This window comes from Rhipicephalus sanguineus, chromosome 8 (genome assembly GCF_013339695.2).
Source record: "Rhipicephalus sanguineus isolate Rsan-2018 chromosome 8, BIME_Rsan_1.4, whole genome shotgun sequence".
Lineage (NCBI taxonomy): Eukaryota > Metazoa > Arthropoda > Arachnida > Ixodida > Ixodidae > Rhipicephalus > Rhipicephalus sanguineus.
The window spans coordinates 24,383,240-24,455,328 of NC_051183.1; the positions used below are offsets into that span (position 1 = coordinate 24,383,240).

General features: G+C 45.4%; 1 protein-coding gene across 1 annotated transcript; it reads left to right on the forward strand.

Annotated features, from left to right (window-relative positions):
- Positions 1–1,525: 1,525 nt before the first annotated feature.
- LOC119401564 (solute carrier family 26 member 6) lies at positions 1,526–46,966 on the forward strand. The gene is made up of 20 exons (XM_037668464.2): positions 1,526–1,739; positions 25,728–25,876; positions 29,320–29,500; positions 30,591–30,701; positions 31,534–31,646; positions 32,295–32,459; positions 32,849–33,004; positions 34,479–34,558; positions 38,755–38,908; positions 39,853–39,966; positions 40,581–40,658; positions 40,787–40,882; positions 41,177–41,283; positions 41,483–41,552; positions 41,782–41,891; positions 42,549–42,609; positions 43,198–43,428; positions 45,051–45,105; positions 45,218–45,327; positions 46,669–46,966. Exons 1-20 carry the CDS (start codon positions 1,709–1,711, stop codon positions 46,696–46,698), a joined length of 2,202 nt encoding a protein of 733 aa, XP_037524392.1. The 5' UTR covers positions 1,526–1,708; the 3' UTR covers positions 46,699–46,966.
- Positions 46,967–72,089: the final 25,123 nt, after the last annotated feature.

Here is a 72,089-nt window from a genome sequence, read left to right on the forward strand (position 1 = left end):
CGAATCCCAGCCGCATTTTCGATGGAGGAGAAAATGCTTGAGGCTCGTGCACTCAGATTTAGGTGCACGTTAAAAAGCACCAAGTGGTCGAAATTTCCAGCACATATGGTGTCCCTCATAATTATATCGTGCTTTTGGGACGTTAAACCTCAAGAATTATTATTAGGACTTGAAATTATCAACGATCGACGCACAACACTACCTCAGCGTGGAACCATTGTTTCATCAAGTCAGTAAGTTTAAGTCTATAAGTCAGCGAGCCATTTGAGGCCAATGAATCAGTCCAGGTCTGTCAGTGAGCTTGCCTAGTCCACATCGGTCAGCCTGTCCACGCCAGTGAGTCTAGTTCAGACTACCTTGTCAGTCTGTCCAGGTGAGTGAGCTAAGGCTAGTTGCGAGGGACCAGGACGATGCAAGAGCTGAGTGCTGCCTGGATTAAGTGTGCATCTCCCACGCTACCTTCCAAAAAGTTACATGGTCGCTTATGCATTCACGTAAGACGACTCGAAGGCGAAAGCCATCTCATTTTTCGTCTCTTCAGTCGATTGTCTTGACCCCACCCCCCCTCCCGATCAGCCTCTCAATCTTACTGCACCTTATGTGGTTTGCACTGCCTACGAGCAGGGGCGCAGGCAGAAATTTTTTTCGAGAGGGCGGGGGGGCACCTTCTTGATTTGATGTGGGGGCTGGGAAGGCAGATGTCGTCAAGTGTCATTTCGGACTCCGTATGCCACAGCAAAAAAAAAAAAAAAAAAAAAAAAAATCGGGGGGTGGGGGGCACCGGCCCGGTGTGCCGACGCCACGTTGTGTAACCTCATAGGGACACCAAAAATTCTGGTGGTCTGTGACGTCAGGGTGACGTCATATGATGACGTCATCACATTGTGGTGATTTGCATCACCTCGTGTTGACGCCGACGCCACTGACGGTCACCTTTCACGTTTGATGAGGCACCTAAGGCGTTCGTCTTAATAAAGACGTTAATTCTCTCTCACCCAGCAAGTTTAGTTCAGATAAGTCTGTCAGTGCAGTTCCGTATGTCACTCGGTCAAGTTCAGACCAGTCAATCATTCATGAGCAAAATTCGACCAGTGAATTAAGACAAAGTACTGCTGCGCGTGCAGTGAATAAACACGGACGTACTTTTTGCTGCGCACTTCGCTGACCAAGTGAACTCGTTGCTGTTTCCCGGAATAAGGCAATGCTTACGGACAACGCGCAGCGCATGAACGAAAAAAAAGGAAAGAGAAACGAAAGGAACACAAACGAAAGAGAGAGAGAAGAAAGATACCGCATCGATAAGCTCGCATGCTGGATGTTTTCAGTAGCGATGCACGCGCCGCTTGCGCGACGCCAGCTGTCCCAAGCCGGGTATTCGCCGCGGATGGAGCTGCGCTCCGTCACAAAAAGAACGTTCGTCCGCTGCCCACACGTGCGCTCGTCGGAAGTTCCCTTTGACGAGAGCGGCTTCGACGACGCACTGACAGTGGCTTCACGGTCGCCCCTCCGCGATGAGCTTACGCCGACGACACCGCGTGTAAACGACACGCTTTGGTGAACCACCCCACGAGTCGGTTTCGGAAGCCGAAGCCCAAGTGCTGTACCTTCGCAGTCGTGCGGTCTTCTCTGACACCGACAACCCGTGCAGGCGAACGCAGCGTCTGAGCCCCTGAGTGTCGAGGAATAACGACGCTGCTCTACGACGACGATGAGGCCTGTCAACGACGGTCAACCAGAGAGTGAGTGATGCGTTTCATTGTTGGAATGCCGTCCGGACAACCCAAATAGCCTCGCTGAAGTTAACATCGTAAAACATTGCTGACAAAAGGACTTCCTGTTAGGCAAGTCGGCGCTTAGATTAGTCTGGTACGCTTGGTTGTGGCGGGAAATACATTTCGTGAAAAGGGGGATAGAAAAGAAAAGTGTTGGTGCTTCACTTTCTTCTCTTTTCTCTTCCACTTTTCACGAAGTGCATTTTACGCCACCGTGAAGCATACCTAACCAACAGAGCTTCCAGCTTCAAGGAATGTCTCGGTGTTCATCATGAAGGTAGGTAAGGCTTACAAACACGGACACAAGAGGAGATAACACAAACGCCATTCTCTTCTTACTTTCCTTAATTACCAACTCTTACTAGCTCAACTTCTTGGCATTCTCTTTCACTGCAATATAACAGGAATAGGTCGGTAACGAAGCAGCGATTTTTGGCCAGAAATTAAGCTCTTAATTTCAGGAATGAGATATGCCGTCGTGCACGGCTTTGGATTACTTTTCACCGCCTGAGGTGTCCTATCTTATAGCCAAATCTAAGCGCGCGAGATTTATAATGCGAGTTGTAACTTATTTTTCTTTTCGCTGATATCTGCCCACCTTGTCATTTACCGCCGCCGATGTTGCATGCAGCCTGCAATGTGGGCCGTTCCCGCGGGTATGGACCACTGCTTTTTGCAGCACTTTTATTTATTTTTTTTGTACTGAGACACAATGTGCCCGATGCTCACCACAGGAAACTAGTTGCTCTGTAGCGAATCGCAGGGATTATGACCCTCGTGTTAACGAACAGCAGCATACGTCACACACTGCACGTTGTGATAACAGAACCTCGCATCTAATCGCAGCTGCATAGATTTCCCAAAACGCATGTTGGAATCTCGAAAGTTTGATCCCTTTGGCAACAAATTCGTTTCATTTCAAGAAGAAAGCACCGACATCGCGTTCTTACAATACGTTTCGTGTGCATTTGCCATGTAATTACTTTTCTTATTGCTGTAATTGCTAGCAGGTTAAGTGCTGTGTTATCTACTGTGCGCCCTACTCTTTATTAGGTCCCGCATAAGGTCCTAGATATAGCCAGGAAACTAGACAACTTTTAATCTGGTTTCCTGGCTATATCTAGGACTTTAAGGATTGACGCAGAGAATGCGATCACACAGTATTCCAAATGCAGCCACATCGAGGCCAGCAACCAGCGTTTTCACTCTTAATCAGGTCCCACGCCAAGTCCTAGATATAGACAGGAAACTAGACATTTTTCATCTAGTTTCCTGTCTATATCTAGTGCTTTACGTGGGACGTGATCAAGCGTAAAAACGATGGTTGCTGGCTTCGATGTGACCTTACTTGGAAGCCTGTGTCATAATACTGTTTACATTAACCCGAGTGTTTTACTTAACGTTCATGATCTTGCACGCATTAAGAATCGGCTGTGTTAGATTTTGCCATGCTGGTGTTTTTGCACCGATGACGGACGCAATTTACGGTTAATTAGGAAATACGACGCAGTTGGATGGTCCGTATATAAAGGAGAAACAGGCTGAATGGGAATATTGTGGCTGCACGTACGAAGTACCCACAGTCGACATTGCCAGTAGAGCAGACCGTAGCCAGGAATTTTTTTCGTGGGGGGGAGGGGGGAGGAGGGCGGGGGGGGGGCGGCACTTGCTCACAACCTTGACTATTTGAGAAAAACACCTATTTTCGTTATTTATTTTTGGTAAAAACACCTACTTCACCAAAACTTTGGGGGAGGGGGGCAGGGTCCCCGCCCCCCCCATCCTCTTGGCTATACGGGCCTGCGGTAGAGGTACCTTTGACGGCCGCTCAAGGCCATCAGAAGTGCTACGTGTGGTGTTTCGCCCCGTGAGAACTTACAGATAATAGCGAAATCATACGCGATTAGTCTTTCACTCACGCACGAAAATGTACAACGAACTGTAATCTAATCCTAGGCTCTGAAACTCGCTGCTTTGATAAGACTGTCTCACGCCTCCTGTGCGTTTTCCAAGATTATAGTACGCGAAGACACGAGCTGCGTGCCTCGTCAGAGACATATATGAAAGCTGGCTACTGTCAGTATCTGGCGCTTACGTGCCAAAACCACAGGATCACGAGGCACGCCCTAATTGGGGGCGGGGGGGGGGGGGGGGGCAGGAAATCTCGACCACCTCGGGTTCCTTAACGTGCATGTTAATCTAAGTACACGGGCCTCCGTAGCATTTCGCCTACATCTAAACGCGACCGCCACGCTTGGCATCGAAGCCGCTACTTTTGGCGCTCAGCAGCGGAGCAGTCCGGCTACTGTCAGAACAAAATATTGAGGCAGTAGTCACCAGGAACGCTTCCGCTAAAGGTATCTTACGCTTTTTCTGTGTTTATATCCCTGTCAACCCAAGGCTAAGGCAAATACTTAACGTTTTGAAAACGTGGTAACCGCAGTGGCCATGTATGTCTTATGTTCGCATTTGTGATCGTTCGATGATGAAATCAGCTATGATGCACGTCTGGCATCGAACAAAAGTTCAAGGACTACCCGCCATAGTAGCTTAGCACCTATAAGGTATGGCGCTGCTAGGCTCGAAGGGGCGAAATGAACACCCGTATACGCACATTTAGGTGCGTGTTAAAGAACCCAGATAGACAAGATCAAACCAGAGTTCACCGCTATGGCGTGCCTCAGAATCGTGGTTTTCGGTACGTAAAAGCACTGAAATTAATACAAAGTTTTAAGGACGAACTTGTGCCAAACTGAATGTACTTCCTTTTGCATCCTCGACATAAGTTGGTTGAAATCGACTAGTCCAGGCAAAGTGCGCATGTTCGAACAATGCGATGCATTGGAGCAAATCTGCGCTGTGGAGCTGTCCTAGAAGAATTTTTTTAAACATTTTGCTGGTGCCATGGTCCGCTAGGTTTTGCTCACCACCATAGGCGCGCACGCGCATGGTGCTCCGTTAGGGGAAGGGGAGGGGGAGTTCTGTAGCAGCACTCCCCCCCCCCCCCCCCCACACACACACACACGATATTCCTGAAACCCCTCCCACTGAAACCCTTACGATCAGAACGCAGTGCGAACATGAGGTATTGAGGGAGCCCCCCCCCCCCCCCTTGCCACCCCCGCCCCCTGCGCCCACACATATGCTCACGACTGTACACGTTGTCACTTGCTATGAGACACAGGACTTACATGCGAATCCGAGACACTGTTTGCACGCGAGGCATACGGTGGCTGACAGGATGGCGAAGCTACCACCACGTACTAGAGGAAACAGAAAACAGTAAAACCACCACAGACCACTTCCGAAGCTAATGTTCATGAAACATTCATGGCGCGTCCTTTACCTGGTAATCAGCGGCTTTGTTTCGCGGTGTGGCATCACAGACAGCGTTCCTGACCACGAAAGCGATCTATAAAGCTTGCGGGGAACATCACTGCGACAATATAGGCATTCCGAAAATGCAGCCACGCATGCGCGGTTCGAGCCAGCCTCCAGTACACTGTTATACTGCTGGATGCCGCACGTGCATTCTCGATCGCGCTGCTTGTTTGTTTTAACCGTGTGTTGAAGCAAGTCAGTCTCACCACCGCAAGGGTGAAGCGATGAATGCGATAGCAACAAATTGGAATGGTGCACCATAGAGAAACACACTTCCGTGAAAAGCGGCCGCTCGATCCATTTTGCGGTCGCGCAAGCAAAGGTCTGACACGTAGCGCAGATACGCAGGCTTCCACTCGTTAGTCGGCAACTCTAACAGGTGCTTCAGGGGGACCACCCAAAAAGGAGTTTCGTATTAAATTTTTGCAAAGAAAACATTTTTTCTGATGTGTACAGTCTTCTATGTCAGGTCTAGATCGTGTCCTGCAGAGGGCGTTTAATGCACCAGAACAAAATTCAGTAAAGCCCGCATAGAAAGTTTTTTCTTTTTAGTCTGTTTTGCACCGTGGGTACAACGCATTCGTGTGGTTTAGATATGCACGTACTCACATTCACCAAGAGTGGGTGGTAAAGTGGTAAAGTGGTACCACTGGTAAAGACACTCGCCTTCGGTGCACGAGTGCGTGGGTTCGAATCCCAGCATCGGAAAGAAAATGATTCTTGTTTTATTCAATTATTTCTTCAAGGCGATTATCGTCCCAAATCTCTGAAGACATTATCGGTCTGACCAGCCGCTCTCGGCGCTGACAGCCGCGCAGTAGCTAGGCTGCAGGGCCCTACAGGAATGTCCGGTCTTGGCCGACTGGCCTCCAGTGGCATGGCGCTACAATCCCAAAATCGGAAACCAGCGTGGGTCGCCAGCGATACAACGCACACGCAGCGAGGGGAACGATGCAGAATGGCCCTCGTCTGGCATAATTTTAATCTCGCGACGTGTGGCGTCCCGTGTGTTTCACCCAACGCCGCGTGCGTTTGTATTCTGCCGTTAGTATCCTGGGGAACGAACGAGGCATGACATTATTGTCTAAGACAGTGAGCTGCGGAGCGAGGGGTCACAGGTTCGAATCCCCGGTCGCGCTCTTCGGAATTTTTTTTTCTTCTGAATCATTTCTCTTTGTGGCTCTTGTTTATATATACATACATATACATATCCGGGACATCACGGTGATGGCAAAAATCCGCCGAATGTCTATGTAATTGCTATCGCAATAAAAAGAAACGCCGGGCCCCTTAACCACAAACAGGCACTCGCGCTCGCGTGCTCCTCTGCTAGCAGATGCTCGCGTTCCTTGCGTTTTCACCTCGGACGCTGAGAAAGGGCATTCGGAGAGGTGGACAGGCGAGCCGACGAACGCGTTCGTTGTAGACCCGTGCACAACTGCAACGCCTGAACTAAATTTCGACCTCTGGCGGCCCCTTAACCACAAACAGGCACTCGCGCTCGCGTGCTCCTCTGCTAGCAGATGCTCGCGTTCCTTGCGTTTTTCACCTCGGACGCTGAGAAAGGGCATTCGGAGAGGTGGACAGGCGAGCCGACGAACGCGTTCGTTGTAGACCCGTGCACAACTGCAACGCCTGAACTAAATTTCGACCTCTGGGTGGTGTAGGGGCGCTTTAACAATTGCAGGAAAACCGCGTATCTTTCTTTGCAATCAGGCATACTGTATTGAGCTCGGTATTCGTTTCAATAAAGAAAACCACAAAAGAAGCATGAAAACCGCGTGCTGGTTGATAAGGCGCCCGTGAACAATGGGAACACCCTTCCACGCGTTCCCGGTGAAGATTAGGTTGTATCTGCTTTACACTTCCCACGAGGGCTTCGAGTGACGTCAAATGGCCCTTCCTTCTCCCCGCGTGTGTTTCCCGCTTTCATGTATAAAAGGAAGACCCGCCTAGCAACTCATTTAGCTCATTCTAGGACTGCCGTGGGTAGATCGTGGAAATTAGACTCCGAAAGACTAGCGTGAATACAATGCTCGTCGAAATGAACAAATTCGTCTTGCTGAAAGTGTTCGCCGAACCAATGACAGTCTACCATAGCGACCACAAAGCGATTGTCACTACCATTACTGAAAAGTAATAATGAAACTTACCCGCCCACTTCACCCCCCTCCCTCCTCCATCAGCATGTGTGGTGTTTGATACACCTTTACTGGACATTCACGTTCGCAGGGCTGAATGGCGGTCAATTTTTTCTCCATGTTATACAAAGTAAGGCTAGCAGCTAACTTCTTTAGGATCCGATCAAGAGTAACCAACGCTGGTGTAAGGGAATACAGCCGCTCCAGTGAACGAAGCGGTTTTCGTGCTCCGTCGCTTCAGCGCGAAATAAGCGGTGGCAGCACAGAACGTACAAAGGTACGAGCCGTCTATTAATCCCCTCTGGAGATATACAGCACTCACAGACGAGGGTGACCACGCCCTGTAAGTAAAAGAGCGCATTTCGCAGGTTACTGAAATTAGGTTACTTCGTGGTTCTGCCAGGTGTGGATTCGATTCCCGGTCATAGCGGTGGTGTTTTAATGTGTTGTTGCGCAGAAACTTTAATGTACTTACATTCATGAGGAGGAGGGGGAAGAGAAAGACGGAAGGACAGGGAGGTTAGCCCGTTCTCAGACCGGCTGGCTGCCCCTGCTGTGAAAAGGGGTAAGGGGAATAAAAGATGATAGAAAAGAGATGTTACAAAAAAGGTAAAAAGAACAAGAATAAAAAACTCGCAAGGTCCTTCTGCGTACATCTAAAGCGACTGGAAGGCGAAAATCTTTTTTCTCTGTCGATGCATTCATTGTTCCTGCGCCGACACCCTCCGAAAGCTTTTTGCACTTAATGTGGTTTTGCATTGCCTCCAGGATCGGAGGCACCTCGGCTGGTTTTGCACTACCTACGTGAACGGCCCACCCAGCCAAGATGCACATGATGACATCATGGGACGTCACGTGACGTCGTAATGACGTCGCAAATTTTGGTGTTATGTGGCATTGTGATGACGTCATAGTGTGACCTCCTCGCGTGTTGATTTTTTCCATCACTCGTGTGCACGCCGACGCGGGACGCCATTCAATTTTCGCGTTTGATGAGGCATCAAAGGAGTTCGCCTTAATAAACGACACTGCTTGAAGTCTGTCTCTAAATCCGTCACGGAGGTCTAGTGGTTAGAGTGCTGGACTACTTACCCGAAGGTCGCGGGTTCGAAGCCCGGCCGCGGCGGCCGCATTTTCGATGGAGGCGGAAATGCTTGAGGCCTGTATACCTAGATGTAGGTGCACGTTAAAGAACTCTAAGTGGTTGAAATTTTCCTGAGCCCTCGTCTATGGCGTACCTCATAATCATATCGTGGTTTTTGGACGTTAAACTTCAACATTTATTATTAGGAAGTTTTAGCTTGAACGTATACTTCTTTACGTTACCGTGTTACCGGATTACGTTTACCGTGTTACGGGAACTCGAGTTTTAGTAAAGTTTTTAGCTACCCAAATGTAAACCTTTACGTTTGCGCAAACCACAAAATGGTGATAACTGCATTTAAACTACATTTATTTAAATAACAATGGATTACCGTTGCGGCAGAGTCATAGAAGAGGTTTTTAGCGTTTGCAGTATACCGATATACGCAAAGGGGTGTAGCAATACCGGGTTACCGGACGATGGTGTCGACATCTTGTGACGCTTCGTGCAACGACAGTCACGGACACGTTTGTTTTCGCGTAGTGGTTTTGAGGGAAAAAATGATTAAAAAGGCAACTCATTCGTAGTTCTGCCGCTGCAAGGCATTTACAATGGAAGTAGAATGCCCGATATTTCTGCAATAACAATATTATTCTCGCCTTGTTAACCCTGGCACCGCTAGATGGCGCCACCTATCCAGCCTGTCAGAAGCCTTAGGCCTCTCGCGTTTGCGGCTGAAACAAGGTGATCGTAAGTGGCGCTCGCACTACGGCTTATTTTGACTCGGCGGCTGGAGTCTCCGAAAAGCGGATATCGCGAGTAGCCACGAACGAAGGTGGATTTGCGAGATAGGGCCGTAAACGTAAAGCCTAACAGACGAGTAGTTTACGTTCCGTAAAGGTTCGCGCATGCGCAGAGTCCATCCGGTAACACGGTAACGTAAAGAAGTATACGTACAAGCTAAAAGTCCCTATTATTAAGTCTGTTCCTAAGACCAGTCGTCCGCAAAAAAGCAGGACAACGCTATCAAAGCCTTCTGTGGCGAGGATGGTCTCGGCGAGTGTCTTAAGACCCTTTCCTAGGACAATGGGTAATTGTCACGTCTGCCTAACACTTTTGAAAGTTCTTTTTTTTGATGCACTGAAGCTAGGACACTCACAGGGCAGATAGTCTCCTCGCAGCTGCAGTTATCACATGTCGGGCAAAATGACGAGCATGTTGATACCTTCAGGTGCGGCGAAAACAAGTCCGGAGCCTGCAAGCACGGCGCGCTTCATGATTATATCTTGGTATTTGCACTTAAGGCACAAATATTCAATTATTTAAATTTCACTTATTTCACTCAGGGGATACTATCGAAACGAAAGCCTACTTCATAATCATATCTTGGCATTGCAACGTAAGACCAATAAAATTAGATCATTTCTGTTTTAATTATTTCATTGAGGGCATATTAGCGAAGCTAAACTCTACTTCATAACCATGCCTTGGTATTGCCACGTAAAACCAATAGAAATTAATCATTTCAGTTTCATTGAGGGAATATTAGCTAAGCTATAGTCTACTTCATAATCATGTCTTGGTATTACCACGTAAGACGAAAGGAAATAAATCATTTCCTTTTCATTGAGGGCATATTAGCGAAGCTGAAGTCTACTTCATAATCATGTCTCGGTATTGCCACGTAAGACCAATAGAAATAAATCATTTCAGTTGCAAATATATAATTGAGGGCATATTAGCGAAGCTAAAGTCCACTTCAAAATCACGTCTTGTTATTGCCAGGTAAGACAAACGAATTCAATCACTTAAATTGTATCCAGAAAAAACTAGAGATCGTGTAGTGTTTGTATAAATACAGTCTTAATAGCCAGCAAAACAGTAAATTTATTTAAATTGCTGTGAGTCGGACTTTTCGTAGGCTAAGTAGACAGATGAGGGGAGGTCAGGCGAAGGAAAGCATTCGTGCAGCGACGCGCGCAGCGCTCGCTACTTGTTGATTTTATCACCATTTCGCGCGCAATGTTTTAAAAAATACAGGAAAAAAGCTTTTGGCCCCTGTATTTATGGCTGCGGATGTTATTTTGCGCCGGAAAGATATGAATAATGAAATGCTCGCAGCATCTGCGATTATGCTATCTGCCACGTCTACCTGAAATGCTCGCAGCATCTGCGATTATGCTCTCTGCCACGCCCATAAAACGCCGCGAACCATGCTTCAAACTGTTGTACATTCACGGTACTAAATCACCCCGTGCGCGTTTTCACATTCAGTTGACCACGCGAGGTGCTTGCACCTGTTCGTTGCGTACCATTCCTGTAAAAGCTCTGTACTTTCTAAAAGGTAAAGGTGGAGCCGTAGACGTCAGCGCGGCTCGCAAACGTCCGAACAGGGGACGGGTGCAAGGTCTGGAACGTCCTGGCTTCAATGTGATCCCTTTTCAACAGCGGAGTTGTTGAGGGGCTAGCCATGTCCGTGGAAGTTCTTTGGTCGTCACGCAAAACCACGTGAACCCGCATGTTCCGCGCTGGGTCACGGTGCCTTGCGGTGTGGCGAGAGTGAGGCTCCGTAGGAAGGAGAAATGGCTGCACTTGGCTTCGGCGAGAGTGGCGAGAAAGACGCACGCTCGGAGGGGGACAGGTTTTCTATGTAATGATGCCTTGCCATACTTCCTTGGCGACGCGGGCACGTCATGCGCAGCAGCAGCGCTTCCAACGGTGCTTGCTTTCCTGCGCAGCCGTGATAGTGACACGCATTTTGGTCGTGAGGCTGGCTCGAATGGGCCACGGCCGCACCAGAATTGTACCTTAGGGTACCAGCGCGGCCGTGAGTGCTCGTTCGTCGCAGGAGATCCAAATGGCTTAACCTGAAGAACAAAGAAATCATTAGTGCAAGTTGATAGCGCAGTTGGCACGCGCTCCCGTTTTCAGGCTAAGCGTGTTCACGACTATGCATGCAGAGGAGCTGAAAGGGGGAGGGGGGCTGCGTGACTCCGGTAAAAAATTGCGTATTTTCACCGACCGAGCGTGCTCGCCGCGGTCGTGCACGCCGTTCTTTACAGAGGATCAGCCGACGGCTCATACCATTGTACGTGCTGTGTCTCATCGCCAAGTTCGCGTTGAAGCCATGGGCAGCAGGAGGGTTACTTCGCTCACTGCAACAACCGCGTTTCCTTACGCCTGCGTTTTGTTGAGTTACGTCAACAGGGTTAGGCGCTAGTCTTATGGCTCGTTCACACCTGCGACTAGAACTCGTCACGCGAACAAGTTAGTCGCAAAGCGACTGTCTTGGCTCAGTCGCGCGACTGCAGTCGAAAACCTCCGAACCAATCAGATGCGCAGAAACAGGACGTCAGCTTATAATGCGGGGCAATAGCAATGCGAGCAGACGTGAATGCTGTGTGTCGACGGGTATAAGTCGCGCGCTGATGTGAACGTCGGTCGCGTAGAGTCTCTTTTTGATCGCCGTTCGCAAATCGTAGCGCGAGCGATGCTAATCGCAGGGATGAATGGGCCCTTACAGGTTAATAAGGGGTAGAGGAAAAATTGAGATGTTGCCGTCTCAAAACCACGAACCTGTAAACCCCACGTGATGTGTACCCTTGGGCATGTTGCTTTCTCGGACGCAAAGCCAAGCAGCTGTTCTTTTGCGGATGTTTTGATGACGTTGGCAGTTCCTGCCATCTGTAACCTGCGCGACACGTGCAGACAAGACCGGAAGTCCGGCGACGGGAGCTCGTTTTATTAACAAGCGGTGCATGTGTTGCAAATCCGTGACGTTTTCGGTGTCAGTGGTGCCTTCAGGTCACAGCAGTGTTGTCTTTGGCACCTATTTGCGCCTGTCGTATACGTCACCATACAGCCGGTTACGACATAAGAATACATACAGCTTAGAATAACAGAGCTGAACAAGTTGGTAAGTATTCATGTTAAAAGACCGGGCGCGCAAACACTGACACAAAAGAGAAGTGTAGACGGCGTTTGTGTTGTCTGCAGTTCTCTTTTGTCCGTGTTTGCATGCCCAGCCTTTTGACACGAATGAATACAAGCTCCAACCCCGGAAGAGGAGCGCGCCTGCCATTCATATGTGCATGACAGTCGCGCTCGGTAGTTTCCGCCCTAACGTTAATTATTTTTTACAACGAGGCTGTTCTAGCTCGCCGTAAAAGGTCTGTCGTCATGAACGGGTGTGTGCCACAGAATTTGGGCAAATCCCACTACTCACCACTGGTCGTCCTCTTCATCTTCGTTTGCAGAAGACGTGCGCCAATTTCCCAGGCGTGGCTTGTAATGTGCCTAGTTGGTGAGAGAGCGAGTACAGAGAGAGAAAGAAACACAGAAAGAGAAATAAAGATATAAAGGAAGAGAGAGAAATTGTTGCCGAAGAAAAAAATTCTTCAAACCCGCGTACCCTCGACCCGAGGGCGAGCATCCTAACCACTCGGCTATCCAGGCACGCCAGCAGATCATAGCATAGACTTGTATAGTGTAGTGTAGCAAGGAGGTTGGAGATGGAAATGAGCATGAGGTGTATTGATGCGATGGTGGTGAGGAGGAAAAGGCGGAAGGGAGAGGGTAAAGCGTAGGCCAGAAAGAATGAGAAAGGGAGAAATATAGAAAGAAATTCAGAAAGAGAAAGAGGGAAGGAGAGAAGGTCAACCAAAATATAGATACAGAAATACAGTGAGAGATAGAAAGAAAGGGATGTGGAAAGAGGAAGAAAGATAGAACGAGCAAACAAGAGAAAGAAAGAGAGAGAGAGAGAAATAGAGACAGAAAAAATGGGCGAAGCTTGCACTGAGCCGCGCAACGCTCGAAACAGCGAAACTGGACGATTTTGAAGGTAAATATGGTCGCTTCTAGGTTGTTGGTAGGCCTGAGATAGGTGATGCAGGTTGATTTTAGGTTGCTTTTAGGTCGTTGCTAGGTTTTACCTAGGTGATGCTAGGTTGTTTCTACGTTGGTTCTCAGCGCGGAGAGGTTCGAGTTAAACCGCAGAGAGTCACAGACACGACAAGGATGTCAAACTCCAGAGGCAGAAACTCGCTCTGAAACCAAGCGTTTACGCCTTTCATAGATCTTGGGGCATGCCGATCCTTAAGCAAAACCCACTTACAACGCAGCAAAACCTATTTAGAGCTTATCAAAACCTAGCAACAACTATTTACAACATAGCAGCAACCAGCGTCAGCCTAAAGACATTAGGATCGACCAGGTCTGCTGTGCCAAGCTTCGTGCGACTGCAAATGTCAATTTGCAATTTTTCGCTGCAAATATACATACTACGCATACAAAGAATTAAAAATTCGTCGTCCCTGCCTAAAATATAACATTTTGCTCAGCAGTGATGTCGGAATCTTTGCTAAAATTCGGTAGGAGGTTCAAATTTCGTATCAAAAACCAGCCACACGAACGTGTGTCCATATGATCCTACTGGAATCACGCTAAAGATGCTTGACGTCACGGACATGAGCAATTGCGATAGGATGGGGCATACAGGCACAATCTCTGGTTGGGACAGTGACGGCTGTGGGCTGAGCTTATTTACTCCTAGGTTATAACCTAGTATAAATAGTTTAGTCGAGAACGACTCCGCCGTAAGACCCAGCAACTTCCAAAACAATGTTCTTCTGGTTTGTCTGCGCAGTAACAAGCGGTCCGTAGTCGTGTTGACATCCGCGTTCCTGCTTGACAGGCCTGTTAACCGCGTCACTGCTTTTCGCACATGTTCGACCGTGTCGGGGCACTCTTGTCCGTGACATTGGTTAGCTGCTGCCTTTCACACTTGACGACCATAACGGATGCTACGCAGTTTCAGCGTTTGCTCACGCCATTCCTTTCTGGTATAGTCAAAGAAAAGCGTGCATCCCAATAATTGAGAAAACATTCGCCTACTAAATACATTAACTACCATCGAGTTTTCTCCACTCGTTTCTATCAGAAAAAATTCACAGCATATCCACGGGTGAATGATGAAGAGCTTGGGCGAAGCTCCTGAAGCAATCATGGTTACACCGTGAAACCTTCAGTGGTTTCGCCCAGCAGTAATCAAAGCGATACGCCGCTTTATTTTTCCTTTTTTTCTTCTTTTTTATTTTGTTTTATTCTTTATTTTTTACTTTAGGTATTTTTTATTTTTTTATTTCATTTTTTTTTCTATCTCTATGGGAGAGGCCATCTAGTATATCGTCACCCAACTGCAGTTTGCATGCATCTCTATGGGACAGCGCCATCTATTGAATGATACGGGAGACGCGACAGCGAGGACACGTCGGATGGAGCGACGACCGACCAGGTGATGCTATAAGGAGCTCCGCTCCTAAAAGGGGAGATAACAAGGGCAGCTGAACTAGTGGGTGTACCGTTGCACGTCATGATGTACAAGTGGGCGTCCTAGTCCAGGGGTCAAGGGACAGTGGGTCAACCCCTTCCACGCGCAAGCGCAGATGCCCATTTGCCATATCGCTATCGTGGAGTGTGTCAAAGCCATCCTTATTGACGTAAACAGGCGTTCTAGGGGCTCTGCACAATGGGATATCCGCTCGCGTTCACGGAGTGAAACCTCAGTAACTGTTTTTCACCTAGAGATGAAAAATCGACAGGGTGTGTCACTGGAGCCAATGTTTCTAAATGTTTACAGAGACAACCCCTCTTCAAGGATTTTTCATCTCTTCAAGCCTCAATATTCGCTTTGTCTTCTGCCTTGCTTGTTTTACAGCGAAAGCTGTTATGAGATCATTTCACCGGCCGTTTTTGGTGCCGTAGTTGTCCGCCGCCGCCGCCGGTGTCCGTAACCAGTATCGCTCGAAATAAGAAAAAAAAACTAAATAAGAAAAAAATTCCAGGATGGAACGAGGTTCGAACCTGGGCCCTCTGCGTGGGAGCCCAGTATTCAACCTCTGAGCCATGCCGCTGCTTGAAACTGCTTTGCAAAAAGGTCCTATACAGGCTTCATGTCGGGAAGGAACCACATTAGCATATGCAATATAGCGTGGTAAAAGAGTAGAATAAGCACCAAGCGTCGCACAACGCGAATTCTGTAACCAGGCGTCACACAATGCGAATTGCGCAACGAGTAGGTTGTTGAATGCTTCCAACCCATTACAAAGAGCTCTGCCATAATTCTTCATCGTCATCACGCACAGCATCAACAAAGTGCGCATAATGCCTTACATGCGTTTAGCAGGTACCACGGCTGTCTGTAGAATGACGAAAAATGGCACAGTGCCTACTGCCGTACTTCTCAAAAATTACAATGATTTATAGCGTAGTGGGTTCCTCGCAAGTGCACTTCTGTTGGTTGCCAAGGAAGCCCATACGGCTCCCATGATCCATTTCCTCAGGGTCTCAATAAAGTCAATTCTCTCTCTCTCTCGCTCTACGTTTCTCCGTTAAAGTGTGTTATAAAGCGTGGTGGGACAGTTAAATAACGACTGGGCGTCACACAATATGCATTACGCTACTAGTGGGTCGTTTAAAGCTTCCAACCCATTACAAAGGGCGCAACCATAATTATTCATCGTCATCAACCGCCGCATCAACAAACTGCACATACTCGCTTACATATGGTACCTCGCTTCTCCGCAGAACAACGAATAATGTCGTGCTGGGTGCTTCCCAACTTCCCAAAAATTACGCTTTGTGGCGTAGTGGGTACGTTGCTAATGTACCTGTATAAGTAGCCACAGGAGAGTTTATAACGGGCTCTAGAAATGCCGCTCTTCCAGCTTTCGCTGTGACTGTGCTGCGCTTTCCGCGCAAGCCTGGCGTTTTTTTCACCAAGAAGGCTAATATAGCTATTGCAACTTCCCTCGGAAACAAGCGGAGATAACAGAGGCGGATGAACTAGTCTGTATACCGTTGCATGTCAAGATTTACGAGTGGGCATGTGGGTATATATTCATTGCGAAAACGTCAACACACTAAATAAACACCAGGAGAGATAACACGAGGGAGTCAGTGCTTCATCTCGTCTTCTTTGCTTGCGTTTATTCGGCGTGCTGATTTTTTTTTTCAGATCATTGCATGTTGTGCAGTGGTTACGCAGCGAAGGAAAAGTGCAAATTTACACCTTTGCAATTTTTTAAAGAACATCGCGCGAGCGTTGACTTCGAGACATGGTGTCTAATTTCGTTGAGTTGCAACGAGATCAGCGATACGACGATCAGCTTCGCATCGATTTCCTGAACACGTGATCGCTTAGATAACGATCACAGGATGTGCGTACCCTTAAGCAAACAGCGTAGCAGAGGGCGTTCTCACATCAGTGTGCTTTGTGCGCTTGCGCTTTGTACACGAGATCACGTTGCTTTTTTCGCTAATATGAGGCGCTATCATCGCGCTATCAAAAGCGTGTACAGCAGAACACCTTTACAGCGAAGATGTTTATGGCTAGGATCTGGAAAAATGTGTGCGAGATGTTAGCGATTGGTGTAGTTCTAAAGCCTGCGCTAGATGGAGCTCCACAACTGAGAAACCGGAGGAAGTCCGTAGCACGGGCACCCAGCGATTCCCGTTCGTGGAGTTCCCACTGCTGCGTTTACCAAACCGTCGATGACGTCACTGTTTGAGGTGAGCATGTAAAGCTTCCACGGCACGAGTAGAACTTTGTTAGTGAGATTCGCAAGCTCGCTGCGCGACATGCGCGCTACGTTTTGCTGCGCTTTATCGACTTCCCGCTGCTTACGGCAGTTGAAATCCGTGTCGCCAGCCAATTTTTGGTCAATTTTTGCGTTTCATTTGGTCAATTTTTTATTTGGTTATTTGGTCAATTTGGTCAATTTATGCGTTTCACGAGGCATATAAGGCTTTCGCCTTAAAACGTTTCTGGCTACACCCCTGCTTTCGCATGTCCGCGGGAGGCTGCATGTTTGTTTAATAGCAAGGTCGAAGCGATGGGGGGGTCCTTGATCTGTGGCTTTCCTGCGACATTCACAGTCTCGACAATATGTGTCACTGACTGCGCGCGATAGCGTTCCCGGAAAAGACAGATGCGGGGACAAAACAAAGACAAGCAAATCTGTGAGAGAAAAAAAAGGAGCGAGCATCTGCTTTTAGAAAGCCGCAGACTCTTTATGTTCTTCATTTCGTCGCCACTTGCTGGCTGTGTGTGCGAGCGAGCTGCGTTTTTGAGCGCAGGATGTGGAATACAGTGCGCACTTTAGACAGTTGTACGGAGTGTTGTGCACACCTACTGACGCTGCTCGCGGTGGCGAGTTGAACTTCGTGTTCAAGTGCGTGCGGATAAGAACCGTGTCAACGCTGGAGTTGTGGTGCAACTTTTGAATCTTTTCGACTGCCTCGTTGGTTGCGCTCGCCTGTCGGAGGTTCGTGGTGACTGATTGCCTTTGTTTATCCGTCATGGTAGCTTAGCACGTAAGGTGACGCGATGCTAAGTCCTAGCACGTGGGTTTGATTCGCGGCGCACGGAGCTCTCAATTAGTTGGGGCTGAAATGCAAGAAATCTCGTGTACTTGGATCACCCACCGCGGTTGTCTAGTGGCTATGGTGTTCGACGGCTGATCCGAAGGTGGTCGACCAGGTGGTCGAAATTTCCGAAGCCCGACTTGTCTCATAACCATGTCGCAGTTTTGGGACGTACAAGCACAACAGTTCTGCTTCTTATTATCATCCTCATCGTGTACTTAGATTTAGGTGCACGTTAAAGCGCAGATGCTCTACGTTAACCCCGTGTCTCCCACACCGGCGTGCTACAAGAACTGTTACACGTGTTGTTACAATTATGCGCACGACCCGCGCCGCAAGGTATGGGAACCTTCACAGTTGTTTTAGAAAGTTCTGATCAGATTGCGCGCAGGTGGTGAAGAGTTGAGTTTAATTCTGGGACTAAGGCTATAGCACCAGCGATAACGCTGGGATGTTCGATCATACGTGTATAAAAGCCGACGCGTTTCAGCGATCAGTGGTGCGATCTTGTATACGCGTTACAAAATAAACACGGAGGCGTGGCAGTACATCCAGCCGCACGTGACCGCACGTGACCGCACGCGATTGGTCAATGCAGAGCCGTGACGTCTGTCGCGGTTCAAATGGGCCATTCGCTTGCGGCTGGATGTACTGCCACGCCTCCGTGTTCATTTTGTAACGCGTACAAGATCGCACCACTGTATTACCGACGACCGACGATTGTGCTCACCGCTATCAGCGCACTGCAAGTAGTGTTTGTGCTTTGAGTTTGTTTTTCTGGGCACGAGTTCGCCCAATAAACTTCCACATTTACCAGTCTGACTGTCACCTTGTTCTACGCCACAACCGCATGACAATATAACTTTTGGTGCTTAAGACCCTGACTATTATTATTATTATTATTATTATTATTATTATTATTATTATTATTATTATTATTATTCATTGTCCTGAGTTCTTTTTTTTTCTTTTGCTGGCACCCGTTGAGACGTTCCTGAAGAAAGATTCGTAAAATAAACAGGGTGTGTGTGCTGGAGCCAACGTTTAGAGAAGCGGACTTGTCTTCTTCAAGGCTGCCAGGCAGCCTTGAAGAAGACAAGACCGCTTGTCGAAACGTCGGCTCCAGCACAGATACCGTGTATACGATTCTTTCATCGGAGGCTTCCATCATTCCCGATACTCCTGCCCCTTTTTTTTTGGAAGGCCTAAGGAAGTCATCTAAATATTGCAAGTAGTCTTATTAGAACTGATCAGAAGAATTTCCGGAACTGAAGCCTGTGTTGTGGTATCTCGAAATGAAATCAGCGAAGGAAACAAGCTTATTCCAGTACTTGCTGCGCTTTCTCCATTAAAATTAGTGCCCGGTGCGTACTTCGCTTTCTTAGAGCAAGAACAAGAGTAATAACGTCCCAAAACCATGATATGATCATACGGGACGTCGTAGTGAAGGGCTCCAGAAATTTCGACGGGAATCTTTAACGTGCCGCAAAACCTAAGTACAAGGCTCTTGGTCTCCATCGACATGCGTCCGCCGCCGGGATTCGATCCCGCGACCTTCGGTTCAGCAGTCGAACACCATAACCACTAGACCACGACGGCGCGTGCAAGAGAGAGAGAGAAGAAATAGTAGAGAAGGAAAGGCAGGGAGGTTAACCAGTATAGGACAACCGGTTTGCTACCCTACACGTGGGGACAGGGTGGGGGAGATTTAAAGATGGAGAGGAAAGAGAGAGAGAGAGAGAAAGATAGAAAGATAGCACATGACACAGCACACATAGAATCAGTCGGTCTCTCTTGCGTGGTAGCATAGCACACATAGAATCAGTCGGTCACTCTTGCGTGGTAGTTGGTCACTTTTGCGTGGTACGCGACATTTCTGTCACAGGCGCTTGGCCAAGTTCGTCGCTCTCAAAAACCTCAGCAGTGCCTTCGTCGCCTTCAGTTGTGATGTCTTCTGTTGACAACATGCAAGTATTGTTTGAACAGACATTTGTCTACTATCAAGGCGCGCTAGAACGGACGCCAATGACTGTTTCTGAGCATTATATACCGGACAGTCGCACAGGACGTGGTGTAGCATCTCCTCGCAACGACAGGCATCGCAGAGAGCGTTGTCGGCCATTCCAATTCGAAAGGAATAGGATTTCGTAAATGCTACCCCTAGCCACAAGCGATACAGCAGTGTGGCCTCTCTTCGGCGGAGTCCAGTTGGCATACCGATATGCATCGCACATGCATTGCAGCTATGGGCTCGGTACTTTGAGCCACCCTATTTAATTTTATGCAGGCTTGACACGCGTCCGAAACAAGCTAAATAACGATGTCGCGATCTGGTAAAGAAATCAAACTTAGTATTTTTTTACGTGAAGCGAGTTTGGCTAAACCTGTATTCGCCTATCTTCACATCTTTTTACCAAGCCTCCGAATCGAAGGCCAATCAAGATAACTTCATCTGCTCAGTCATTGGAAACGCATGTACTACCGGTACAAGTCTGAACCTCGTAATCAAAGTTTCTGTAGGCTCAAGTTTTGGTTTGACTGGAGAAATTACGTGACGAGTAAAGCCGATGAATTGATTCTGTCAAAACAAGCTGTAGAACTTGTGACATGGCTTGCATTAAATTTAGGCTTCGCATAGTATGGCACTAAACGCGGTCTCCTATTCTACAGTCAATGTGCTGCCCGCAAGCGTTTCCGAAAACAGTTTTATAGCTGCAATTAATTGTGTTGCCTAGTACTGTCGTTAGCTACTGAGTTAAGGATTTGTTTAAGAGAAGCTTGAGGGAAAAAGAGCTGCTAAACTTCGAACGTATCCGTTTTGTCTTATTTAATACGGGGGAAAAAAATGTAAGGAAAATAGGTCAAGTTTGCAGAATCGTACTTCGTATGGTCCCACAATCGAAAAAAAAAATCATTTTAACAAAAATTTTATTTCCGATGGAGAAAAATCGGCATCCGCAAACGGGGAGGAGGGGAGGGGGGAGGGGGGAGGGCGCATTAGTTCCAAAACAAACTGGTTTTTCCGTTGAAATTAATTTATAACAGCTTCCCTGCAGGCGTTACCACTTGCGCCACGATTTTGGGGCATTCCACAGTTCGAGAAGAAGCGATGAAAACGGCAGGCTTCATTTGCGTCGCAGAGGGCGCACGTAAGGAAGAGGTTAAACAGACTTCAGCATGGAGACAGCTAGGTGTGATGTTAACGTATCCGTACGAGGAAGAACCTTGGATGCACCACAAGCTCCATAGTAACACAGCTAGAAGCAGACGTTGACATTGTCTTGAAGCGGAGTCGGCTTGGTTTACTTTCCAACTTGGCCTTTGTGTCAACGGTTGATTGCAAGTTGTAACCAGTGTTTTACTCTACTTCAAGGCACAAATGAATGGTGCCGGTTGGTACCGGTTTGCCTTGAGACAGAGTGGTCTACTCTGTAAGACATGCCCAGAGCTTTTAACGCCAAGTACGAAGTCTTTTCGTTGTATAAGTATATGCTGTCCGCATATAGCATCCGAGTCCTGCCTAAGGCATCGCGAAGGCTTACGCAGTTTTGGTACAACGTCTGTGAAACCTATCACTACTTGATGGTCGGGTTTTACCATTTAAATAACATTACAATAGACACTTGTTTAGGGTGTGTGAGTGCTTCTGTGAGTAGACGTTAAGCTGTGTTCCATAACTTGATCGTTTTATTTTGTTCTGGCTGGCTCTGCGAAAATTTGTGAGAAACGCTTCTGGTAAGCTGCAGGCCACTTCCCCTGCTTTGTCTACGCGGCTGTTTACATACGCCCAGCTATTTAGTCAAGCAAGGTCAAGAAAGTATGAATTGTGAACTTTTGTTAAGGTAACATCGAAGTAATTGCATTACTTTTCAATAGTAATAGTAAGGCAGGGAGGCTAACCAGAGAATCTTCCGGTTGACTACCCTACACTGGTAGATTAAGGAAGGGGAATAGAAAGGTGAGAGAGAGGAGGAGGAGGGAACAGAACAAAAAAGGCAGTGAATTCACTGAAGCGTGCTGGTCTGCACCACAGGTCTGAGGCGTTCGCACAAGCCCGCCGTCCTCAAAAAGTGCAAGAGTGCCAGAAAAGTAGTTAGTGACTCAGCTTAATTACTTTTTAGGAGTAAGTTTTGCCATAGTTCACTCTGACCACCAAAACGAGACCGAGTGTTTGCTTCGGAAACACTGGTTGACCTCTTATAGCAGGCTTGTCACTGGATCAATTACACAGGAGATCGCTGATCCATGGCTCGTATAAGCTCATGGAAAATTACCGGGGAGGCCCAGAACACGAAGCTTTTATCCTTGTGAAGTGGGGAGAGGAGGTCTCGACGAGCAGGCAGGCAAAGCAGACACGTTAAATGTCACGCAAGTGTCCTGAATGGGCGTCACAGCTCAACATCCGGGCATAAAAACGCCGCACCGAAAAATTTACAGTCCCCTTAACAAACGCTAAAGGGAAAGCCTGTACTCTCACCAGACGTTCTATAAATTACTTTTCATTCATCTCTAATTCGCATTAACATTTTGTGTGCTATTAATTCTCCTGAACATTTCGTTTGCTTTTAATACTCTAAAGTTTGATTCACTTGCATACCAGAACTGCTTTAATTCGCGCGTCATTCAGCTGTAATTCACCTTAATACACATTTGACTGCCTTCGATTTACTGGAATCCACATTTGATTCACCTCCTGCGCTAATCACTTCTAATCACTTAGCACACCCTTGCTACACTAGAAGCTTAGCACACCCCTATTACACTAGAAGCACTGAGCTGACCCCCCCCCCCCCCCTAGAGGCTTTCTGCACATAGATTGGTCCACCTTTTTGTACCGTTCGTATTCACGCCGCCGGCCGCCGCATTTTTTTTTTTTTTTACTCATGAGCCATATAATCCTGTGGTCTTAAGAAATATTCGGCAACCATTTGTTGAGGCCTCTAAAGCAAGCCCACGAGGAGTAATCGAAATTTTTAACTTTATCGGGGTGTCAGCTACTACAAAAATTACAGCGTATGTGCAGAAATTCTACAGACCATGAGTCACCTGGGATGCAGACTACATGAAGACAAGGGAGACCTTCTGTCACTCCTGTCCCCTTTCTGTGGGCAATTGGCAAACTCTTCCTACAAAAAGTCTGCAAAGCCTTTGTAGCCGCAGGATGCAAGATGCTTGCAGAATGTCTGCAGAATTTGTACAGCATTTCTGCGTAATATCTGCAGAGTTACGTCGCGGAGGAAAAAAATAAAGACTACCATTTTCGTTAGCACCACAAGTCAAGGAACATTCAGTTACATCAACATCGAGGGGTATCTAGAATACCGGACATACACCCACTAACCCACGGCCACAACATACACGCAACCATACCAAAGTAAAATACCACATACGAAGACCACTTGCGCTAAACAGCCCAACACCGGCCACCCGGTATATTATAGCCATGGTATTTAACGTGTCAGTTAGCGCTGGTGGTGAAATTCCTATTCTGCAAAATGTTAAGGTTACACATTCACAGAGTACATGTAAATCTATGGTGGGCGTCTAGGTATCCCTAAAACGGTATCCCTAATACTTTATTTATTTATATTTATAAACACCGCGCTCTCAATTTCTGAAGCTTAGCAGGAGTGAGTGCAGATGTTCAACACAATGAACAAATGCAATTCAACAAAATACATGATTGCGCAATTCTTTTTCGAACTGCTCAGTACCGAGTCTGCGCAGAGACTCATCAAATTAAGTCCGTTAATCCATGGTTCACGGAAAAACGGAAAAGTAAAAAAAAAACAGTCAAGAATACAACTGTAGGGCATAATATTTAGGGCAAGTAAGGAGTGTTATTTAGTAGATATATATAATCTGTATGTCTGTCTAATATATTTGATTCGGCAGCATGCTGCTCAGGAAGCGTAAATCTTCTCTGTTATTGCAGGAAAAGTCGGTGCAATGTACGAAACACACGTGGGGGGGGGGGGGGCGGGGGGGAGGCAAACGAGACAATACACTGTAAACTGTTTCCATTTCATGTCTATAAAGAAACACGATGGGTTTGAAAGGACGCTCAATTAAATGTTACTTGGGAGCGGCTGGCATACAGTGAGCAACTGAAAATATGTTTTCATCACGACCTTCCTCTTTCGTTCAGGTTACCATGACATCGCACGTGTACATGGCGGTATTTTGTGTACGTAAGGAAGCTTCGACTTGCTTGCAAAGCACCTCGCGATTTACGTATCACTGTGTTGTATGAACCCTGCGGAATCGAAGATAATTCTTAATGGTATGCATTGATGAAGCCAGAGGGAAGAGTTGAATTCTTCTCCCGCCCCCCGTACTTTTAAAATTTTTTATGTGTATACATACACACGCACATACAATTAAAGCCGCAACGGGACAGTGCTTACAGTTATGAATTTATGGTAGAGGGGTTACGGGGCTCGGCTGTTGACCCGAAGGTCGCGGCTTCGATCCCGGCCACGGCGGTCACATTTCGACGGAGGCGAAATAGTAGAGGCCCGTGTATCTGAGATGTCTGTGTACGTTAAAGAACACTAGATGGTCGAAAATTTCCGGAGCACTCCCCTACGGCGCGCCTCGTAATCGTATTGCGCATGTGGCACGTAAGACCCCAGATATTACTACTAATACATACAAACACGCACGAACATACTTGTGGTGTTGTCGGACTCCTTCCACCCAGCACCGATATAAATTTCTTGCTACGCCCACGCTGGCATCCCACTTGAAACACGCGGCAAGGAGGAGACGGGTTGCTTGTTTGCTAAAATCGAATGTTATATGCATTGCAGTGAAGCACCCTGGTCGTGTTTGATTTTTTAAACAAAATTCTATGTTTCTACAGTGTCCTGTTCTCATTTAACGACTCCGGTTGTATCAGGCTGTCCTGCTTTTTTGCGACTAATTCTCTAACATCTTGTAGCCGGTGGTAAGGGCATATTTTCAACCATAGTCGGTATTAGGTCTTTCCTCAACTATAGAAAAGAAGAGGAATAAATAAAAGTAGGGAGATTAACCAGGGCTAACCAGGGTTAACCGGGAGCGAGAGGTTTCCATGACTGAAGTACTCAGGCGTACACAGGATCTAACTAAGCAGTTGCCTCTAAGTAAGACTGACTTAGTGTTAACTTTCACGGAAACGGCCATGACACTGCGCGAACATCGAGCAAAAAGGGCGCCTTCTTGTACCACAATCTGGCTTGCTTGCGCTTCTTTTCTTCAAAACTCGGCGATCGCCAATTTTCTATCAAGAACGCCATGTCACGCTGATAACGCGCATGCCGTTCGTGACCAGAAAATGCCGGGCGCACGGCGACGGTGCAATGCAGTGCCCGCAAGATACAGACTATTATTGTTGTGGGGCAAAAAGACAGCAAGAGACAAAGAGAGAGAGAGAAAGAAATAGACAGACAGACAGGTAGAAATACACAAAAGAGAGATAGAAAAAACAGAGCAGGACAGAAAGAGAGAGAGAATCAGAGAGAGAGAACGAAATGACAGAAAGGAAAGAGAAAGAAAGATAGAGAGAGCGAGAAAGAGAATGAAATAGAGAAAGACACGCAGCAGAGAGATAGAAAAACAGAGATCAAGACAGAAAGAAAGAGAGAGAAAGAGATAGAAAGAGGAAGCGAGAAATAGAGAAGGAAAGATAAACAGAGCGAGAAAAAATAGGTAATGAAACAGAAATAAGCAGACAAAGAAGAGGTACAAAATAGAGAGAAATATAGGAAGGGAGGAAGAAATAGAAAACTAAAGCGAAACAAGGCTCCGCAGTTCCTTCAGGCTTGGCATCTCTAGGGCGAAGCTGCTACAGTTTTTTTCTAGAGTGTATGACACTGGGATGAAATTTTACGCCTAAAATGTCGCCGCTGGTGTTGCAGTCATGTGCTTTACTCTATGCAGCGCCTGCAGGCGCAGGGCCCAACATGATCCGACGCCTGAGCAAAACCGACCGGTACGACCTGAGGCCCGAGACACCACCTTCCCATCAGAGGCCCGTGTTCACTCAGCCGCACTTCGAGAGCGAGTTTGCGGGCATCCCAAAGGATAAGGTATTTCAGGCACTAGCACTCTTGGCTAAGAAGTGATAGACATGTGCGAACACGCTACCTAGCATGAGCATATTCCTGCGTCGGCGTCCGTAGCTATTGCTCTATTGTGTGGAAACCGCGCTTAAAGGGACACTAAAGAGCAAAACGATTTTTCTCGCATTAGTAAAGTAGTTTTCCACGATGCCAAAAACACCACGCTTGCTGCGAGAAGACGCTTAATGAGCGAGAAAACACTCAAAACGAAAATACAGGTGGCGACGCCACCTTGGAATTCCCGCACCATTTGCGGTGACGTCACATATTTTTGACGGTGCATGCTTGGACCTACGTAGTTCGTAATCGGTTAAATCGAAGTACATTGTCCTCTGAGGGGGCCAGAGACTTGACATAACGAGTTTGTGCACATTTCGTCGAGCCAGTGGCGCCAAAATACGTTAAATGCTCTTTGAAGTCTTTTACGTCACGAATTACAAAGTTCGGAGCGAAATTTAAAAATGAAACTTGGAACTTGGTTTTCTCCTCTATTAATAAAACTATGGCGGTGAAATAAACTACACAAGAGTTCTCCGAGCACACTTTATCAATCTAAACCAATTCATTGTTTCTCTTTAGTGTCCCAGACAAAGAGGAGAAACGTTTATTTAGAACCAAATACATGGAGCTGAAGACCTTGGGGCCTGGTGGCTGCTTCTGCCCACTCTGTGGTCCAGACTTGTGTTTCCTGGTCGGGGCTCAGCACCGTGGCCTGCCACTGCTGAGTGGTAGTGATATGCGCATTCTGGGGATTAAGTTAGTACTGAGCATAGGTCGGCAGAAAATGTGGAGCTCACTCAGACTCGCTCAGACCAAGACGCAGATGCCGCAAAAAAAAAGAAGTGATTTCAAGATAAATAACTGGCCGCGATATTAATGCAACTAGCACTTGCATTAATCATGTTGTTTAAAATAAAATGAAAAATAAACTTTCGAGCAAGAGCTTGCAGAATGGAATTTCCATGTGCATTGTCATGTACAGGCTGTTTCACGCTTAGGTGAAATCTCGGAGCGCCTGGCATCGTGATGCGGCCAGCGCTGCAACCACGCGCCGTCAACAGCTCGCGCGTGCGCAGATGTACAACTCTGCACCCTTGAAGCGCCTGCGCACGCGCGAGCTGCTGCCGGCGCGCGATTGCAGCGCTAGTCGTATCGCGATGCCAGACGCTCCGAGATTTCCCCATGACAATGCACATGGAAATTCCAACTATTGCTCGAAAGTTTATTTTTCATTTTATTTTAAACAACACGATTAATGCAAGTGCTAGTTGCATTATTATCTTTCTGGCCTGCACATGTACCAAACACCAGGGGCGTAGCCAGGGGGGGAGGGGATTGGGGGGGCTGAGACCCCCCTCCCGAAATTTTTCGATTTTGCATGTGTATGTATAAACGCACACATACAAACGCACTCACGAACATACAAAACGGATGGTTGACCCCCCCCTCCCCCCGCCCCGGAAAAAATTCCTGACTACGCCTCTGCCAAACTCTGATCGGTGCTTTGCGTCGTCAGCTGTGCATAGTCAAAACCTCTCAGTTCAGATTCGTTCAGTGTAGCAGGTGAAACGAACTTGTCGAGAGAGCTAGGGATTTACCGTGTATGTGTTTTATCACTCATACTGTTTAGACAGCGGTTGCTAAAATTAGTGCCCAGAGGCTGTAAAGCTGGGGTCAATAGAATTGCGCACGTTTTTGTATCTTTGTACACGTTAATGCGTGTTCTTCTGGCATCACTTAAAGGGGAATTGTTTGAGAGGCTTGTTTCTTTGGTCTCTAATGAATCCAGGAGACAATTAAACAAAGAAAAACGTAGGGGGACATTATTTGTTGTATTTAACTGGATTTAGTCTTAATTATGATATAATTGCAAGATAAATTAAAGTGCACAAAAAACACCTCTGCCGTCGATGGGGCCTAAACCCACAACCTTCGAAGCTGTGACTTCAAGATCTTATACGCACAACTTTTTTCTTTTGTGTTCGTCCTGATCGAATGCATTCAGCGTTACGTAACTTTATGTGTTTCACTTATCTTGCCGCGACATTTTATCTTGCTTCCCATACAACTGCGCAGTTCCGATTACCCACCCGTAGGTTATCGTCGGTATGGATATCATTAAGTAGTCTCGTGGGCTTAACCGCGGCAAATAATCCTGCAGTTACAGCCCCACGTCTACGATAACCTGAAATAAAGGCCGGCCAATTAGCCTACGTTTATTTGGCAGTTGCAGTGCAGCTGCATTGGGCTCGCTTAGAGCGTCACTCTGCGCCTGCATATGATGTACAGCAATCTGCTTCTTGGCTCACATTAAAGCCATTCAGGTAATGGATTGGGGTATTAGCATAGGAGCTCAGGTGAAAGGATGCTGCTTCGCTTTACTCTGGACGTATTGGAAGCAGCTGTGCTTTCACCTACAGCGAAGCTATAATTTTGGTGTAGGTCCGCACGGTCAGGTATGAGTCGGGTGTGCGTGGCAAGCAGTTAAAGCAGATTATAGCGATTCGGTTCTGTGGAAGCACGCAAGGTGGAGCAAGAGTTAAGAAAACAAATAATAAGTCATCCACTCGTTTTTAGCTCGAAGTTGTAAAATTCATACAGATTTTGCAGAAAGATATTCAGTTGATTTCGCAGTTCTATGAAATCCGAGCGGATTTCCTTTGTAGTGGCCTGCTACGGGAGGGGAGGGGGGGACAATTGATTTTTCTCTTTCAGTTAAAGCAGAATTTTACCAGAATAGCAGTTTAGTCACCTCGGGTTTCTTTGAAAATGAACAGATAAACTCGAACAAAACAGACAAATCTAGTTTTAAGTGGAGGTACTTCTAAACTCTTACATCAAGCCATATTCTGATGATGAAATGGCGTTTCAAAGGCCGCCTGATTTCTTGGTACTCTTGAAAGAAGGCAACTTATATGGAAAGTTATTTATCATGTTCTATAAATAACGGGTCAAGGAGAGGGTCTATAGATGCAAGACAACAGTGCAGGAAAACCCCGCGTAGAATGTACACATCTGGTGTGTGACGTCGACACTTTCCTGAAGTTAAGCGCGGAACGTGTCTGACAAGGTTAAAAGACTCTTACCGAATGGAATAATCAATTAATCGCTTTTTTCCGTTGTGTGGGATTTGTACCTAACATTTTCCTATGCATTGGTAGATATGTGTGGAGCTGTACTGCTGTGCAGGAATTTGGTGGTTTGTCAGGCAGGGTTGAGGTCAAAATACAGTAAAAAAATGCACGAGAAAAAAAATACGTTGCACGAATAGACTGTATACGTAATAGTTGGTACACACGATACCAGTCAGCCTTTCGTGGCTCAAAATTCTGTCATGTTTATGAAAGCTGACCTATTAGGTGAAAATATAAAAAAAAACACAAGAACATGTGGGTTGTTGTTTCCGGCAGGTACCGATATGCGACCGTCTCACCAACTCACTGCGGAAACGATGGCACGTCAAGCACCTCCCGAAGAAGCTGCTCGGCCTCTTTCCTATCATAGGGTGGTTGCGTACTTACAACCTCAAGCAGTGGCTCATTTCGGACATCATCGCAGGAATCACAGTCGCCATTTTCCACGTGCCCCAGAGTAAGTGTCTCGTAGTATAACTCCTACAGTTTTGGGAAAAGCATGCTATGAGCTTGTCAGTGGCTTGACATAAAGGAAACTAAATGCGCCAAACTTGAAAAGGGCACTACGAAAGAATACTCGCGTAAAGATCAAGCGCGAGCTGCCAACCGTTTTATTGGGTCGCAGAGAGACACATAAATAGGCTATCCGAACAAAACAGTGCAAAAGCGTACAAACACAAAAGCTGACGCACCTTATTAATCATAAAAGACCATTCCGCGCCATAGAGCGATATATAGGCGTCACTTACACAGCTGTTACCTTTCGTCTTGAAGTAAAAAGCTCCGAAAAGCTTGGTAGCTTGGTAGTTTGTACAGTAGGCACAAAAAGTTTAGAGACCACAAGGTCTGAGCAAACTTTGAATGTCCCAGCGATTTGTGGCTGTATTCGGTCGAACTGCGCAGTATGTTTTGTCAGCGTGCTTTAGAACAGGACGGATATTCGAATTCAAGGCTGCCTGCCGAAGCAGCAGGGATATTCAGCTTTTTCTTGTGTCCCGTGGTCCATAAATTTTTTTACTGTCTGCAGAATAGTGCATCGGCGTAATTTTTGTTGACATGAGATATTAGAGAACTTCAAGGCTGGACATGACTACTTCCTTGCGATGGCATTAGAGATCGTATAAATTAACATTTGCTCCGTAAAATATTCTAATAAGCCGCACACATAGGTGGGAGTGTCTCGCTTTGCATTGTTTAAATCGAGCCCATCTACCCAGAAGGTGTCATAGGAATGACATGCACCATAACTTAATGCCTTTTTAACTGTGTAATCTGCTTATTTCCAGACAAAGAAGTGTACAGAAAAACTGAAAGGAGCTGGTCATGGCAGTTTGTACAGTGTGTATATATATATATATATATATATATATATATATATATATATATATATATATATATATACGGTGCACAAATTTGTTCCACATGCCGTACCGTTTCACATTTTCTAACTTTGTCGTATTGAATTCTTAAGTAACGTTGACCGAAAGAAATTACCAAGAGGGTGTCACAGTACGGACGCTAATATTTATTTTTTTGTCATCGCGAAGGTTTTGGATACTCACTCCTCGCCAGCGTGCCTGCGGTCAACGCCCTGTACACCGCCATGTTTCCCATGCTGATGTACACCATCTTCGGAACTTCCAGGCACCTCTCGATCGGTGATTATCAGAGCCGAGTGATTTTATAGATTAATTTATAGATTAGAGTTCACTGGTGCCATGCTGCAATAATCGATACATCAAAATAATGGGAATATGACCTGGAAAGACTGGATTATAAAGGACATTTTGTCCTGCAGCATCTCTTGTGGTCATTCACTTACATTCATTGACTAAAAAATAGTTAAGGTTAGATGAAGCATCATCCTTGATTCAGTTGTGCTGTTCGTAAGATAAAAGCAATAGATATTAGACGTAGCAGAGTAAAAATGAGAAGGTGTAATCTTAATCCGAATCTGTTTACTTTGATCAGATACTGAAATACTTTGCAAAATAAGCCGTGCATATACTTGCATGTAGTGAATCGGCCTTGGTTTGTGCAAATAATTGTAGGCTTAGCTACTCGGGAACAATCTCATGTCTTTCTAGATTAACGTAGCGCAGTTTCAGGCAGCGAATGTATGACGTGTGATTTGTGATTATCTGTGATCTTTGAAAAGCAGCACTGCGTAAAGTGCCGAGGAGTTGAGACAGTGAAGGGAGCATTCATATATGAAACGATGCAAAACCCAGGCCGTTCAGTATAGTACCTAATGCGCTCTACGATGGGGAAACTGTATGTATGTGGGATCAACATATTTAAATAGCGTATTGAATACACATTTCTTTGAATATATCAAGAGATGAATTACGGTTCTATTTCAGATCTGTTTTCATTTGAATAACACAGTAATAAAAAAATTAACTGAGCTATTGTAAATCACGCAGTTTCTGTAGGTTTGTTTCACCGAGGGCGATTTTCATACTGTCTGTAATTAACGTTGCCCTACAGGGGCTTTCGCCGTGGTCTGCATGATGACCGGAGCTGTTGTGGAGCAGTACAAGGACGAGTTCGGTGCAGCCGAGGTTGCTTCAACGCTTATGTTTTTCGTCGGCTTGTACCAGGTGAGTGAATATTCAGAGGCTAACAGAAGCGTTTCTGTACGTGTCAAGCGTTGCATTTCCGTTAAAAAAGAACAAAAGAAAGACAAATAAGAAAATTGATAGTTAAGAAGGGCCCAGTGTAAACGGACAAGTGAGGACACAGGACTGTCCTTGACTGCCAACTGCTCTGGTTGATCGTGAAGGAGTACTAGTATACCTTGAAATGGAATGCACAGAGGAAGGGGAATAATTACGAAACTAACAAATTGAATCCGAAGGCATTAATTGCGGCGTCTTTTGTAGCTCTAGTGTTTGTTCGAGAAGTCAACTGCTGTAATTCCCAACATTTATAAGCTACGCTGTTTGGCGCCTTAAAAGTTTGAGTTGAGCACACGGAACTCAGTCCGTAGCATAAACGAGGCCGTCTGATGCGCTAAGGCAAGTTTTATTGCTGTGGATAATGGTGCTCGAGTACCATTTCAATTTTTTTGCACAGGCGTACTTTACAGAGCATGAAACGAAAGTGAATAGGGTGTTGTCATTACCCTTGGCACATGTGTCTGTGCCTGTGCAGAATATGTTTTGACTGTGTCTAAGCTTTTAAGGTTGACTTCCTGTGAATAAACTGGTCTGGCCACCCTGACTCTGCGTGCTCTCATCGTATCGCAGCTCGCGCTCGGCGTCTTGAATCTTGGAGGCCTCAGCGTGTTCCTATCTGAACAGTTCGTCAGTGGCTTCACAGCTGGTGTGTCCGTCCACATAGGCTCGAGCCAACTGGGCAGCCTGTTCGGCATTCCCGTCGGCCACTTCTCCGGACCGTTTCTGCTCATTAGGGTGAGGAGCTGAGATGAAATGCATAAGGAACAGTGAAAAAACTCACACCATCTCCCGCTAAAGGGGACCATGGGGTGATGCGAAGCAGCGTTTCGGCATGTCGAGTCCGCGTTTCAGAGGGGGAGTGGAAAGGGGCAAAGTAGAAACGGGGAAGGGAGAGGAGAGGGGAAGGTGGAAAGGGGAGGAGAGGAGGAGGGGAGATGGGGAGGGGAGAGGGGAAGTGAGGAGAGAGGGGGAGTGAAGAAGAGGTGTGTGGAGAGGGTATGCGCATGCGCAGTAAGGGTGGTCACGCCGCACACCACCATCACGGGATTGAACTCCGCCATAAGATGCTTCGCATCTAAAATTTTCACTGCAATACTTCGTAATGCCCATTTGTCATCTTTCAGCTCTACGATGCCTTCATCAAGCTCCTCCCGGACACTCATCTGCCCACACTCGGACTGTCCGTGTGCTGCATCTTCCTCTTGCTCTTCGTCAAGCTGGCCATCGACCCATTCGTGTATCGAATGATCAAGATGCCCGTGCCTGTCGAGATGATACTGGTGAGAGGGCAGCGTTTCTGCGATTACATGATGCCTAAGGACGATAGGTTTTATGTATGAATCTCGCATAAGGAATTGGCCGTACGTGGCCCGTAGCCGGTACGTAGCCCTACCATCGAGTATATAGGGTTACCTAAAACCCCTCTTTGGGTATAGTCTCTATTATATTAGCCCCTGCTACGGCGTTCAAGTAGTGTTCGCCAACATATAAATTTTAGCGTCCCTTACCCGTTAGTGATCGCCACTTGCTCAAAGATCAGCTTTTAGTGGACATATGAAAGTACTTCCCTATTACGTAATTTTCTTTCCCCTTTATTTATTTTTTTTGTGTTCAGTTATTTGTGCTACCTGCTTCAACTTTGCCTATGGGTGTATTATTTTGATTTCTAGTTCCCATTCCTGCACTTAAAGGGGTCGTGAAACGTTTTCCGAAAATTTTCAGCTACGTGTGTATTCGGAATTCTGGCCGCCCATTCAATACTATACCTCGACTCGTTTTATTGTCCGGGTTCATTTAGTAACTACAAAATCACAATTACGATTTCCCAGCTCACGTTCCCCTCAACTGTGCAGCTGACGTCACAAAGTCAGCCAATGAAAAGTCTCTGTCGTCGACAAAACATGGCGACGCAGCGATGTTTGCTGAGCCATAGGCCGAGTTTCATAGCATCATACCGACTCGCTTGTGACGCCGGCAGCTTGTGAATGCGAACGTTGTTTCCACTATGATAAGTTGTACGGCACTGTCTGACGACGCACACGGCTGGCATAGCGAGGAGTAAACCACCCAAAACACGCCGTAAAACACAACCTAACGTAACCAGAAAGAAAAAACTGGGACGCTGCACCATGCGAGCGAAGGCAAAACACACACGACGGTTCCCGGATATACTTGAAAGCGGAAGCAAGCAGATCAAGTGCTGTACTTGCACAGTATACAACTGAGAGCGCAAAAGTTGCTGCGTTATTTGTGTCTTTTCTAGGCTCCTATAAATCTATTATTCTAGAGGAAAAGAAAGCTAGCGCTGTGTTTATAACTTCCCTTAACATGACGTCGCACGTTAGTGCCTATGGCGGCCGGTAGGGCCGCATAGTCGTTTAGGAGCCCAAGAAAACTGCGATCTCAAACGGGCGTCATTAATTATAGGCTGAATATAGCACCGAAATATTTCGGAATCGGCATGTGTAATCCTTGTTAAAGCAGGGAGAATTACAACCGGGCAGCTTCATTTTCTTTTCACGACCCCTTTAAACACTATCATTGGGCTGCGTCTTAATAAGCATATGTGGAAATGATGAGGCACATGAGCGTTGTGTTGCATTCGAAGTGCGTATTATTATCACAGTTTGGAAAAACACTTTATCCCATGAAAACGCTCACATTGAACTAGTGTGCCGACATTATCAATAACCTTACAAATGTTATTTTGGTAGCTTCACGATGCTCACGCAAAACTGAATTATGCCTTCTCAGGTCATCGTAGCCACAGTGGTGTCCAGTTATTTCGACCTGGAGAACAAAGGATTTGAAATCATCGGTCCAATTCCCAACACGTGAGTATTGGATTGCTGTGTCAGCTACAGGCAGGGTTGAACGTCGCGTCTAATCGATCACGATAACTCATAGTTATTTAATACATATGTGCACTTCGGTACGCAGTGTTCGGTTTTGAAGTGGTTGATGATGGAGCTCTTTCAGTTGTATGCATATATTCTGTATTAATCATAATTATCATATTAACAAGCATAATCGCTATCTTTTATTCACCCTTAAAGGTCCCTATGGGTTTATTGCGTAAAAGGAAGGGCAATAATCGGTAGTGCACGATGGTTATTTATACTTAAATATATCTTCTCGACAAAAACAAATGCAACTTAACATGTGCAGTTGAAAGAATGTAACTAGGGTAATTGTATTACAGTAATGTGCAACATACTGTTAAGTAATTGAACATAGACTATAGAAGTGTTACATGGTACACTGTTCCTTACACATTAGTCTGTTCCTGAATTGTTTTATGTTGTCCCTGAATTTTGACTGCTTCTGATGTTTGAGGGACCAGGCATAAGAATTTCGCATTCTCATTTGCCCACGTTGCTGGATATGATAAAATATGTCGACTAAAGAATTATTTATCCTTTTAACAGCATTCGTCCACCATGGCTTTCGGGGAACTGATTTGTCATACTTAAGATAATAGTGAATATTGTGACTTGTACGGTCTTGAGAAATACGAAAGGGAACACCGAAATTGCCTTCAAGAGGACTTCGTGGCTGAACGCATTTGCAAAATATAGAAGTGTCCATAACGCTAAATGTTCCAGCTGAAATGTATCTCTTGCAAATCAATACATCACATTCGTACCTGAACATAGAAGGCTTTGCTTAAACATTTATTAGGTGTTCTATTTCATATTGCTCATGGCCAGGGCTGGGCAAAGATACTTTGAAATTGTATCGCGATACGATACAAGATACTGAGGCAAAAAGTATTTGAGATAGAGATACAAGATACTGCCGCAATAATTGTATCCGATACGATACTTTCCAATTGTATCTTAAGATACTTCGATACATTCGCAAATTTGTTATTATAGATCGATATATAGTAGCAGCAAACTCAATGCACAAAAATGTCTGCTTGAAATTGATTAACTGTGACCAACCTTGCTTCATTTGAATGAAATGTCTCTTAGTGTCTTACAAGTTTTGTCCTTCTTGCTCAAAGTACAATAGCTCAATTCCGAAATAACTTACTGGGATTTGTTTAAATTGCTTAACAGGACACCTCTTTATAAATTTCGCTGACAGCGATTCTTGCTTGTTTTTTTTTGTAATTGATGGGAGTCGGTGCTCAGCTTGCCGACCAGCTAGCAGGTTGCCATCCAATTAAAAGAACTTCAATAAGAAGCCTTGTCACCATGGTGAAAATACCGGCGTGGACATTTACCTTGTCTGTAAGCCACCGCTACGCAATACTGGATCCCCGGACAGGTGTACAGCAGCAACAAAGCTGGTAGCGACATTTTTTATGACGCATAGTGTATATGTAGAGGACATAAAACAGAAATGACTGTTCATATTTTACGTACCTTCGAGTGTAAAGCGTTCGTTATCAATATACTCACGAACGTGCAATTTTTGAACAATTTTTCTCAACGAAAGAACATGTGCAACCAGGAAACGCCACAGACGTATTGTAGTGTCACGTGGTATAGCGTCGAATATGAAGGCGGCAGTCAAATTGTAGAAACGAAACTCTTTACTGAGCTAACTTGAGCCAAGAAAACCAAGTAACTGAAAGTACAAGCAAAGCACGTTCCATGGTGGTAGCGGCGATCACATTCGTCGGTCGTCGGCAATCTGATCATCGGCGGAACGCATCGTCTTTCATACATCAGGGATCAAAGCTTTCAGCGTTATCACAGGAGCTCGCGCAAGCTCCCGATTAAACTAGACTACTCGCGTCCTGCGCATAATTTTATTTATTTATTTATTTATTTATTTATTTATTTATTTATTTATTTATTTATTTATTTATTTATTTATTTATTTATTTATTTATTTGCAATACTGCCAGTCTCTACTGAGACCATAACAGGTGGGCACTCTACAGATGCTATGATTGCTCATCATAGTAAAAAAAACTAATACAGAACATAAAAGTAACATCAACCTGGCACTTTGTACATAAGCAGTATTTACACAACATAATAAACAAAATACAAGTGCATACAAAATGGCAAGTTTAACAATAAGGCCGCTTACATGGCATTTTAACAGAACAATTGGAAAAAGTTGCGAAGCACCCGAAACATTGCGGCGCGGCTTGCGCTGAGTGGTACTAACAGTTTTTTTTTTGTTTAAACGCAATCACACCAAAATAAATAAGAGCGCATGGCAGTATAGTTGCACAAAGCGTCGCAGGACGCCGCCGCTATTCGTGCTATTGCCACTTACAGCTCCGATGATCTGGCGACTAGTAAATAGTAAAAAAAATATCAGGGAGGCCTAAAAAGGGAAAAAAATTTAAGTGAAATAGACAGGGGGTTCTGTATCAAAACATTCAATGTGAATAAGTATAGAAACCCGATGCAGGCGGGACCACTATTAGCTGTGCTAATTAAGGATGAAGTATCGTCAGCTTACCTGTTAAGGTAAGACAATAGAAAATTAGCTGCCTATGCGAAATTGCCTGAAAATACTAGTTCGGACGCTCATGAGAAAAACGGTGCATTTGGTATAAATGTTTCTCGAATCCCCCATCTAACATCTATAAGATAGCTCCTAATAATTTCCATTATTATAATGAAAACTCAATTTCACTATTTTACTAAGCGGTAAACTAGGATGGTTTATACTGTACTCAAAGCCCGCCGCTGGGCCTAGTGGATATGGTGCTCGACTACTGACCCGAAGGTCGCAGGAACGAATTCTGGCCGCGGCGGACGAATTTCGATGGAGGCAAAAATCCTTGAGGCCGGTGTATTCAGGTTTCGGTGCACGTCGAAAAACCCCAGGTGGTCCAAATTTCCGAGTCCCTCCACCACGGCGTCTCTCATAATCATAGCGTGGTTTAGGGACGTTAAACCTCAAATATTATCATTAGTGTATACTCAAGGCACGCCCACATAACTATATATTCGTTTTCCATATCTCCTTGGCAGAACAGTAAATTTAAGTTAAGTATAAATGTGTAAACGGTAGCAAATATAACGCAGGCATTTAAAAGTAGCAACAAAGCACAGGGCTTCTTTTGGAGGCCCTTTACAAAAGAGATATTTCATCGACAACACCGGAAAAAACAATAGAGACCTAGGAAATGTATCATATCTAAAAGAAGCGCAGATAAGAAAGCGTTTGTGCTAACAATCAAATTATGATTTCAAAAGAACTTTCAAAAAAGATAGCAAGAAGAAAAAGATACGGTACACCGAGATATCTTTTGCTAGGTAAGGGCTTGTTCTAATAGATCGAGCATCGGTATCGGTGGAGCTATAGTCCTTAGAACATTATCTGCATATAAGCCAATGTCATCGTACGTAAGGCAAACTTACATCCACGACGTCCTTCAAGTCGCTGGTGTGTGAGCCATGAGACGCGAAGCAACTCCGTTCTTGCATTCTTCAGATTTCGATACGAAGCACCACGCAAGAGAATTTTCAATAACTACACGAAAGCGGCATAAGAATTTCCGTGACAGACGCTGCGCTCATTAGAGTGCGCGGCACAGAACCGTGGCTAAGAGAAAGTGTCATGGAACTGACACAAATAGAACTAAAAAAATCGAGAAAACAAGAACTACGTGGGCTGGGTGTAGACGTTCGCGCGCGTGTTTGTGTCGAGACTGCTCGAGCGCTGCCACTTGACTCTGTTCCACCAATAGGGACGCGCAGACCTCATCACCTGACCTCACTAGAGGACTCTGGCAGAAAGATAAATTTATGTCGCTGCCCTTAGTTTTATTCAGGTGGCTTAGTAGCGCCAGTACCAGCTTCAGAAGCGGAGTTCAGCCAGCGATAACTGTTTCGAACGGTGTTGTTGCGATAGCAGTATCTTGTATCTTAAGATACGCGATACATTATTGAATGTATCGGATTTACAGATACACATACTCATTTTGCGAGACGTATCGCGATACAAATACAAAATACCCAAGGAGTATCTAAGATAGTATCGAAGATACATGTATCTTCGATACTGCCCAGCACTGCTCATGACTGTACATTCATTCACCTTTTGTTTTCAGGTTTCCGACGATGGGTCTGCCAGACCTGAACTTGTCCCTTGTGACGAAAGTGGTCGTACCGGCACTTACTATTGCGATTGTGTCGTTCGCTGTCACGGTGTCCTTGGGACGGATCTTCGCCAGAAACCACGGATACGAGGTTGTGCCAAATCAGGTGAGGACATGAGTGTAAAATAGAGCAACACAGAAATAAAGTTCTGCACCAAAGTATTTTTGGTCGCCGCGGCGCTACAGAGGTTGCCGACCCGAAGGCCGCGGGTTCGATCCCGGCCGCGGCGGTCTCATTTTCAATGGAGAGGAATTTGCTAGAAGCCCGCCACTACGGCGTGCCTCAATCATATCGTGGTTTTGGCACGTAAAACCTCAGAAATTACTATTACCAAGGTGTTTTCACAGAAACGTTCGAATTTAAATGCGTCATAGATATTTCAAACGCGCTGTTTTATTCCGTAAACTTGCATTCCCAACACATCTGCATAAAGTAAACACACAGAGGAAGCCAATTCTCACAGAATATGCGCAGCGCAGGCAGTGTAGGTCGTTGGAAAAAAAAAATGCTTGACACAACTTCATGAATAGGTATAAATGTACGGCTGCGATTCTGTGTGTACTGTACTGCGGCAGCTTCAGCGGATTTTTGACAGTATGAACAGAAATACAAGACACTAAGCTAAAGTAATCGAGACATACTGTGGCAAAGTACATTCAAATGATTCAGCTCGACTCGGTGCCCTCACATCCGTAAGACCACTTAGTGTGCATCTTTTTGTGGAGATTGTCTTAATAAGGTTTATATCGCTTTATAGCTGTCTTATGAATATATTCAGATGTGTTCTGGGCAGGCTACCGATTCACTGACTGTGCAATTAGGAACAGCGATGCCCAAGCACGCTATTTACAGTTAGTGCTGAAGTAGTACGGTTGTACAACGTATTTTCTGAGTATTCCCACATACGTTTTCGGAAGGAAGGCAGCATGATGCAGCACTAATTCTTAATGAGAATAAAAGTTGGGCACGTCCACTGGGCAACAAATTTTTGTGAAGTCAGTTGTGACGCAATGTACCGCGAAACTTTGTCATTGCTCTCCTTTTTTTAGGAGCTGCTGGCGCTTGGAATGTCAAACTTCTTCGGAAGTTTCCTTGACTGCTTTCCAAGTGGCGCGTCTGTGCCGCGAAGTTCCATCCAAGACAACACCGGTGGAAAGACACAGGTAAGGTGGACTTTAGCGCTCGTGATCTTTTCCTTGTTTCGACGCTTCTATATCTGAGGTATAGATGTGAGTGAACCGAAGTAATGGTCGACAGCTTTTTTTCATCTGGTTTGTCACGGAGCACACAGAAATCAGTGCTTAGGCCAATTGTTCGTTGCTTTTTTAAAGGAAAATTACGCGCTAGTTTAATTAAGGAGGTATAAATTGAAGTGCGCAAACTAGATTAAATGGAGGGATCGAATGATGAATAGCGGTGCTACAAGGAATCATTGGCGAACAGTCAGATTAAAACCACTATCTTCACAAATACAAAGTAATGTAATCACAGATGGAGACAGGTGGATCACAGATACATGTAATATGATCAGAAACGGAAACCAGTGTGATCACAAGCAAAAGTTAATGTGGTAACAGAGGAAGAATAGTTTATTCACTGGTGTAGAATTGAAGTCGGAGGTGCAAGCTAGTGCGGGAAACAAAAGAAGAGCAGTGTTCACTGTAAAATGAATGCGAATATAGAGCCTAATGTACAGAGATGAAATTGACGTTTTTTCTGGCAACAGCAAATGTTCAATGGCAGCCACGGTGCATACCTGCTCTGTTCTGCATTTCAGCTCGTAAGCATCATCAACACTGTCCTTATTGCCTTGACACTCCTATACCTTGGAAGCTACCTTGAAAAGCTGCCTGTGGTAAGTATTGAAGTTGCGCTTGCCTAATAATGCCATATGATTTTTGTGATGTACGTTCGGCGTGGTTAATAATTTTGGTGTGGGAAATGACTCTAGAGTGCTTCATTCGACACTTACGCTATTTGTAGGCGGTGCTGGCATCGATCATCTTCGTGTCGTTGAAGAAGGTCTTCATGCAAGTCAGAGATTTCTACAACTACTGGAAGATCTCCAAGATTGACGGAGTAAGGATGAGTTTGCATTTAGGGTGTACGCTTTAATGTTGCGTAACTAAATCTTAACATAGACAGGCATAGGTTACCTTTATTCTGTAACTAAATATGTAGCATAGAACAATATAAAGCTCAAAGGTAGTATTTTTGGCACCCTAGACCTTGTGTTTTCTCGACTGTGTTCACAATTTCATTCTTCGGGCTCTACAAAAGTAATCTATTTTTAACTAAGCTATATAAGAAGATAATGCTGCATATTTTATCTTGTGGATTTCTGATCATGTTGTTTGATTTTGCACTTTACAGCAAGTTTGGCTCGTGACTTTCTTCTCGACAGTGTTCGTGGAAGTACAACTCGGTTTGGTCATTGGTGTAGTGTACTCACTGCTGACTCTGGTCTACAAGATACAAAGGTAATGACCGTCACATTGTTAGGCGCTAAGGTATAGAAGAGAGCCGACGCAGACCGAAAACATCTGTAAATGCATCTAACTAGCGTTACGTTAGCGTGTCAAGGCAGCATCAAAGCTTGAACATAAGCATTTGACGTACTTGACTTTTCTATCCACCACAGGACTTGATTAAGATTTCTTCACCTCTCTTCTGTTCCAGGCCAAGCACATGCATCCTCGGACAAATTCCGAACACTGACTACTTCGTCCCAGTCAAGAAATATGGAGTGGTAAGTTGCCGATCAACGCCGCCAAGTGGTCTTGTTGGAACTTTGGTTCCGTCGACACCCCCTGTTCAAGGATATTTATCTCTTCATGTAGGAGTTTAGGAATTCTCTAGCCTTGGTTCCATGTCTAGGCAACTCTCATTAACATCTGGCGTTTCTTTAAATACGAATCTGGTCGTTTTCTTTGGTGCGATAAGTTCTCTGAGGCCGTGATATCATTCGAATTTACCAGGCACAAGAGGTTCCCGGAGTAAAAGTGTTCCACTTTGGCGGACCCCTGCACTTCGCCAACGCGGAATTCTTCAGGGCGGAGCTGTCCCGGAGAACGCTGATCCGAGTGCGGTAAGCTGAGCAGTCATTCGGTGATACCAAAAATACTGCGGCCATTGTGAAGTTGAGACATAGACTTTATGGCTACTACCTTCACGCCTTCACTGGCATATAAGGTGTCTTTTTTTCTGTTTAGATTATCACTATAATTTCACTTTTGTACACGCACACATAGATGAAATATGGAAGGAGCAGGCTGACAAGTGCCACCTAGTGGAACACGACGCCTGCATACTCTTTCAGCAAGGAGGAATTCAGAGGAAAGAAAGAGAAGTAAACGAACAGCATAGACAAGGAGAAAAACAAGTTTAGATGCCAATTCGTTGTAACAATTGCCGTTGTTAGGAGCTTTTGTATAAGCTTGCACGGTATAAGATTTCATGCAAGCTTGCACATAAATGTGAATGACGCTATGCTCTACACCGTCGGGCATGCAGCCATTTTCGGTAACAGCGCACTACGTAAAGTACACGTAGCGTCATTTTATAGATATATGCAACACTTCACTCTTTGAAAGAAGTGGAATGCCGAGGCGCGAACAAGCCATAGAGACTAAGGGACATGGTCTTAACTTATTGACTTGGAAATATTCAGCTAGAAAGCTTATGATGTGGAGTGCGTCAGAGTTTCGTCGTGGGTCATAATGAAATTTTTGTCCTATTACTACAGCAAAGTGCTTGCAGCCAGAAAGAAGGAAGCTGCTGCCACGACCGGTAAGCCATTGTACTGGGTGAGTGCAAGTTTATATTCATTCAAGTGTGCTTAAGAAAGAGTGGACCTTGAACTTCTTTTTGTGTAAAGCTTGTGCCCCTAATTGTTGCGCAATATGAGGGCAATTAAAAGGAGCACACGCTCGATAATTTGTTCTGTGATTTCTGACAAGTACACTTCTGATGGCCCTGCCATATGGCTTTACTCGTGAAACTCGTACGTCGAGAGCCTGTCTTGTCTCCGACAGCCTGCCTCGTGTTTTTTTCTCGTGTTAATTCAATGTGCTGATTTTGTCGTAATGGATCTTTACTAAGCAAGGGCTGAAGCTAGGGAGAGTTGTTAAATATCTATATAGATGTATCAGATGGTGTGTCAGCTCTTTGCTTCACTGTCCTGCCTTGTTTCTTCTTCCTCTCGTCATATATACATGCATTTTTCATCGAAATCAATCCAGTTGGAAGTCGGTGCTTTATGCCTTAGTCTATCCCATCACGTTTTTCTCAATTTTTGTATGCTCTGTAAATACCTTTTAAATGAATATTCACCAACATGCCCACTCGTTACACCCTGACAAGTTATAAAACCGATTTTGTTCCTTCATTCACAGGTGAACGCCGTGGATCCGAGCCCACCTATATATGACGAGCTAAACGATTCCATTGTCACCCTGCCATCTATGAACTTATCGACTAAGGTGCGCGTCGACGGAGATTCTTCGTCGGCTTCGTCTCTATCCGCTCCGTCGACGCCCTCAACCACCGAACTTCCAAGCCACGTCGTACTCGACTTCTCTCGAGTCACCTTCGTGGACGGCTCCAGCTCCGTGGTCCTGAAGCAGGCAAGCGGATCACGCACCCTCATTCTATAAATCCCCGAACTACTCAGCTATATAGAATACACAGCCCGAATAACAGCCCGAACTGCTCAGCTATAGAATATAGCTATCAACAATATTCTCAGCTGATATCAGCCACCAGCTTATCAGCTGATATGATAGCTGATATCAGCTATCAGCTGAATATATCAGCTATATTCTATAGCTGAGAAGTTCGGGCTGTCGTAGTATTTAGCTCATTCAAGAGCATGCGTAGTGTCTTAAATTCGGAAAATCACAAGGAAGGACACAGACCTTGTCATGGCGGCCATTTTGCTTTTACAAATTTAGGTGTTGTTTTTAATAATATAAAAGTTCAAATCATGCTTTAAAATATGAGCATGGTTTCATACCTGACGTAATGTTATTGTACTGTTGAGCCTTCTGTAAAAGCGGTCTAACAGCAGCTGCAATTTCAATAGTCTTACAGAGCTTAGGGTATTGAACACAGGTAGCACCTCAAAATAAGCAGAAGTTGAAAAAGAAGTTGATTACGAAATGTTTTGTAAAGTGTGGGTAATGAACCCTTAGGAGATGCATTTGACCAGCATAATCAGGCTACATCTTGTCTGAACGATAAATCTCAAAGAGGGACACTTTCAATGGTGTACCACCGCACCTCCGACATGAACACAAGGGGGTCTGCTCTTCACCCCCTTGCCCTCCCTTCCGCCCATGTGGCCATAGTGGCTATAAGAGCCCGAAGCATCGCAACAAGGTCCTTGTGTTTCTAGGGCAAGTCATGGGCAGTGCTGGAGGTCCTTAACCCGGTGTTTTCAGCGCCCCAGTAATCACCATCACTCGTCCACGGCCCTTTTAAAGGCCATGGTTTCTCTGTCGAGGACAAGAGCACTGAGGTTGTGTATGTCAAAGAACATCTGGCCTCAGTGACAGATTGTTCTCCTTCTCCCGCTTTCTAGTCCCTATTCCCTTACCCCAATTGCAGGGTAGCAAACCAGATACTCGTCTGGTTAACCTCCCTACCTTTCATCATATTCCTTTCTTTCTCTCTCATTATAGCGGTGGAAGATTATATTTTTAAATTGATGTCTAACCATTCTCTCACTGCAGTAAACCGCCGTCTTTGTATTTAAAAACACACACGCTCTTTATGCGATAAAAACTCGGGAGTGATGTATGAAGAAGCAAATTGGATGAAGATAAAACGCAGTGGGGCGTGAAAGTAAACAAGTTGGTAATGAAATGCAAAGAAGGGTACGAGGTGAAAAGGTTGAAATGCAGCAAATTTCGAAAACGGTAGCTAATTCAATCCTAGCTTCTTCACAACAGCAAAAGAAAAAAAAGGAGGGCCTACATAGCACACGCATTTGTGTGTTTACAATATAAGAAAGGCAAAAGAACATACTTCAGTATGCATATTTTGCCATTCTTTTGTTATTCTTACTCCTTACTTTGTTGCCTAGGTAAGTAAGCTATAGTTTATTTGAAGCGGATATCTGGAAATTATTGTGCGGACAATTCATAAAAGTAATGCATCTGAAAAACAATTGTGCTAATATTAGGGAACTTCCGCAAATTGCTTGCTCATTCAACAGTCGCTTGGACAACGTTTTGTGTCGTTGCAGGTCTTGAAGGAATATCGAAGCATCAACATCGTGATCTACATTGCCTGCTGCTCTGGTAAGCTTTCGTGCTCTTGAACCTTGTGTGACTCGAAGCACGTTATGTACAAGGGACGCTCTGTCGTTCTGTGCAAATGACATTGCTATCGCTTTTTTTTTTGTCTTCATAGCACCCGTGTATTCGATGCTCAAAAAGGGTGAAGTGCTGGAAGAAATTCCGGCTTCCAACTTCTACCCGTCCGTGCATGATGCCGTTATGCATGCAGGGAAACCAGAAAACGTAAGTATCATCCGCAATGCAATCACTACAAGATAGATTCGCTACCATTGGTTTTCAACAAAGTCCAAACGTGTTCAGAATTTTCGCACTAAATGTTAAGGAAAATTGGAGCTTCTCCTGTATTGCTGAGCACGTACTGATGTCTGCGATCGGCTGCTCCGGGGAATCTACATGCGGTTAACTACAGACCAAAAATAATAGGCAAGAATGACTCTTAGATCTGAAACAGTAGATGCATGCATGCAACCGTATATGCATGTATATCCTTTCAATATGTGCGTAATCGCGTTGAGAATTGCAATACATATGTGTATGCGTGTGTATGCGTGTTAATGGATGTATAACTGCATTTTCGTTTTTGTTTGTAGCATTTCAGTGCCACATTCTGTTTCCGGTTTCGTGAAATATGAGACCCGGTTGCGCCTACTATTTGTTCTACAAATTTCGCTGAACCAGATCATGCATTACCTATTCTCCGACCCTACCAAAATCCCAACCAGGGATTCTAGTATTTATAAATGAAAATAACACTGAAAATTCGATGACAAACGGGCACTAAACAAAAAGCGAGACTGCGTAGTAACAGAACAATACACAGATACAAGATTATTACAAACTAGTGTGTCCCAAAAAGAATACGAGAATCACTACAAGATAGATGAAAAATGCTTGAACAGTCGGTGGAGCTATGTTTCTACAAGTGGTCTTCTCGAAACGTCTTCTTCCAGCGACACTACTTGTTCAATTATTTTCAATCTCTTCAAGCTTCCTTGATCCCTTGAATCCCGGCGGCGGCGGCGGCGGTGGCGGCTGCATTTTCGATGGAGCCGAAAATGTTTGAGGCCCGTGTACTTAGATTTAGGTGCACGTTAAAGAACCCCAGATGGTGGAAATTTCTGGAGCCCTTCACTACGGCGTCCCTCATAATCTTGTCGTCGTTTTGGGACGTTAAACCCCAATTATATTATTATATATTATCTACCGAAGTTCTGCCTTGCAATATAGGCGTGACTTGTAGTTGGATGTGACGTAGCTGAACCAAGAAGCTCGCGGACATTTTGTCAAGTCTTTACCCAATCATTGAACTATGGGTAGAAATATACATTAAAGAGTACAAAACATCTTCCTTAAATGCCGCTAATGGATACAACAGTTCTGTAACGTAGGGCGGGAAATAAATTGAAAAGAAGCCAGCAAACTAGGCTGTCTTGCCGCCGCAGTTTCTAATAAATATAAAATGGAATTGCTATAATGGAAATGTAGTCAATTTATTGCTTGTTAGTCGGCCTAATATACTACGTGGAATTAAGTATTGAATGATTGTTTTTTTTTCACTATTAGGAGCAACCGTATGCCTTTGCAACTACATGAAGATGAACGGACGGAAACGCAAAGGCGGCAAGATTGCTTGCGTCTGCCCCTGAAGTGGAGACATTGTACATACAGCATAGAAAACATTCTCATCGCTGACTAGTCTGAGGGCAGCCACAACAATGCATATGCCAAAGACTTACAGAAGCATCTGTGACAATCCACACCCAGTGGATACATTCATGCACGTGGTCATTCTTTTAGTTGTATTTAGTATTGCATCAGCGCGTTTTAACATTAAGGCGTTTCTACGCAACACGTGCCCCTGTAGCCCGCTTCTCGTGACTGTGGAAGCATGTCTGTGAAATAAAAAAAAGCATGCTGACTGTAAGCTGTCTCACGTGACTATTCGCAATTTTTGTTTTCACACCACACATCTCACGAATGCGTCGTGTTAATAGAGGTACGACCACTGCAAGATACTCGCTGTGGTCGCTTAACCTGTACTAGTGGTTAAGTACTAGTTAAGTACTGAGTTAAGTACTGTTAAGTATTTAGTGGTTAAGCACTAGGACACGGGCGCTATTCCCAGAAACGGACCATCCTGAAATTGAACCCACGTTCGATTCCAGGGTAGCCCACAATTTTCTTATTGATAGTATTGCTCTAATCGTTTGAAGAGGTAATTAACTGAATTATGCCGTTATGCGGAACAATTCCTCCAAGCGATGGTAATTAACAATACCGCGGCTCACGGCGCTCATATATTACCAAGCATTGACTGAATCGTGCAGACACCTTATATGACATGCTGATTACCATAATCAGCATGTCAACAAATTGTTTCCAAGTGGTAAAATTTTGTGTACTTGTAGATATGGAGCGATATGTTACTTAGTCTTTGAAAATCATTGAACAGGAGGCGCCACTGCAGTCAATGTTTCGACAAGTGGATTATGTCTTCGTCAAGGCAAGGCGTTGCTTTCGGCCTTGTGCACGAGTTTCGTCCGCAATAAAATTTACCACTTCTGCAACATCTTAGCAAATTATCTTTGATCCGTACGTGGTACCCTTAACGTGGTTGACTTCGTGTGTCGCCGACTACGAGCGCGTAAAGCGAGATTGTGCTACACAAGCAGATTGTATTCCCCTCAGTAGCGACTTCGTAGTGAAGCCGTAGAAACGAAGCATCGCTTTATGAATTTCCGATGGCCACACCCACTGACATGACCGGTGTGTTTCTGAATGCGACGCTCGAATACAATATTGATATTGACGCTTGTTTGCTCGGAATTTTCTGAAGAAAACAGTCAAGGCAGATTGTGCTGTATTTCACTGAAGCTTTCACGAAAGACAACTTGGGTTTGTCTCTGAGATGTCGTTGTAGAAAACTATGGGTTAATATTAACTCCGTCGATTTATTTATCGTGGCACGAATAGTGTTGCGGAACGGCAACAATATGTAACAATAAAAAAAAACTGACGGGTTCTTTTAACATCGTTTCTTGGTTGTGAGTACGTAAAGGTGTCGATGTAGGGCAGAGAAAGGCGCACATCCACTCCGGTGATTGACCAAGAACGGCGTAGTTCAAAAAATTTCAAAGCGCAGGTCTTAAGCGCCCGTTCCTGCGCTGAGCGTCGTCGTCGTCGCAGTTACCGTAACCGATAGACATGAAAAAGTAAGCGATAGATATGAAAAAATAAAATGACAAAAAATTCGCTGGACCGAATGGGATTTCAACACGGGCCCTCTGCGTGGTAGTCACGTATTCTACCACGGAGCCACAGTGTTTTTTTTCCTTTCATGACACGTATTAAACTGAGTATTAGAATGTTCATTAAAAGGCAAAAATAAAATGATACAAGTACAATCACATAGCGACAATAAGCGCTCAAGCGTTACTAAGGAAACGCTCGACGGCTAACGAAGTGCAGTACAACAGCGAGAGTTCACATCGTGTTATACAGGAAAGGTGGTGAGGTCGAGCACCTCACCAAGATGGGGTACCTGCCCGGTCTAATGTCCAGTTCGTCATAAACGTCCTTTAGGTGAACAGCCATTCAAATAAAGTGTATGCTTGAAGAAAGGGTGGGCTCTGCGTTACGGTCTTGCATACGCGTCTTCCATAAGCAGCGCATACCTATGAGGAAAAACATATCATACGGCACTTCATCAAGCGATGTTTGCAAAAGATGACGTGTAGTGTGAAAATTAATGACAAAACTTTTTTTCTGAGCTCGCTGAAGGACATCTCAAAGCAGAATAGCATCTTTGCAGCTAACAAAGCAATCTGCTATTGTCTCTGGCACATCGCATAGACGGAAGTTAACAGAAACGACTGCGCAAAATGTATGTCCCTCCTAATTAAAAAAAAACATTCTTCTATGAACTCCATTCTGAAGCACTGCTGGTAAAAACGTGGTTATAAGATTACACCATCTCCCGCTAAAGGGGATCATGAGGCGATGCGAAGCCGCAGCACTTGCACGACCGCGTTTCGTTGGCGTTCGCTGGCCATGCTACAGACCTCGCGTCGTGGAATGCGAAGAGGAACACTACGCGCGTCGTGTCTTCCCTCTAGCCTGGCCGTTAATTCTCACAGGGCGTGCGGGGAACGTCGACAGGCGCACGAGAGAGAGGCAGCGTAGGAGAGGATAGAGAGGGGGAGGGGACGCGCATGCGCTGACCCTCATCACGGCGCTGCGCAGGAGAGAATTTCGGCATGTCGAGCCCGCATTTCAGAGGAGCCAACCGAGGCAAGCGCTGGACTGAACGCGCGCAGCGCTCTACTATTTGAAGGATAGGAGACTAGAGGAGAAGAATAGTGTATGCGCCGTGAGAGCAGAAGCGAGAATGCAGGAGAAGCGCAAGCAGGTGCTGGTACAGAAGCGGAGAGAGTAACGCGCAGCTGTTGGAGAGAGGGAAGGAGGAGAGTCGCGCATGCATAGTGTGAGTGCGGACATCAACGCTGCGTGCGGATGGCCACGCCGCGTTACATATCGCCGAGCAAGAGATACTTCGCATCTAAAAGAAAATGTATCTTTGTTTCTTCTGTTAATGGAGCCACGCTGGTGCTTGAATCTCCTTTGCAAAAAGACCCTACACAGGCGTCATGTCCGGCGAGGAATCGCGTTAACCTTGTAATATAGCATGGCAGTAGAGTAAAATAACAACCAGTCATCACACAATGCTAATTGCGCAAGAAGTGTGTGGTTTTATGCTTCCCACCCACTGCAAAGTGCTCATCCATAATTCTTCATCGTCATCAGCCACATGCGGCGCCAACGAACTGCACATAATACCCTACAGATGTGTCGAGGGTACCCCGCTTATCCGTAGGAGGAGGAACATTTTGTAGTGGGTGCTCTCCTACTTCACAAAAATGATTTATGGCGTAGCCAAAACTTCAAATACAGTTGGCCTTGCCCAAACACGAAGCTGCGCTCAGAATTCACATTATTCAATATCGTAAACGTCGGTGAATTTTTAAAATGTAACATATAAGACGTCTATAACGAAAGGGAAAAAAACTACAGAAATAAGAAAAATGAGAAGAGGAAGCTGCGATGAACCAATAGATTACTTATTTGTGAATCATCCTCCTCCTCATTTCGGACCCAAAACAACAAGTTCTCGATATTTTATTATACTTTTCATGTGTTTGCCTTAGCTAACTTCACCACTTTTTTAATGATATAGGCAAAACATGGGAGGGTAGGCTATGTTAGAGCTGGTCATCGCATTATCATGATATTATTATAAAAAACGCACACAAGCATGGAAAACAAGAGACTAAAATGAAACATTAGCGCAGCTTGCACTAAGTAGCGCAAGGCTGAAAGTTGCCCAGAGCAGAGCCGGTGGGTACGTTTCAGCTTCTCTTGTTAATCATCTGTACAGAATTATTGGACGGCGATTGAGCGCGTGCCGGTTCATGATGACGATAATTTTTCATGTACGACACCCGGCAAACCTCGACCACGACAGCTCTGCTGTAATAAGAAAAGGAAATCATAATCGGTAGTATTAGGTGCACATACGATCTCTTACATATAAAGAATACCTCTAAGGGCAGAGTTAATAACTTTTGCTCAACTACTTTTACCCCATCTCATGGAGCTGTAGTAAAAGACCACATAACCTAAATATCTTACAGCATGAGTATGGAATAGAAAACTCTTTGGAGCAGTGGGAGGCACTCCTCGCTAGCTGGGACCAGGAGGAGCAACTAGCGCTTCTCGGCCACGTCCGGCTGGCAGCAAAATCCAGTGGAGCTCTGGACATCTGGCCACACCCATCTACCTCATAAACCCCTGCTTTTTACCTACATAAAAGTTCTTGTTTCTTCTTTTGTCACCTAATTAATTCGCCCATCCCTTTCAATGAGCACACATCATGAAAGTGAATCATCACAATCGTCATAATCAGTACGCGGGGAGCGAGGCAAGTATGGGGACCCGAAGAAGGAGAGTGAACTGTGCGGAGTCCTCCCACTGAACTTTTACCTTCACAGGTCAGATCAGTCACCGTTATGCCTTCACTGTAATGAAAGGGAATCTCTGGAGCACTTCTTTTTGACGTGCCGAAGATTTAAAACACAAAGAAAAAGACTACTAGAAGAACCATTGCGGAAGTTGGGCTTGAATTTGTCACTTCCGGTGATTCTTTCATTTGGGGCAACCGTATTTGGTTTTAGCCACAGGAGCGTTTTCAACGCTGTCTCTAATTTTTTACGAGAATCTAAAATGTTGAGTCTAGATGAATTCAGTTGTCTTAGATGCAGCTGTATATATTTCTTTTTATTATTGTTGTTGTTGTTTCCATATAGGCGTTTTTTTTTCTTTAAATCTTGCGAGTTTATATGTAAAGGCTAAACATTTCATTTTCAACTTTTTCCTTCAGTAAGTGAATTAGTTTCCTAAGGAAAGCACCGTCCGCTTCATGGCCTATCCTCCGGAGTGGGTTGCACCAAAGTACTGAGGAACCAACAAACCAACCCACAGTGGGTGTGAGCCACAGTTGAAGGTGAACAAGAACAAGGAGCTATGGCAGGAATGGCTTGGACCCTGCACCCTGCGCTCCTCTACGAAAAATACGGCACAGTGCTGGTTCAGTTATGGGACTCGGGAGCGATGGGCACCCTCTTTCGGCCCGTGAGGCGCCTATCCAGGAGTATCGGCGACGCCATCACTGCTCGCCGTCGCGGCTCCGGGGGAACCATGCCGGCCGTCCAGGACCAAGAAGAGGCGGTGGCGCTGCAAGTAACAGATGACAGCATTCCCACGAGCGACGAGGCGCAGTGCCGGGCGTACTTCATTCCGGGCGACACCACCTCCTCGCCTAGTTCGTCCGAGGAAAATGAGCTGGCATTTCAGGGCGACCTGTACACGCAGATGCGCCGAAGCCGACGTCAGAGCGAGCGCATAAAAAAAATACGGCAGGCACGTCAGCAGTTTCTCGAAAGCAGCAGCAGCTGTAGCGGGTCGGCCAGGCGTCGTCGCAGCCGCCGCCGGGGGGCCAAGTCGTCCAAGATGCGCGATCTCTTCCGGCGTGATGGTACCGGCACTCCCCTGACCGAAATGGAAGGGCCCGCGGAACAGCCCCGAGTCCTCATAATCGATGCACCGGACACGTCCTCTCCGGCGAGCCCATGCTCCGAACTGAACGAAGACTCCGAGGGAGGCTCCCCCGACGTCGGCACGGGGCGTGGGAAAGGTCTAGACGCCGCCCGGCTCGCGCGGGACAACGACAGCCTCCGAAAGCTTAGGGCTATCCGCGGCCGTAGGAAGGCGAGCGTTTCGCCCCCGCCAGGTGTAGTGAGTGATAAGTCGGAAACTGCGTCCGATATTGACCTAGGTGCACAGGTTGGCCACGCAATCACAGCCGACGAGCTTTTGCCTGACGACAGCCTCCATATGTTTGAAAGTAAGCAGGGGCAGAAAAAGAGGATTACCCCTTCCGCATCTGCGAACAGTAGCGTTCAGCCGGAGCTGACGATGGAACGTCCTCGGGATGGTTTTCTTTCCGGCATGATGATCCCCGACGAGCTTAATCCCGACAACGACAGCCTCAATGAGTTCAGGACCACTCAGGCAGACAAGAAGAGCGCTGGTCCTGCGGATTCTGAAGCAAGTGGTCAGCCGGTATCGACGATTGACCTTCACCGAGGCCGCGCCCTCTCGATCGCTCCCAGCGAGCTGCTTCCGGACAATGACAGCCTCCAGAAGTCCGCGGTTGCTCACACAGAGAAGGCGACGAGCCCTCCTCAATTTGCTGGAGTCGCTAACCATTCGGAGTCACAGACGGAGTCCCAGCGTATTGTCGCTGAGGCGACCTGGAGCTCTGTTACAGAGGTATACGTAGATGACCGCAAGGGTGGCACTGTGACGGAAGGCAAAAGTCGGCAAGGAGCCGACCAGAAGACGAAAGGGAGCACCTTGCGTAGTGCACCTGCTGAAGACACCTCCAAGGATGGCAGCGCTTTGTCGAAGCAGATATCGCCAACTGATGAACACGTTCCCAATTTGTTGCCAAGCCGCGACGAAGTATCTTCGTCGTCGCTCAAGGAGGCAAGAAATAAAACGAAAGTGACAGATGGCGATCGGGTAGAAGCGAAAAAGGCTCGTCGGAAAACCAAAGGAAAGTCAAAATTTTCTGTCGACGGGCAGAAATCTTTGGACCACACGAGTGGTCTGGAGACCTCTCGAGGCGAAACACCATTTGCCACGAACAGTGACGTCACTCCGCGCAGTAGTAGTGCACTGTCGCCCAAAGGCAAGTCGAAGAAAACCAAAACACAGCGAGAAGGCCAACACATAAAAGGCAAGCGTGGTCAAAAAGCTACCGGCACTCGAGGTTCGAGCAAGGAAGGCGCTGAAAGTGACGCTGCCTTGCCTTTCAGTGAAGCATACACGCCGATTGGGCCGGCCCTCGGCACTGTGGACGCATCGACAAGTGGCACTGCTGGTGCACAAGCTGAAACCACTGGGCGGAACCTGAGTTCCACAGGCTACACCAAGATTGAAGAGAAGAGGCGACGAAGCGTTGAAACATCACCAGACACTGAGACTGGAAAACTTCCCGAAGATAGCCAAACTACAAGGACAACGGAAGACGTTGCCACGTCGGAATTGGCTGTGCCCACCAGGAATGAAGTTCACGAAAGCGAGAACTTGCGGCCAGCCACCTCGACCAAGGAGATTGCGGGAAAGCATCACAGAAATGCGAAGTGGGGTAAGCGCAACACAAAGCGCCACAGGAAGCAGCAGAACCGTCCCACGCCGGTGTCACTCAGTTCCGAGAAGTCGCATGCTAGTCAACGACCGTCGGTGCCGGACGGCACAACTATCGATGGTTCCCTACTGACTCCGTCCTCACTGAGCGTCGCGGCATACTCTGAGGGAAGCCCAAATCGTCGCAGCCGGCGCCACAGATCTAAAAGACACGCAAACAAGGATCGCGAGGGTAGGAGCGGCAAGGCAAGCAAGGACAAGGGCAAGAAGGCAGAGACTTATGATGCCGCCTCGACTTCTCGTGGGGCTGGCGCCGACGGCGTTTCATCCGAGACGACGGAAGAGGCGAAAGGTAGCAGGGCCGCGTTGATATCCCCAAGCATGATACCGGCTTCCGGAATCCTGTCAGAGTCGGTGGCCAGAGACACCGCGCGATCGGTGCAGATGGAGAGCGGTCGAAATTTAGCGTCGAGCAGTTCTGTCGCGCCCGTTCTCTCTGCGATTACGGTGACGTCAGGCCTGGCAGATTCCGGTTCCACGAGCCGTGATAAACCGCAGCAGAACGTGGCAAAGCCGCAGGGAAAAGACGCCACACGGCTGAGCGTAGAAGGTCCGAGTCGTCGAAGCAATCGACTCACACTCTGGCCGTTTCGTCGTAAGCCTTAAACGACGAAGAATTTTGCATCATCACATAGCGAAGTGTACGTTCCTGCAAGGTTCTTGACACGCTCTCTTAAGGCGATCGTGTTGCCACGCTTCGTTCAAGGAACCTGTTTGTAGGACGTATAGGCCTGGTTACTAATGTGTCCAACGAGCGACAACAGCTATAGACTTTCGTTGGCCTAAATGAAATAAAATTGTGGTGTTAATTCGATCACGCAAATCTCTTGGCCCTCTATTACGAGAAGATGAGCGTGACTTGTTCTGGAAATTTCCTGGAAGAAAGTTGGGCATCCGTAATTTGCCCTTTCTACCGTAAATTGACCTCCTCCATAAAATGCCGCCAGTTTATCCCGCGAACACGCGGCTTTCGCTACAGCAGTACTGGATGACTGCACATGCTTATGAATCGCGTAACGAACTTGTGGTTCAAAGGGCTGAGCTATAATTTCTCGTCGTCGTCCTCAGGCACAGAGAGTGCAGCTACTAACGTGACCTCTCAAGCTTCTATGAACATCGTGATAAAAGAGCCACACCGGATGCCTTTCACATTCGAGTACTCTGAGGCGAGGGCTAAGAAGCCCTGTGAGTTTTAAGGCGATAGCCTTAGATGCCTCATGAAACGCGAAAACTGACTGTCTGCGTCCCTCGGTGTCGGCGTTAACACGAGTGATGAAAAAAACCACGTCGCCATATGACGTCATCATGACGTCACAAGGCAGCAAAAGTTGTGACGTCATCAGGATGCCACTATGGTGTCACGCAATGTGACGTCACATGATGACATCATCGAAGGTGGGCTCAAAGGTGGGCTCATCAAAGGTGGCCTCATCAAAAGTGATAGCATTGGTCAAAGGTGGGCTGATAACAGAGGCAGTGCAAAACCACATTAGGTGCAAAAACCTTTCGAGGGGGGCAGGGAGGGTCAGTACACTGAATGAGAAAGAAAGTAGATGGCTTTCGCCTTCCAATCGTGTTAGGCGAATTGATAAGGGACCCTTCGAGTTTTATTCAGCAGCATTGGCAAGTCAGCTCGGTCTATGAAAGAACACTTTATATTTCAAACAGTAAACGCATATTCATCTTGCTTATTACCAGTTCATTTGTTCTGTCATTCATTTTATTTTTCAGTCATTTTATATTTCATCCGTTCACTTTATCTTACCTGTCGGCTACACTAGGGGTCATGGTACAACAGTATATTAATTTTTTCCTTTCGTACGTAGAATAAAAAATATTGAGTTTTTCCGACATGCCATGGAGTTACTCTAGTTATAAGCCCAAGTCTTGAAACAAGAATCACGCTTTGCTTTTCACAGATCAAATGTCTTCGAGACTCAACCGAACCTGGTGCGTCTGAACGGCGCTCAATTCTTCCAGCCTTTAGTTGGCCCTTCTCTTTCATTTTCTTATATTTCGTTGATTCCTGATGATAAACACTACTAGAGCAAGGCATTTTCCTGGAGTCGGAGGTACTTTGATCCGACGTTGTGCAATCGTCATGAGTGCGTCATGGTACGTCATGGGTCTTGGCCAAGTTTTTGTATAGGGCTTAGACAAAGGGGTCCTCTTGTCGAAGCATTGGTTGCAGGGAAAGGTCTTGTTCGATCCCGCAGTGTTGGTCTCGTTAGGCGTTCATCTTCCAACAAGTGTTGCAGTATTTTTGGACGTTTAAGAGCGACTAGCAAACGATGCTGCAGGCTTTCTGTTTTGATCAGAGCTCGTCAAGTAAAGAATGTGATAAACGCTTGTGTAATTGAGGAAGCATTAACAAAGACCTGGTTGCAAATTTGCGTGCAATAGCAAGCGTTAGTAATGAAGCACAAATTTCCTTGAAATGTTTTACATATTCCAGTGCCATATACAGAATAAATATAAATGACGTTCAATGGGATGGGGTGCGGGGGGGGGGGGGCAGCTTCTAGTCTCAACACCGTTTATCATAAAACGTTGCTTGTGATGACGTGTTATCACGGCATGTTGGCCGCATCCGTGTCGATACTAGAGAAACTGAAAACTGGCCGTTTCGATTTTTGGTACGTCACTGTGTTGCTCAGTACCATTATGTATAGTACATTTTAGTGACTCGCGCGTAGGAATGCTGGACACAGCCGAAATAAGCTAGAGGCGGAAACGATTGATTCGAGCTCCGGTGCTGGCATATGTATCTCGGAGATTTGCTCCCTGCTAAAGGATCCAGCGTTTCCTTCCTTTTAACTTGGCGGTGAAGAATAATCTTCTTTGCAACAAAGAAACCGTGACAGACAGACAGACAGACAGACAGACAGACAGACAGACAGACAGACAGACAGACAGACAGACAGACAGACAGACAGACAGACAGACAGACAGACAGACAGACAGACAGACAGACAGACAGACAGACAGACAGACAGACAGACAGACAGACAGACAGACAGACAGACAGACAGACAGACAGACAGACAACGAACTTTATTGGATCCCGAGGAGTTACAATCCCCTAACGGGAGGCTGTTGTAACTGCTGGCCGCGCCCACGTACAGGACAGAACGCCGTGACGCTCCGCCCTTTCCTGGGCCCTCTGGATAGCCTGGGCTTGTTGTCGGAGTGCCGTGCTTCTGATGGCCTCCTCCCATTCGGCTTCGTTGGAGAGAAGGGTTTGAGGGAAGGCGGGACATCGCCAGAGCATGTGAGCCATGGAGCAAAAGGTTTCACTGCAGTCGGGGCAACCGGGGTCAACGTCCGAGTACATCTTACTGAGAATGCCCCGCGACGGAAAAGACCCCGTCTGCAACATTCTCACAGTGGCTGACTGAGCTCTGCTGAGCTTCGGGTGAGGAAGAGGATAGAATCTCCTGCCAAGTTGGTAATGCTTTGTTACCTCATTAAATGTCAGAAGTGGATCATTCTGCTGAGTCCCTTCCTGCCCCTCCGGAGCCTCCAGACCGCCGTGGCGCGTGAGTTCTCGCGCACGATCGTGGGCCAGCTCGTTGAGGTTTGGGAAGCCCTCGAGAACGTTCTTCCCCATGAGAAACCGTGAAAGGAAGTTTTCTTTTTTTGTCAGTATACACTTGTTACTAGATGAATAAGACGAACCTTATCCTTGCTGAAACTTGATGCAAAAAAAAATTCATTACAGAGATGTAATATTAACGGTTTTCAACGGATAGAATTCTCGTCATGTACTGTATTCAGTCCGAGGAAAGAAGAAGAAAATGAAGACAAAGTTCGTCATATCTGCTTAAAACTGCCCGATTCTTGGCCCATCCCTCAGAGTGGGTGTGCGCCACGGTTTCAAGGTTCTATTCTACTCTACTGTACTCTACTCTACTCTACTCTACTCTACTCTACTCTACCGAACTCTACATCTGTCATGGTCGTTGGCGGAATCGCGGTCAGAACGCATAATTTAAGAGCCATGTTATGGCTACGATGTTTACTTCACGCAGCCGGTAATGCCGATACTTTCTGATTTGGTGTAGTTCTTAAAAAAAGTACGGAATCGCAATTTGGAGGTACATTCATTTTGTTCTTGTTATTTTTTGCGTATTCGTCGTCTTATTTTTGTGGAAGTTGTAGAGGCCCGTTAAAGAGCACCAGATGGTCGACATTTCTGCAGTCCTTCTCTACAACATGATATCGTGGTTGTGGCATGTAAAACCCTAGAAATGATGATGATGATTATTCTTTCTGTGGACGAAGCTCCAAGGCAAGGACGCTGCTTTACCGCCTTATGGGCAAGGATAACTCCTTGCATAAAAATGTTTGCGAGAGCCTGGTATTTCGAGACTGCTAATATATTGACTAGAAATGACCCTAGTGTCTACTGAACTAAGCTGACCTTTGTTTCAATATTTGAAGCGGCAGACAATTTCGTGCCACTCATCGTTGAAAACGAGTCGTTAGAAAGGCAACCTGCATATTAGAGTAGAATAACAAAAAAAAAACATAACCTTTCTTTTTTATGTCTCGAACGCTGGAGAATGTATTCGATAAAGTGCCGAACGATGCTTCTTACCCCCAAAATTAGTGCTTGAGGTTGGCTCCAGCATTAGGGCTGTACACTAGAAACGAAGGCTCCAAGTAGGACTGTTCGAGTCGTAGAAAGCACTTGTTTCCTTTGTTTAGTTGAAAATTTGAAGTAGTACGTTGCAAAACTACAACGTAGGCTTCTGAAGAAAGTCTGCCGTAATGAATATATTATTGCAAGCAGCAACGTTCGTGGGTAAGAGCGTGATAGGAGCACTTCTTACGAATCGAGCGTGCCAAGGGCTAATAAAGACGTTTGGCTGAGAAACATGCTATTGCTGGATGACATTTTCTCGCGTGACGCATACTGATTATATTATTCCGTGTTCGTGGTATCAAATTACGCACGAGCACCTTTACTACTTGAATTTTTGAACATTTAAACAGCCTCCTGTACGTGTGCTTCGGGCACAGTGAATGCGGTTGAATTGTTAAAACGAAACGATTGTCTGCAATACGCGTTCCTCTTGTAGTGACGAATATGTGGAATCGACCTTGGTACGGAAGCGTTCCGTTCCAGTGACTGGTCTGGAGTGCCACAGGTGAGTTTCTTCTTGGCCCAGCGACGTCACATTTAGCAGTAACTTCAAAGATTGACACGGTAGTGAGCCAGTGAGGTCATATCGTTATTGAGGTCGGACCGTTCTGGTACACAGTGGTGCGTTTCTATTGCTCTTTGAAGCCTGTCGGCTCTACTGGTAATATTGCTCGAGGCTACGTAATCTGCATACGAATCTAGAGCAAACAAAAATGCGTGGATAAGGCTAGACATATGCCGAAGGGCTGTTAACACAAATGTCATTACCACTTGCTAACGTACTTTTCATGAGATAAGGAGTAGCCGGGGCCACATTCTTGCAAGAAAACCTAGTTTGCTACCATGTGGAATAAATTCAGTTCTTATGTTGCTCACTAGCTTACTTTCTAGGCTCCCGTGTTTTCAGTGGAGGCTTTGCTTGGCTTACCTATGTTAACATTTATTAGTGGAGGATGAGTTAAACTAACGAGTGCTCTTTAGTAATTCGACGAATACTAATACCACAAAAGCGACGGTCACATGCACCCAAATTTACCAATTCAATCATTTGTTTTATTGCAAAAGAAGTAACGACCAATAAAGATGACGATTAGGTTTACGTTTTATTCATGTTATATGCCAGCAATTTTAGACAACTGCAAGCCTTCAAGATGCCGCACAAATTCTTGGCGAAAACGATGACACCTACTGGCCTAACTCTCGGCGTTCATGAGCTTACATTGCGTCTGTGTCTTTGGCAGCCGCTGTGAAGTTCTCGGCATCGATAAACTCACTAATAACAGATCCCCACGCGGCCTTAGAAAAACGTTGGCTCACTGTTATCCCCGCTGTGTAAACCAATACCAGCTTGCCAAACTTTCACTTCCTCTGGTACAGGTTTGCCTGATGAAGATTAGCCTGAAGAAGCGCGGTGTTGCCGACAGCGTCACTGAATTCTATCGGCGGCGCAGCGATCAGAGTAGCCCGTCACTGGTTGCTCGAAGCTTTTGGTTCCACGGGTGTTTGTGTCGCCTCTGCGGCTGCTTCTTCATCAGTGGCCTGCTTGGAGCGAAGACGTCGGTGGTGCCCAGAGTGGTCTGGAAGAGCCTGTACACTCTCTACAGCTTCGTGGTCATCAGCTTTCTGATCTGGCTTGAAGTGGAATTAATTGCAGACAAAGCTAAGCAAGCGACTGGGCATGGAGAAATGCTCACCAGCATGCTGCGCGTCTTCATGAACATTGTTCTGCTCTTAAGGTAAGGATTAAGAATTGGTGGAGTGGGCGAGATTGAAAATATTATGACGGACGTACGCGCACACCTATAGATACGCAGCATATATATATATATATATATATATATATATATATATATATATATATATATATATATATATATATATATATATATATATATATATATATACCTTACGTTCCGGCCGTGCCGTGGCCGAAACGTAAGGTGTAGAAGAACTGCGTTCTGGTACGTGTACCCGCTTGTTTTCTGGTGCGTGCCGGTCGGACCTGTTCCGTCATTGATTAATGTGCAGGCCATGGCGGCGCAGGTCTTCTTCGACTATGGCGGCTAATGGCAGCCGAGGGCCCCTGATGTTGCATTCCAAGAACTGTTTACTACCCGGCCGGGGATCAAAAGCAGGCCTTTGAAAGAATAAGAGTTTTATTGATACAAATATAGGTATATTACATGTGTTCAGTATGCATAAGGAGATCCTAAAGTAGAATGCTGTATCGGGGCCTCCTGCTAAAGGTAGATTATAGTAATACACAATGTTTGAATTTTCAGTAGCGCTCTTGAAAAGGCCTCGCTGAAGCACGTCATGGCTTCAGTTTGATTTTTGTATTCATTGTTGCGATGCTTGCTTTTTTCGAACTCGCCGAACGGGGCTGGGGGGGGGGGGGGGTTGGAGGGGGAGGCATTGCGATGAAACTTGGCCCCCATAATGAACAACCCTACGCACGTATATCACGATGTATACTGCTACTTTTTCATGTATGTCGTACATTCAATATGCATTAGAAATTCACGGCGTATACTACCTCCCTTACTCAATGTTTCGTCTGAGGCCCTTACGGAATTTTTAAATAAATAAATCTTGTTATCATTACTTTCAGAATGATCGTGAACTACCTTTGCATGTCCATCGGCGCCACGAAGCTGGCCGCTTTTTACGCCAGAGCGTCAGCCTTCGAGAAGCTGGTCGGAACGGCTTCGTGGTACCACGTCGCGGCCAAGCGTTTCCTGTGGTCCGATATCTTGCGTGCCTGTCTGTGCGTCATCATGTGCACAGGTTCCGCCATGACTATTCCCAAGCAGCCGCTCTTCAAGCAGTCCACTTACTCTGGGAAGAGTCCGCTCATGCTCACCTACTTCTGGTTAAGGCTTCTGGTCACGGTCATCCTGTACTTCGTCTACGATAGTATCTGCATTGTCGTCCTGAAGACTGCGTGTGAAGTACTGACCGAGTACATGGGTAGCCAGCTGCGAGCGCTCAAAGTCTGTCTTAGCTTGAATACGGGTCAGCCTTTGCTGTACGACCAAATCTCCAGGTGGGTGCTTTTTCGATCAAAGCTGGCGTACGCCGTACGGGTGTCTGAAATGCTGACACTGTTTTCCATTGTAACCTTGCGGTAAGCTTGCGTCAATAATTTTTTTTTATTCGGGGGTGTGTTACTATCCTAGTTCTTCACTTCATGTTGCATCATTTCGATCATTTGGTAGCACAACACTAACAGTGACGAAGACAGAATATTCAAGGTGAAGCACATACTTGTATGTCCTTTCTTCGTCTCTTTTGTATTGCAGTGCCAAATAATGAAAATGGAACCATGCCAACACGTTCAAATGTCTACGCTTCTACACACTATATCATTGTTATCTCAATAAACAAACACAGTGGCCGAACGTTTCCGGTGGAATATTGACAAGGTACACCCGGCACGTAAATTAGGAAAAGGCACAAATAATTTGAAAAGAGATCTGGCAATATTCGTGGGTCGTGTTAAAAGTAAGAACAGAGCAAGAAATAAGGACTAGCGAAGAAGAACATGGCGCTGCTGTCACATATTAAGCGTGAGGACATGGACAAAGCTTAAAATTGATTCAGATACGCAATATCTTTTTGCAATAGCAAACATCCTTGAGGGCAGCCGCTTGGAAGTTTACACAGAAGCTGTGAAACTTTCTGATGTGAAACGTTTCAATAATCTCACGCGTCAGCTGCGAGCGGTGTTTACTTAAACGCTGGTGTTTTTCGCGAGCCCTTGTTTTCTGCACTGTCCATGCTTTTAATATATTCAAATATTGAAGCGACAGCAAATTTAATTACTTCTCTTATGTAGACTTAGCGCGTGGGTTTCACGGTTTGATATGAAAATTAAAACTCGCACACTCAGTTCGACATTGCGTGCTTTATCGTAGTTTTAACATTTTTGTGTTTTGAGCTTTTTCGTGAAAGCAAGCCATCAATGAACTCTGTCAAAGCTTCACATATTTTCGATCAAAGTTTGCACTTAAGAAGATCGATGGGCTACTGGATACATGCAGCATTTGCGAGAAATTGTTGCTGCAAAAGAATTTCCTTCTGGATATTTATAATTACTTTATTTATTTAGTTTTTGCTGATTTACTGACATAATGAAGATCGCTAATTGGTTCAGACCAGGGAATACTTAGTACTGCAGTCATATTTATAAGAAGCATTGCAAACGCTCCAAATGACATTGAAATGCTACGTAATATAACCGCTTGTCACCTAAGTCCAGAAATAGTTAACACAGGCTCACTGCAGACTTTTCACCTGTTTCATTATGGAATTCACTGCTTGCTGCTGTAGAAATGATTGCATTGACCCAGCATAAATTTGAGTTCGTATATGCTTAACAGAAGGTTTGCTTTTTGAACTTTTCTCTCTTTGTAATGTTTTATTTACTGTACTAATCACTGCTTGGTTTCATTACATAATGCTGTGTTTAGTGAGTAACATCAAACTGTTTATTGCTAATAATAATGAGAACTAACAGACAATAATGCCAACGAAAGTATAGGGGACGTTATCTGTAGTAATTAGAATATAATTTATACAGTTATATACATTTGTATTAATTTAATATACGTTTATATTATATATATTTATATTATTATATGCATTAAATATACATTTATATTCTAATTACTACATGTAACATCCCCTATACTTTCCTTGGCGTTGTTGCCTGTTTTCATTAATGTTGTGACAAAGAAAAAAGAGCCCTTAAAAGTCACGTACTTTCCTTGTTTATTGCTAAGCTATTTTTCTCTGCTTCTTTTATGAACAAGAACTCTCCCACAGATCCTTTTAACTGTCAGACCACTACTGCGTTAATGACCTTTTTGGAGTGTATTTTATGTTTATGAAGGTAAGGGAAACGAGGATTCTCAAAGCTGCAAATCGATGAAACGCATGAGGGCATTAAGAACACGGACATTAACTATTTATTTAAATAACTAATAATTAAGATAAATACCCTAATGGGCCCCCTAAGAGCACCACATAGCAGGGCACAACTTTCGCAAACAATGGAGAATTTCAGGGAATTGCACGTATGTTAGCGATGCTGAATGAAATTACGAAAACTGTCTTATCGATGCAATTGTGAAAAAAAAAAAAACTCATTCGTTATTTTCACTGGTGAGATCAAATGCGAATGCGTGTACATAAGACAATATTTTGTAATAATTACACTGATTATATCAATTATAATTGATGCTTTTTTTTCGTGAAACTCGCAGTCGTATCGAAGCCGTGAGGTTGAACGTGTTCACCATAGGTCAGCTGAAAGGTTTGGTGAACGACATCTGGCATGTGCCCCTGATCGTGACTAGTTTCAGCGTCTTGCTCATGCCTTGCACCGGAGTGTACGAGGTTTGCCGAGACGGGTCGCTGAAGCAGCAACACTACAGCGTACTGCTGTTCAGCGCTTGGACGTGGTACGAATTTGTGACGCTGAGCATCGCAAGCCAGTCTCTGGTAAACGCGGTGAGTCGTAGCAATTCCACTCTAGTGAAAGCGTAGAGAACGTGATTACTTCTTATATATAAACAAGCATGCCCTTGTCACACGAAAATGTAACAAGCAATGCAGAAGTTTACACGAAGATGGAGGCTTAAAGCGATGAAAGAGTGTTTCTTTAGATAACACCATTGCCGCCATGACTCGTTTACTTTTTGTTTCAAAACCTTGCTGAGAAACGGTTATACCGCTTTGGTGTTTATCAAAAATGTCCTTGTTGTAGCCTAGGAGAGTCTTATACGTGGCATGTATGTTTCAGTCTTGTACAGCAGCCATTCTTGTACAGCAGCCGGCGCGATGTATATCAATTTTATTTCTTGTATTGCAATCGACGTTATGCTGCAGTGTGTGTAGTGTGGCCCGGACACTCTCCGACTATTTAACAAGCATTTCTCGCTGGTCTACCGCAACATTGTTTATACTGTTGCGAATAAAGTACATGTTGATCCAAATTCAAATTTAGAAATCCTTGAACAGGGAGCGTCTCGGGAGCCAAACGCTTGTGCTGCGACTCGGTCTCTGAATATCTGTTCATGTTTTATTTGTTTATTTTTTGTGGTTTTTGAAAACTTCATGACAACAGCTATCACATAAGAGAAAAGAAGTAGCCGGCGTCACACATAGACGCCAAGCTCGTATTAAATACGTTTATCAAACAAATAAACATGATCGCTTGTAAGTCCTGTTTTTAAAGCTATGTAATCGAAAATAGCCCAATTGCAAAAATAAAAGCGATCACCGAACCCGAAACGCCATAATGTCGTCGGCCATGTCGTTTTTCCTTTGGACACTAGCTATACTTCGTTTAAGCTGTGCACCTGTGTCAAACTGTCTCAAATGTTTAACCATATACTCTTGGGCAACGTTTTACTGTTACAAGAAATTACACACGTGTCAAATGCATTTTTTGTTAGTGCCTTCCTCGCCCCCAAGATCATATGGCACAGAAGGCTTTGGTCATAATCATAATTTTTCTGTGACATTTATTTTCACCGCGTCGCAGCACGCAGCAAAAATGACATTGCGTTAACTTAAAGTAATTAGATGGAAATGACATTATACCTTGCTGTGTGACAAGGGTATTATTTGAGTTCCTTTTGTAGACCCTTTATTTTATTCTTGCCGGGGCCAATGTTTATTTCATAGTATTCTTTTGTGATTCGTGCGAACTGAAGTGATATTTTTATTTAGCTCCTGCGGGTAATTGTATTTGGTTGTAGGAATGTGCCTTCTCTTTTTTTTCTGTTCAGGATTTGGTTGTTCCGAAGAGCTTGTGTAGGGGCGAGTTGCAATATAAGGGATTGAAAAAAAAAGTCAGTGCTGCAAAGTTCACAATGACTTGATTATCCATTGTTTTGATTGTTCCACAAGTTTTTGCACTCCCTGCACCCTAATGAGTTGAGGAAACAATGTGTCCCACTCAGACGCAGTTGCAACCCTAATTGTCGTAGTTTCTCTTTGTCGAACGTTTGCGGTTTTTCAAGCCGCAGAACGATCACAACCATTTTCTCATTAAGAACTCGCACGAAAGCTCTTAATTTGATAACCCTGAAATTTAGTAGCTGAGTGGTAAACACTGGCGCTTCTCAAAACTGGTTTGGAAGTTTGAATTTAAGTTCTGGGCTTTAGGAGAATCAAAAAGAAAGTTTACCACGACTCCAGGAAGCGCCGCACGCGCGGACGCCGAAATGGTGAACTTAATCAATTTTTCTCAATGTTTTTGAATTCAGGCTAAGGAACTAAGAGATTTCTGCAAGAGTGTTCGACGCATAGATGATGATTATTGCAGAAATGAGGTGAGTTTTATTTTATTCGTTCGGTATATTCTTAATGATCGGTTCTAGTTGTCTCTTCACTGGTTGTTCGCGCGCAGCGTTGGCCCGACTACATTCCTAGACTGGGTCTCTTTCAATCTGCTGATTGAATGGGAGGATTCAGAGCAATGAGGCAATCGAGTTAGTGCTTGCGATAGTACAAACTGGTTAGATTGATGCAGCTTTAGCAACTTAATAAACGCGGACGTTTTGACTGGAAACTGCTCTAACGGCGGAACATGTTATTGCACGAACGATAGAAATGTGGCAAAGAAAAGCTATTATGGGAATTAAACGTTGCAAGACAGCTGCTGTACATAGTACTGAACCTACGTTTGGTTCTATGGTAGTACATGATCGCCGGTTATCGTTGCCTACGCAGCGTAAGAACGTTGAATGCGATGTTTACAATGCGTGTACCAACACTCCTAATCAGGTGCTGGTTAAATGCTGGCTGTATCCAGGAAACCAGAGGAAACATGTCCCATTTCCTGGCTATATCTAGCACTTTAAGCGGGACATGATTAAGAGTGCACCTGACAGATAAGCCGCTTTGCTTGGCACCCAGATAGGAAACTTCAATGAGTTTTGTTGCATTTATTGGAAAAAGTTTTGGTACGAAGATCGTGGTATGTTGGTGTATGTTTTTTTAAACGGCTTTTCTTTGACGAAAATGTTTCCGCTTAGCGAATTGTTAACGCAACTCGTACGTAAAAGTGACGTCTTTGCGGCTCAGCAATGGCAAAAAAGAAAAATACATGTTATGAAGCTAGCACTTTCGAGAAACACACACACACACACACACACACACACACACACACACACACACACACACACACACACACACACACACACACACACACACACACACACACACACACACACACACACACACACACACACACACACACACACACACACACACACACACACACACACACACACACACACACACACACACACACGCGCACGCACGCGCACACACACACACACACACACACACACACACACACACACACACACACACACACACACATCTGTCGAGAAACACAGATTTATGGAGGAATACATATTTGCCCAGAAACTGTTAGCTGAATCATTGTAGCTGCAGTGTGACGGGCACAGATGAAAGGAAATACGAAACGAACACAACACGGCGCTGAATATCGTCTGAAGATCAGTAGAGTAAGCCACACATATATAACAACATATATAGGCTCTAGGCGTACACGATAAATTATGAAACAACCAGCTTAAAAATGGCACCATGTAGATGGCACCACCATCACCAAGCATCACCAAATGGAACCATGTAGATGGCATCACCATGGCTATGCCATCATGTGGATGGCTATGCCATCTACATGGTGATGTAAATGACATAGCCTATCAACTAGAAAAAAACTGAGGAAATGTAGTCACTTTTATTACATTTCATTGCATTTGAAGGATTTTCTGCATATTTTGCCTATGAAGAGGGTACTACGTAGACATTGTACTGTTGCCAGCTGCAGCCTATGAATTATTAAGGGTGGTGAAGATAGTCAGTCTGCCGTCACTAGCTTTTACCGCGTCAGCCTTAACCACCCACCCGTACATTCTGGAATGTACCAACGGGAATATGTAGATGTACTTGTTATATTTAGAAACAAATACTTGGGCGAGTTTGTAAGGACCCATGATGGTACTCAGAAGCGCAGGAAACACAAGATCATAAAAAAGAAGAACCAGAGTGCTCGTCCTGTCTATTTCTTCTTTCTTGTGTATCTTGTGTATCTTGTGTTATTTGCGCTTCTTAGTACCATCATGGTTACTTAATATCAACTCAAATGTAACAAATGCTCCGCCTGATTGGCTGCTTTCATATTGTCTTTCTTCGTTATCTTTGAGCGCATCCTGTCAATCGTAATTTTTTTCTAGCTCGAACACCTTCACGACTCGATTGATCCGGAAGATTTGAGCCTCAAAGGCGCAGACTTCTTTCGCCTCAAGATGTCGCTGCTCGTATCCGTAAGTACCTACTTGTGTCTACTTGTATCTGCTTGTGTCTGCTTAAAGGGCCAGTAAACAACCTCGCGGTCCAAAATTGCGATGAAGCGATAACTGCGCACTTGTACAATGTGAATGTGCCGCCGCAAACGTTTTGCGAATAAGTGCTTAAATAAAGAAGTTACAGGGTGTAGAACAACCCACTTCGGCTTGCTTCGGTTTCTCGCTCGGCCTTCCGACCCTCCTTAGCACCGATGAGCGGTAGGCGTACTCCGTCGTCGTGACTACGCCTACTTGGGTAACGTAGAACAATGTCAGCGATTACGTAAGCGGCACGCAGCCAACGACCAAGCAAGGCTTCCTCCACGTCTCACTCGTGTCAGAGATAAGGTCCCTGTATTTTTCAAAGGTAGCGCAAACCATTGTCCAAAAAGGAAAGGGAGAATTTCCTCCCCGCCCTCTGCGTCTCTCCTCTCTTCTTCGTCCCTTTTGTGCTTCCCTATTGGACTAGGCTCGACACGTGACCAATTATCCCCGATTACCCCTCCGCCTCTTGCTCTGACGCCGGAAAACGACGCCATTATTGGGCGTAGAAACACCGCTGCACGTGCACGCTGTACGTGAGAGTGGGCTTCTTATAACTTTTTGCAGTTTGCAAGATGCCATCGGCTGCAGCCAGATGCCAACTTGTTGCACTGTTGGCTGCTCGAACAACATTGCCAAGGGTGTCAAGCTTTTTTTTTGTTCCTCGTGGAAAGAAAAACCTCAAACGGCGAGGGATATGGCTCCATTTTATCGGGAGAAAAAATTTCGATTGCCACGACGGGAGGCCTTGTGAGGTAAATCGACCCCTACTAAACCCTTTCGGGTATATTTGCCATTCGAACTCTTTTAGATGGAGCTAAGGCTCGATGCTGATGCCTAAGTTAGACAAAAAAAAGTGGCGTGACATTATTGGCCATGCTTTCTCGCACACTATATTTACAGCAAAAATAATTGTTCTGCGAAAATTTATTGCAACGTTTGAGAACAATATCTTTGCAAGATCTCTGTTTTCGCGCTCAACCCTGGCGCGGCCCGTAGATTTTACAAAATTCATTTGCCAAAAGTCGTTAAAAAGCTTACTCTGAGAAAGTCGGAGCTGTTCCTTTAGCGCTCATAAATAGAGGGTGGTGGTTAGATGTGCACGATAAAGAAAGAGACATGCAAGTAAGTAGCATGGATTGATCAGCGTGATTTGCTGAGCGTGAAAAAAAAATTACTTAGCAATATGCTGCAAAGCTGCCCGTATGCATACTATAATTTTAAACGCATGTTTGTTCTCCAACCCTCTAATTTTTTCCCCTGAACTATATGTTTATTTGAAGCAGGTGTAAGTTTTTATTCTTTGTGTTGTCGGTTTTTATATTTTTTAAAAATTTATCCGCATTTCTCAGTGTTTCTGATTCAGTATTACTGATACTCTGTGTTCAATAATAATTATTATATGAGAGTTGCTGCATGTTTCTCTTTGATGCGCTTTATTATTTGTTGTAGTTTTGGGCACTTCGGCCGTATTTCGTCAGGCAAATTACAGTGGGCACATTGGAGGATGTCTGTATCTTTCAGGAACGCTTCACGGACGACCAGTTCGAGCCAGTCGTCCTTGCGACAAATGGCTGCAAGAAGCTAAAGCCTAATGCGGTTCCCTCCATAGTTCTGCATCGGCCTGTCTGGAACAGTCTCCAATTAAAGAGCTAGCTCCAATTAATGAGCACGAGCAGCACTCGATGGAACCAAGAGGATATTTACCTGAGGGGGCAACATAAGCGCGTCAACCCAGTTCGAAATTTAAAAGAATGCGCGCTGGAGGTATTTAGCAAATAGGTGCCTCCGCCGTGTTGTGTGTTCATAATTTGATGTAGCATCTGATTTTCCGAAATGCGTCTTGTGAACAAACACCACGGTATCCGAAAAGAAAAACGGCAGCTGCAAAGGCTGTCTAGGATTGGGTTTAATATGTTCTGCCTCTTGTTCACCTGGTGCGAGCGACGCATCCCATACTTATGAACTCAAATACAATGCACAAATGCTAGGTTTTCAAGTTGTCAAAACAGGTCCCAGGTCCAGAAAGCTGTTCGCGCGTAAGGTGCCACAATGAGATTTCTTATATATGCCGGCACCAGTGTGCGATTTTGTGCTTATAAAACGCCAAATGATAGCTAATGTACCAACCAACCACAAACTATTTTTACTGCACATCTTACGTGCGAACAGCTGTGTGAATCTGCGCCTAAGCAAGTACTAGCAAGCGCTTCGACGCGCCGCATGCGGGCCGGGCGCAACTTGCGAGTCTCGCCCAATAATGGCGGCCGGGCGAGGAGGAAACGGCGCTGAGAGGAAGAGTTTGCGCTACCTTTGAAAAATAGAGGGACCTTAGTCAGAGAGGGGCTAGGGTCCCCCTAGCGGCACGGTGAAGAAGCCCGCGGCCAAAACCGCATCACCGCAAGGCCAAGGCACCGTTTCGTAGTGCAGAGGACCAATCAACGAAGTCGGTGCAACGTAAAGTTGCCCATGGGCAAGATTACGTCGATGCGCGTACGAGGAGGTTTGTACAGGCGCAAGAGAGGGGCGCGGGAATTGTTTTTCGAAATGGAGCGTCTGTGCGGCGCGCAGCGCTGTGATATTCATAAAAGGGGATCGCCGCGGCTTTCATTACGAATTGCCGAACTTGTTTGGGAGATGTAAAAAAAAAAAAGTCGGAGCCAGTTTAGTGGCCCTTTAAGACAGTTTTGGGAACCTAAATGAATCTGCAGCGGAGACCAGCAAGAGAGGGCTGTAAGATTGGTGGCGGAAAACAGTGCAACACAAGGAATGAAAAGATTTTACTGAAATAACAGGCCTAGGAAAATATAACCTGTGACACTCTATTGCCTAAGAACGGCATATCAGAATAACCAAGTTGCACACGTGAAAAAGCAGTCAGTGTTGACCGCCACTTGTGATTCCTGCTATGTTCGATTGAATACGATGGCACGACACTCCTTTAGTAATGCAATGCAGCCGTTTTACTTATCGTGGCATTTACACGGGCCACGGGCCGAGTTCGCAAAGCTTTGAAATTGTACTCCTCGTTCGCGTACCTGTTACCGTAATAATGTATACAGCGTTAGGATTCAATAAAATCATTCTTAAGAACAAAATTAGAAGAGGCTGTTGTGAAACCAGACAACACCTTGTTCATCCATACATGTCTGCTTACTGGCGTTACCCCCGAAATTGCAAAAAAAGGTTGCACGCTTTGTGGTATGGGCCAGTGCTTGCGGAGCAGCAAGCAATACTAGCAAGCTTGTGGGGATGTTTGTTAGGCGATATCATGCTCGAAAAAAAAAAAAACTAAACCACCTAATGTGTTGCTTGCGATTGAAGCACGTGCAGTTGTCATTAGTACTAGGTGAATATTGCTGTGCTCGAGTGCTGACCCGCAGGTCGCGGGATCGAATCCCGGCCGCGGGGGCTGCGTTTTCGATGGAGGCGAAAATGCTAGAGGCCCGTGTACTCAGACTTAGATGCATGTTAAAGAAACCGAGGTGCTCAAAATTTCCGAAGCCCTCCACTACGACGTCACTCTTAATCATATAGTAGCTTTGGGACGCTAAACCCGAACAATTATTAAGCGAAGATTGCTCGCAACATTGCTAGCGATGAAAAAGAATTCTTGGTACAAAAAAAGAACACTTGCACTCACTTAAGTTTTACAATAAAAAAAAGACATTTTTATCTTAAAGAAGGAGAAACAATATCTTAAAGAAGGAGAAACAAACTTGCGTGCTTCGTTTTTATTTACTTATTTTTCTTTTGCAGATGGCAGCGTCAGTGATTACGTACACCGTTATTCTTGTACAGACGAGTCAAAGCTTCAAGAATTAATAATTTGATGTCATTGACCACTTGTATGCAACTACTTCAAACAAAAATGCCGAAGTTATTCCCAAAGGTATTTGCCAGTCCAGGTCGAGAGGACTCCAAGAAGAGAAAATTCGTTTCCGCTGTTTTCTCTTGGACACTTCTGTTGCCGTCCTCGATTGTTGTTCCTGCATTGTGTAAGTTACGCAGTTATCCTGATTTTAAATAAATAAAATTGTTAATGACACGCGCGTGTGAGTAATACGCTTTTTCTT

Excerpts from the sequence above, each read along its gene's own strand:
- LOC119401564 (XM_037668464.2), top strand. The coding sequence starts at position 1,709 with ATGAGGCCTGTCAACGACGGTCAACCAGAGA. Across the intron at positions 40,659-40,786 it reads ACCTTGAAAAGCTGCCTGTG|GCGGTGCTGGCATCGATCAT; the intron begins GTAAGTATTGAA and ends CGCTATTTGTAG. Across the intron at positions 42,610-43,197 it reads CCGGTAAGCCATTGTACTGG|GTGAACGCCGTGGATCCGAG; the intron begins GTGAGTGCAAGT and ends CTTCATTCACAG.